The sequence below is a fragment of the Ochotona princeps genome, chromosome 3 (genome assembly GCF_030435755.1).
Source record: "Ochotona princeps isolate mOchPri1 chromosome 3, mOchPri1.hap1, whole genome shotgun sequence".
NCBI lineage: Eukaryota > Metazoa > Chordata > Mammalia > Lagomorpha > Ochotonidae > Ochotona > Ochotona princeps.
The window spans coordinates 116,302,590-116,373,429 of NC_080834.1; the positions used below are offsets into that span (position 1 = coordinate 116,302,590).

Below are 70,840 nucleotides of genomic sequence, written 5' to 3' on the forward strand. Positions count from 1 at the left end.
AGATGAATTCATTTTGTTCATAAGAAGGATTTCTTATTTATCACTTGCCCACACGGCTTAAAAAATATATCTCATCTGTAACACTGAGGCCTGGGGAGAATTAAAAGAGGTTGTACATTTTCATTTCTGGAATGGAAATGGCAACAATAACTGCTTACAGTTTTATACACAAAATTATACTCACCATTTGCCAGTAGTTTGGTTAAGCAGAACCTCCCTCCCTTTGACGTGGCCAGTGAATATACCAGTTTTTGAGCCAGATTCTTGCCTCCCACAGATGGTAAAACTAAGCAAGGACTGATAGCATGTGCAAATAGGAACAGGGTTTATTTGGCAGCGAGGGAGACACACCCAAAGTGAGTAGGTCAAAGTATTGCCCATCAAGGGGGAGGATAAAGAAAAGCTGACAGTAGTACCTGTAATTTGGAGGGTCGGCTGGAGTGTGGGTTAGTGGCGAGTGGGACAGGTGGGTTACCAGGGCACCACATTGCAAGCAGGGGCTCAACAAGGCTCAAGGTGAAAAAGCTCGCCGTCCACTCCCTCGTTCTTACAGGGAAGGGGGTGGCAGCCCAAAGGAGTTGGGTGTTAGCCTATATCTGTCCTGGGTGCCCAGTTGCGTTCTGAGAAAATGGGCCTGTCAAACCTGCAGTTAAAAGGATAACATCATTATGTAAGCATACAGACGTTCCACTTGGCCTGTGCTTGAACTAGCTGCCTCGTTATCCCAAGACACGTCCTCATCACTATTGACATTTTCCCCCTTGTTCTTAGGTATCATAAGTTAAGCCTTTAGTCAAATGAAATCTTTCAGCTAACAAAAATGAGTCAAACTGTATTTACAATCAAAAAATTGTTTTAAGTTTATTTGAGAGCCAAAGAGGGAGATTCTATGGGCTGGTTCACTCCCCAAACACTGCAAGCCAGGGCCCCCAGCTGGCTGGGTCTCCCAGTGGCAGGAGCCCAATCACTTGAGTCCTCACTGCAAAGAAACCACATTTGGGTGAAGCATCCTTAAGTAAGTGTCCTGGTCCGCAATTAGGCAAGATGAGGGCTGCTTCTGAGCCTGTTTGTGGCACCTTGGAGCTATGCATTCTCACACGGGGCCAACCAGCTGCCTGGAGTCTGTGTGAGCTGGGCTGTAGGCTCCCACTAAAGGTCCCACCTGCGAATACTATCCGATTACAACAGACGCATTTTGGAAGAAGAGAACACAAACTGTGAAAGCGCGGCGGGGTGGGAGCGAGGTGCCCGGCAGCGGTTTGCCTAGGAGAAGGGGCTGTAGGGTTTGGGGTCACACCGGCAGCCCACCACGCCTCCGCCGATGTTTGGGCTTCTGGAGGCGCTAGAGCTGCCATAGTAGCTCGCGGAAGCCTAGGCTTCTCGGGCCCCCAGGACGGCCCAGGCGCTGCAGGTCTCCAGCCTGCAGCCCAGTGCCGGAGTCCAGCTCCGGCCCGGGGTTCGGAACTCATGAAGTGTGCATGGAGTCGGCGCAAAGAGAGAAAGAGACGGACCACTAGAATTCCATGATGATAGTGGACACAGCAATAAAGCCGTCCGCTTTATTTATACAGAATTAGTTAAACTCTGGCTCAGACTTTACGTCATGATTAAATGGGTGTTACTAAAGATAATTCTGCCGTTTGTTTCACCTAAGGCAGGATGTTATCCATGCTGGTGCCTATCAATCAGTAACACATTCCTACTACAATTCTCATTCTACAACTGGTCTTGAATCAGCTAAAGGAGGAAATGTAACACAGGAGGCAGGACCCAAAGATCAAAGAAAGAGGGAAAGAATGGGTTTCCCCTATACCTGGAGACTAGCACCCTTGATTAGCATAAGATCAATGGGAGAGGAAAAGCCCTGAACACAGGTTCCCACCACCTGGGGACAGAACACCCTTGATTAGCATATAGTCAATAGGAGGAAAATCCTAATAGGTTTCTGCTATGCCTCTGATTAGCATAGGATCGAAAGGGGGAGTTAACACCCCTGATCAGTATATTGCCAATGAAGGCAGCTGTGACAGCAATAGGTAAAAACCTTTTTGCTAAAAGCGAATATCAGCAACATCAACTTTCAAGCTCACATAGATACTACACGTTAACCCCGCAGGGGCAGACAATGCCTAGGTAGGTTACTGAAAACTCAGTGGGGAAGTCCGGTGTCCGGCAATGGAAAGCGGGCTGCATTCAGGTGATCAAAGCAACATCCCGCCGGAGCCCTGCTCAGCGGGGGGTTCCTTCGCGGCCCTGCCTGCAACGGAAGCAATGCTCCTCACACCTTCCTGTCTTCCACATCCATCACACGGACCCCGGCAGCCCAGGTGTCCGTCTGCGCTGGTTCTCGGACCTGGGTAGCATCTGGGCTTTGGGCTCCCAGCCCCGAGCTCCCGCAGAGCCTCCATCGGGCCCCCTCAGCCAGCTCACGCAGTGGCCCGGCCACCACTGGGGTCCAGCATGCGCCCCGGCCCTTCGCTTGGCGCACCGGGGCACTGGCACCGCCATCCAGGCCACACGGAGTCCTCGGCAGGGTTTTAAGGTAAACCCACGTTGCCCTTGCGTGGGGGGCAGGTATCATTAGCGGGAGTGCTCTAACCGGGTTCTCACACCTGTGCGCGTCAGAATCAGACGCTAACTCTATAAGCCAATCAGGGCGCCTGAATCAGGGCAGGGCACCGGGGACTCCGGTCCGGGATGGTGGTTGACCAGGACCTGTGCTTTGTATACAGACGCCACACTTGCTTAAGGTGATTGTTTGATTTCCTTTCCTAGTAGAAAATATTGGGGGCGAAAAGCTATGAGATGCAATTTAGCTTCTAACTCCATGTATGACGTTAGAAAAACAAAGTTTTGGGCAAGATGTGGAGGGCTAGTGGCTAAAGTCATCACCTTGAATACACTAGGATCTTATGTGGGTGCTAGTTCTTGTCCTAGCTGCCCCATTTCCCATCCAGCTCCCTGCCTGTGGCCTGGGGAAGCAGTAGAGGACCGCCAAAAGCCTTGGGACACTGTACCCGCGTGGGAGACCCAGAAGAGGCTTCTGGCTTCTGCCTTCGGATTGGCTCAGCCCCAGCCGTTGCAGCCATTTGGGGAGTGAATCATCTGGCAGAAGATCTTTCTCTCTGTCTCTCCTCCTCTTTGTATATCTGACTTTTCAACAAAAATAAATAAATATTTTAAAAAGAGGTTTTATTCATCTCCTATAGTCAATACTTTGTAAACTTAACATCATAGTTCTAAAAACGTTAAATTACTGAAGTGGTAGTAACGGAAAGAGAGATAAAGAAGGAAGGAAGGAGGAAGGAATGAAAGAAGGAAGGAAAGAAAGGAATGAAGCCTTTTCTCTCTGTAGCAGGGATTCTGAATTGTGAAGAGTAGCATCATCACCTGGAACTGTAGGAGCCCAAAGTGCTGCTCTTGGTTACTGCCATCATGTTAACATTCAAGACACGCTTGTGAAAGCAAGCAGGCATAGACGCCATGTCTCCTCTCTTGTAGTGCTTCCACACTCAGGTTGTGCTGCTTCTGGAGCAGAAGGGTGTCCTTTGAGAGTCTACTTTGGAGATAGTACCTTTGCTTTTCCAAAGCTAGAGCAGACTCAGAAAGGCCCAGGCAAGCTTTGAGCCTGTCCACACCTCCACAGGTTGGCTCATTGGAGGATGAAGGATGCTTTGTAAGGTGGTGCTAGCCAGGTGAGATTAAACCAAACAGACAAAAAAAGATTCCGTCTCACTGGTTCTGGCTGATGGGATCAGTCTGAGGACCCTGTAGGGTGCTGGGTGTCACAGGGGTTGCAGTAAGAAAGCACTAGTATACACATGGCAACAGCATTAGGAAAATTTCTACTACTGCAATTGGGTTCTACCTCAATAAAGGATGTACTATGAAATCTCAGAGACAACACTGCATTTTCGGAGTGTGATTTGTTTTGTTTTGTTTTTTTTTACAAAAATAGAAAACACTCCAAGAAGGAAAAAATCTGACTGTCAAACATTTGTCCAGTTGTACTGAACAATTGCTGCCTTGCCTAAAGTCAATGCACTTACTCCATGTATTTTTCTTACTACAGCTGCCTGCAGTGGCACGCTCAGGGTTGGAGAGAAAGCCATGTGCAGTTGAGAAAATGAGACTGACACAAGATAGACTACAAAAGTGGGTGGCCAGAGGAAAGCCCCCTTCTCTGAAAAAGGAGGCCAACCTAGAAAGCTCTCTGCCTCCATCTTCTATTGAAATTCTTGGGGAGTCAAACTACGGCAGTTGATGTGCTCAAATGTTGATAGCTACGTCCCCTATTGACATTAAGCAGCCAATGCTTGATGATCAGGAAGCAGCACTATGACCCAAGTACAGAAGCCAATACATGACTGGCTCAAGGATTTCCTAAAGCACACAGTCCTGTGGCCTTGGGCCATTGCCCAGCTGCGAACCCTTGCCTGCAGGCCTTCACCTTGGTCTTGGACTTTTGCCCAATTGTGACTGCCCCAGAGTGTCTGACCTCAGTGTCTGGCACCAGCAGCTGGTGAACTCAAGATTCCCAGACAAGTCTGTTCTGCCTTTCCTTATCAAGTCACACTGTTATTTTTTAGACTGTCTGCAGCACTTACAGTACGAATCTATACCATGTGCACACAGACACTGAATTCTACTTAAAATAGATTCCAAGTAATATATAAATATCTAGTTTCTTTGGATTGCTTTTAGTTACTTTGTTGTCTTGGCTTCCAGACTTGGAAGAATTAGGTATTTCCTAGGGTGTTTTCATAAGTGAAAGTCTTCATTCAGTCACTCGGTTATAGTTAAGTTAAAATTATAGTAACGTAAAATGTGGAGCTGAGTAGTTGCAGACTTAATTGATGATGTTTGAGCCATGGGTATGGTGAAAGTTTCCCTTGACACGTCTTTGCTTCCCACACCCTCAAGGGCAAGGTGTTATTTAGCCAGCGCTATGGAGGACCAAGGTCATGGACACCGCACATACTGCAGTACCTTGTAGAGTCCCTATAGGAAGTTTAAATGGAGGCTATTGTATAAAACTTGTTCACTCTGGGTCCCAGCTTACCTCATCTGTAAAATATAGGTGTTGGAGTAGATAATAGTTAAGGTTTTTCCAATGCCAAAATAATACTTTCCTCTTTCATTTTTTTTTTTTTAGCTCCCAAGATAAAGTGAGACTAGAACTAGAATTCTAATTTAGCTAGCTTGCATACTGAACAGAGGATAAAATTTATATAAAGTTATAAAATGCTGATTTGTTAGAGGCCATTAATACATTTTTTATTCCTCTTTTGGTCTGGCGTTTGTTTTTGATTATGTATTTTGATCATTTACAACTCTTTCAAGATTTTTACAAAAATAGTTTATGTCAAATACCCGTTCTTCTTAGTGTCTCCTTGGAGAATGGGGGCTAGCTGATGTTCCCAGAAACATCATATATTACAAAGCTCATATTTTATTCATATAAACTCATATATTACTCATATATTACTCATATAAACATCATATATTACTGTAGCTCAGACAGTGCAGTCAGTATTAACTAGCTTTGCAAACATGAATAAATAATTCAATCTCAACTAAAACCTCAGTTTTCTACTTATGGGGTAAGAATAATATCTCAAAATATTTTTATGGAGATTAAATAATGTATGGAGTATTTACTACATGCCTAGCACATAGTAGTTTCTCAATTGCTGATAGAAAAAATAAATCTTTTTTTTTTTTTTTTTTTTTGCTTATTTGAAAGGCAGAGAGATCTTTTCACTCAGTGGTTCATCTCCCAGACATCCACAAAGGTTGAGTCTGGACCAGGCCAGGGTCAGGAACTCATTCTCTCCTGTATAGGTTCCAAGACCAAAAGAATTTAGGCCATCCCCTGCTGCCTTCCAAGGTTCACATAATCGGAAGTTAGGTCAGAAGTAGTGTTGGGACTCAAACTCAAGCATTATGATACAGGATGTGGGCATCCCCTGTGGTGTCTTAGTCACCGCACCGAATGCCTGCCCCAGTTCCCTTATGGTCTATGATTAACTGATAGAGATCTTCCATCTGCTGATTCACCTCCAGACGGCCATCACAGCTGACTGGGATGAGCTAGGCTGAAGCCAGGAGCTTCGTCTGGTCTCCCATATGGGTACAGGAGCCCAAGCATTTGGGCCATTCTCCGTTGTTTTCCCAGACCATTAGCAGGGAGCTGGATTGAAAGTGGAGCAGCCAGGCCTCAAATTGGTGCCCATATGGTTGCTGGTGTTGCAGGCATTGACTTTTCATGCTATGCTAAGGGCTTGTCCCCATGGCTGAAAATCTTATAACGCTTGGAGAACAGTCACTTTAACATGGGGCTTCTGAACTCCCAAAACCTCATTTCATGGAATGAATAAACAATGGTAGGGCTAGAATTTTCATGCTAGTTAAGATGCTGCTTTCTAGGCAGCATTCCATATTGGAGTGCCAGATACAGTCCTGAATACTTGGCTTCAATCCAGATTCTGCTAATGTGCTTGGGAGTAAAGTGAAGCTGGCGCAAGTTCTCGGGTTACTCCCACTCCTGTGGGAGAACTATGGAATTCCAAGCTCCAGACTTCAGCCTGGCCTAGCCCAGCTATTGTAATCGGCTCAGCTCTGGCCTTGTGGCCACTTGGGGAATAAACCAACAGATGGAAGATCCCTCTCTTGCTCTGTCCCTGTCACTCTGCCTTTCAAAAAAATAAATTAATACATCCTCTTTTTCCTTTTGTAAAGCGGTAAAAATCCAAGTTCCCAGTGGTTGATAGTAGTAAAGGAGAAATTACTGGGGACAGGTGACTTTTCAGGTTTATTTGGTGCTGAGATGGACTTTTTAAAAAAGGTTTATCTTATTGTATTGGAAAGGCAGATTTACAGTGAGAAAGAGAAGCAGAGAGAAAGATTTTCCATCTGCTGGTTCAGCTCCCCAAGTGGCCACAATGGCCAGATCTGAACTGATCTGAAGGCAGGAAACAGGAGCTTTTTCTAGGTCGTCCACATGGGTGCAGAGTCCCAAAGCTTTGCACCGTCCTCGACTGCTTTCCCAGGCCACACGCAGGGAGTTGGATGGGAAGTAGAGCAACCAGGACACAAACTAGTGCCCATATGGGATTCTGGCTCTTGAAAGGGAGGACTAGCCAGTTGAGCCATTGTGTCAACCCCTCATTTGACTTCTTTTCAGGAATTATGCCTTCTTCAAAGTGATATTCTGCAGGATATGTGAGGGAATGATACTTGTATGCCTGGATTTAACATTTAGAATATAAATTGTGTACAACCAACTCTGGAGAATCATAATAACTTGTACTGTCACTGAGGAGCTGGTGTGACTTGGATTGCCATTAGCCTGTTGGGCAAGGGAGGCATTTGCTAGGTGTCAGCCTAGCAGATATGCCTAACTGTCACCTCTCCAGAGGGTTTTGGGTACTCCCTCAGGAATCTGGGTATGCCTGAAGGTCATGGTCAAACCCCAGCCTCCACAAAGAACCTGCTGGATCAATAATTTCTGCCCATTTGAGGGCAAGAATATGGTGAGCAAATAGAAGTAGGTAGTTCAAGGGAGAGATTTCACATCATTTTTTTCAACTATAGAATTCAGACAAGTAACATTTTGTATCCATAGTGCCTGAGGTCCCCCAGGGATTCACAATTAAGACTCCAGTCACAGCATGTAAATTGCATTCATGCCTGAGATTTGTCACAGTGAAAGGTCAGAAAGCCAAACCAGCCAAAGGAAAGGTCCATGGAGCCCAGTCCAGAGGCCCCGAGCTTCCAGGAGCCTTTTCCTAGTGGAATAACAAAGGACGCACATAATGCCTGTTGGGCAACGAATCCTGCCAACGTGTGCCAGCAGAGTTCACCTTATTCTGCATGTTCGGAGTTCTCGTTGTGAGCATTAGTCATGACCCACTTGCTGTTCAAGTCATAGCAAACCTTAACCTCGCTCACAGAAGGGAGTTTGGAGTTCAACATAAACTACAAGGTCACACAAGGAGGTTAGGTGAAGTGGCCCATCCTTATCTGTTAGGGAAGTGTAGTGAACACTCCCAAGTTCTAAGTTCAGTGGCCAAGGGCCAGGCTCTGTGGTTTCCACAGATCTGCCAGGACAGCAGTGCCAAGCCAGCAGGGTTAACTCTTCTTGGTACAATCATGTGACTAAAGTTGTCTCACTGTGGTGCTTGCTGGGAAATGATGAAAACAAAATCTTTTCCCTGACTCTTTCCCAAGTGTTATGTAAGTTGGCACCCATGTAGAAAACCCAGATTGAACTCCCAGTTCTTGGCTGAGATTTACCCACCAGTGGCTGTTGGAAGGTTTTGAGGAATGAACCAGTGAATAGAAGATTTCTTTGAAAGGCCATCTCTCTGCCTTTCAAGTAAATAAAATAATTTGTTTTAAATGTTCTAACACCAAGTGAAGGACAGCCATCGTTGTCACATGGTGGATGCATGTATGCATATCGCTCATTTGCATCTATAGTTCAGTTAATGTGGGGGAAGCTTCATGTGTTTCACACTGTTTTCTGTGGACAAACTGTGCATAAGTGAACAGGGCATCTGCATTATTCTCAAATTGTTCCCTGATATGTCAATCTAGATAGAATAAATTTGCACTTGCAAGGTGAGTGTTAGAGCACAAATTATTGTAACAGCAAATGGGACAAAACATTGGGAGTTTGATTTGCGTTTCCCTGATGATTTGTGAGCACAAACATTGTTATGTGCTTATTTAGCAACCATGTATGTTTTCTCTGGTGAAGTGTCTAAGTCTTTCGCATAGTTTAAAAATTGTGTTGCTCCCTTACTGATGAGTTTTCAAGTGTTCTTTATATTTGCTTGATACAAATCCTTCATTATATGTGTAATATACAAATGTTTTCTGAGTGTGCCTCACTGATCATTTCATTCTCTCAGTAGTGTTTCTGACAAGGGAAAAAATCTCAGTTTTGATAAATACCCATTTACTAACTTGTTCAGTGGCTGGAGAGAAGGTTTGTAGGTGTGTGTGTGTGTGTGTGTGTGTGTGTGTGGTATTTTAAAACTTTACAAAAACCAAGGTCTCAAGAACTTTCTCTATATTTTTTGGCAAGGTTTTATACTTACGTTTTCTTCTATTATCCATTTTGAGTTTCCTTTTCTATGAGGTGTGAAGTGTGAGTAGTGGTGAATATTTGGACTGACAATTCAATGATTCAAGCACAGGAAGGAAAACATGGAGTCTTCCACTCTCCCAGGAGCAGGAATCAGAATGCTGTGACCAGGATTCCAAAAGTTGCAATCATTTTGACAGTGGCAGGGTTCAAGTATTATCTCAGCTGCAAACAGTTCTGAGTAGGGAGGCAGGGTGAATGGATTCCAGTGCCACCAACAATCAAGATCCAGGTCATTTAGTGGGACCTAAAAAAAGTCTTATAAAAAATGATATTTTTCAACAGATTTTCCTTTGTTTTGGATATATAATTAGTTCATTTGTTGGGTGGAAATCCTACCAAATATATCTAGATTCTAGCAATGCATCTACTTTATTCTTTCCCCAAAATGTTGTTTCCTTACTTGTTAAACGTTCTAAACCTAAGGATAAATGCGTATATACATATCTGTATGTGCAATTCTAATGTAAAAGGTCCCGATGTGTAACGGTTTTGTGCTATCTTTACTATTATAGTAACATTAACTATTATAATAAACTTAACTATGACAACATGTGAATTCTCACCTCCTGTTGCTGTTTAATAACAAATATGAACCACAAACACAAGTAATGATTACTGACGTACAAATCTTGGTAAAAAATGGTCAAAATTCAAAAGCCAGTATCAAAATCATAGTCTGTAGAAATAAAGTAAGACTCTTGTTGCTAAATTGCTTCTATATTGTTTCAGGGAATTTCTATATTGTTTCAGGGAATTTCTTAGACAAAGAATTTGATAAGTAAAACCTTCTTCATTCATTCATTAAAGATTTTTGCTTGCTCTAAGTAATTTTTGAAATGTTTGGTGTTTTTATTTTGGGGATGAAAATACCTGTGTGGCAAAAATGTTTGCCTGAATATTTCTACTTTGCTATTCTCAAATTAAATTGTTTTCCCTCCTTTTGTTAAATTAACAACTAGGACTGCAATTTTTTCCCACATTCATTCTCTCTCTCTCTCTCTCTCTCTCTCTCTCACTCTCTCTCTCTCTCTCTCTCTCTCTCTCTCTCTCTCTCCCCCCCCTGTATGGAGGATATAAAGGGAGAAGCCCCACCTGCCCTCCCAACCATCTCAGGATCCGATGTGGGGCATGCCCAAGGGTCCTGCTCATGTGGTTTTGATAGTTCAACAGTTCTGAATTGCTGCCTATCTCACCATTCCAAACATGATGAAATTTCTCCAGAATCCACTGGCTGAATTAGTCCACCTTAGAGTCTCCGTTTGCCCAGATTTTCACTGCCAACACTTGGCTGGGGTAGTTGATTGATTCTTTTCCTGTCCTCTGTTGTGGTACCAGGTGTCCTCTGGAGGTTCTGATGAACTGCCGTATCCTCCATGTGCACCTGGATATGCTGTTGACTGCTCTGTCTGAGCTTCTGAGGCGGCTCAGCTTCTGAGGCGGTCAGACCATGGAACCTGCAATTCTCTTCATGGTTGGGGTCCTGAGATCAGTAATTCAGATGGAAAGATCCCCAAAGAAACTTCATCTGAGGTGATCCCAGACCTGATTCTTATGTGCATGTCAATACTAGATCCGGCACAATCTGTCACCCAAATCAGCTTATGAACATGCTGGTGGTTGCAATTGCAGGGTGAATTCTGTTTACAGCCCTGTCTTCTACACAAACCAATGGTTGTTGCAGTTCAGCTGGATGGATCCTGCCCAACACACATTTGGCCCTCATGCAAACCAGTGGGAGCTGCTGCCTAGTCAGAGTGACCCACAATAACTCCCACCAGGCCAGCCCCCTACCCTGGGTCCCATGGTTGCCAGTATGTACAGCAGACTGGTTCTGTCTGTCCCACATCCCATTCAGCTCTCCTACGTGTTGATGGGCATTGAAGCCTAGTTCAATGCAACCAGCCCCACTACCCAGCCCACACACATGCTGCTGGATGCCGTTCTGTCTAGCCGCACCTTCCGCAGTCCTGACTTTCATGCTGTCCAGTGGCTCTCCACTATTTTCATGCTCTCCACTATTTCTCTACTGAGCCCACTCCCACTCCTGTATCATGCACTGTCCAGGTGGTTCTGAAGTTTAGCTTGAGAGAAGTTGCCCCCAGTGCCAGCATCTGCCAGTTGATGCTGTGGCAAAGCCCAACCAACCCTCACCCATTCTGATTTATGCTTGCACTAGTAGGAACATTCAGTCCAGCCTGACTTTTCCATGATCTAACACCATGAGACCCACAGGTGTTTTAGCCCTGTCTGATCTGATCTGTCCCCAACCCAATTCATGTTCTCCCGTGGCAGTGGCTGTCCAGCAGAGGAGCCCTCCACATTCCCCCTATCAGTTTTGCCCCCTCCTTCCTGGTTTTCACTTGTGCTGGTTAGGTGCTGTGGCCCAGTCTGGCATGGCCTGCCTCACCTCAGCATTTTCCAGTGAGTGCTGTAGCCTGGCTCATCCCGGCCTACCTGCAATTCCAGTTTATGCTGGTGAGGGTTACAGCCTAGCCCAGCCCAGCCACAGTGTGCACTGGTATGTGTTGCAACTGAGCCCGGCCTGACTCACACTCTATTCTGGTGCTTGGATTTGCCAGTGGTTGATGTGAACTGGTTAAGCCTGGTCTACCCCTGACCTGTGCCAAACATATGCTGGTCAGTACCATTCTCTGGACTGGTCTGGGCTGCTCCTTATCATGGTTCTAACACTCACCTTCAGCGACTGTGTCCCGACTGAGGAGTTTTCTAAGCTTTTCCATCAGAACCTCTCCCAAAGTCAGATCTCACACACATTGGTAGGTCCATGGGCCAGCCCTACTTAGTCCACCTCCTGTCTTGGCAGGAACAGTGGGTTTTCCTGATTGACCTTCACCCATTTCAGTTTTTACTGGAATGTAATGTTGGATGTTTCAGCCCAGCCAAGGCTGGTCCATACCCAGACACAGCTAATACATAGCTCAGTAGGGGCAGAGACCTATCCTAGCCCATTCTACACCTAACCTGGTCTTCTAGAGCACGAGTTGATGCTAGAGTCTAACCTAGTTTGGTGTGTCCAGTCCCAGTCCACATTTGTGCCAAGGGACACTGCAGCCATGTCCAATCAGAATACGGCTACCACTCCAGCCCCACACTCATGCAGTGGGAACCACAATCCAGCCAGGGTGTCCCCTTTGCTCCCCAACCAGGCCTGTTCCCAGCCATAGACCACACACGTGACAGTGGTTGTTCTGACCCAGCTTGATAGAGCCCCTAATTTGTTTTGGCCTTTGCCTTAGATGCTGTAGCCTGGCCTGACTCGGCCTACACCCCCATCCCAATTCTCACTGACAGGTAACAGAACCTGGCCCTACTCAGACTATTCCCATCCCTGGCTCATGCAAACCAGTAGATGCAAGAACCTAGCTGAGCATGATCAATGCTCCAGTCTGATTTCTGTTCTTGCTGGTGAGCTAAGGTTTGCTCGACCCTGCCTGGTCCACCCCCTTCCATAACCAACCCACACATTAGCCAACAGTTGGTGCTGGAGTCCAGTTCTAGGGTGTGTGGATGAGGCATAAAAAGGAAAGAAATGGACCACTATGATTTCATGATTGTAATGAACAACGCGGGAAAGCTGTCCACTTTATACAGAAACAGTCAAACTCTGGCTTATGGTCAAGTTGGTGTTTCTAAGGATAATTCTGCCATTTGTTTTACCTAAAAACAATAGAAGTTCCTGCTACAATTCTTATTCTACAACTTAATCTTGTATCACAAAGAAAAGGAGAACCTAAAGATCAAGGAAAGAATGAAACCCTAAATATAGGTCCCTTGATTAGCATAAGGTCAATGGGGACAGCCGAGACAGTACAAATAATAAAAGGCCCTTTTGCAAGATATTATTGACATTAACCTCCAAGCTCACATTGAGTGAAAAAGCCAACTCCACAGTAGCAAACAATGCCTGAATGGATAGAATTCTTCCGCAGGGTGGTCTGGTGTCCACGCAAAGGGAGGTGGAGCTGAGTTCAGGTGGTTATAGAGACATCCGCCGGACCCTGCCATCCAGTGGGAAAGTTCCTTGCAGCCCTGCCTGCAATGAAACAATACACTGCACACCTTCGTGTCCCCCACATCCACTGCATGGACCCCAACAAGTTGGAGCTACTTTGCCCAACTTACCTGACCCCACCCCCAGCCCTGGACTATGGGATCATCAGCGAGAATTATGATCCACTAGGGGAGGTTCCCATGTTCTCCCACTTGGACCACTCCACGAACATATCTCATACATGCCAGCAGGTGTTAGGCCCTTGCCCAGCTAGTCTGCCCCTTCATCTTGGCCTTGCATGTGCTGGTAAACAAACAGCACTGCAATTTTTGTTGAAAGACATGTAAATTTGGAACCAGTATCATGTCAAAAGAAATAATGAGCAGGTTGAGGTAGTTTTGATTGTTGTAAATGGGATGTTTTGAGTGACAGGGTATTTTTTTTCCATGACTTCTAAGTATGCCTATGCTTGTGTAAAAGCATAGACATGCACGTTCATAGCAGTTTTAGTTGTGATAGCCTTAAACTGAAAATAACCCAACCTTTTTCAGGGGGTAGTGGCTAAACCATGTAATCATGCAAAACTACTCAGAAAGAAAAAGGAAGAAGGTATTTGTGTTGCAACATTTGGGCTTCAAATGAATTATGCAGAACAGAAATGCCAAACCCAGTTACACATTATGTTATTCCATTTATATTAGCAATTGCAACTTTTAGAGAACTTAGAGGTGGGTAAAAAAATTAGGGCTTAGTAGAAGAATAGGTGGCAGAAATGGTTACAAAGAAATAGCAGAAGAGGGGCCAGGGTGGTGGCTCATCAGAGCGATCCTCCACCTGCAAGCTTCAGCATCTGTTGTGTGTGCCGGTTCATGGCCTGTGCTGCTCCACTTCTGTCCCAGCTCCCTACTATGGTCCACCCACGTGGGAGACCCGGAACAGCTCCTGGCTTAGAATCAGTGCAGCTCTGGCCATTGTGGCAATTTGGAGAGTGAATCAGCAGATAGATTTTTTTTCTGTGTCTGCTCTCTGTAAATCCATGCTTTCAATAAAAATAAATGTCTTTTTTTTAAAAAAAAAAAAAAAAGGAAACAGCAGAAAAGAGCCCTGTGGTAGAGCAATTCTGTATCTTGACTGTCATAGTACTTATATGAAGCTACACTTGACAAAATTGCATTGATGCACACACACACACACACACACACACACACAGAGTATCTGAATAGCTGATGAGATCTGAATAAGCTCTGTCAGTTACACCATTATCAGTGTCGCAGGCCTATCATTGTAGGGTGGTCCTGCAAGATGTCAGCATTAAATGTAGATAAGGGATTTAAGAACTCACTGATAAATTCCTTTTGATGAATCAACAATATCTTCAAAATAAAAAAATTGTAAGGTGAGAATGTTATGTTTAACCGCCCCCTGCTTTGCAATCATTAATTCATGGCCAGTCTTGTTTCATTTGTACCCATTCACATTATTTAAAAGCAACTCCCAGGTGTCGGGTTATCTTACACATAGATAGGTCAGTAAAAGTAAGAATCTTTTATTATTAACTATAATAACAAATAACCATCATTCTATAAAGAATGTTAGTATGACAGGCATTTAATTCCTAGACATTTTTTTTTTCCCTTCTTAATTCATTATGGGGAGGGTCATGGTCTCAGTTCATTCATTTATAAAATCACTTCTTATTTCCCTTTTCAGGCTTTGCTTTTGCATCCTTCTTTCCTTTCTTATCTTTTGGAGAGGTCTTGCCTTTCTTGCGTGTTTTTGTTAGGTCTCCAAATCTCCCGAGGCCTTTCCGCACCATTGTTCCACGCCACCACGCCTGAATCTGAAAGCAAGATTAAACCCAAACTCAGACTCAGCTGGCATCAGGCTGCCAGGGGGTGCCTGTGGAGGTGCAGTTGGTGGTTGGTTCCCGAGGTGATAGTGGTTCCTGTGACTCCAGTGCTGCTCTTGCAGGCCTGTGTTAAGTTTTTCAGGAGTGTGTGAGTTCTTGCCTTCCTCTGAGAGCTGTTTGCCTCCCCTTGTGTTCTGCCTCTCTCTTGCATGCAATTCAGTTGATCTTTCACCCTGCCATGTTATGAGACCCTGGCCTGATGTCACTACTATGTCCCTCGGGCTCCCAACCTCCAGGACCGTGAGCCAAAACAGGCTTTTATTCTGCATCAATCCTCCATTCCAGGTATTCTGTCATAGCAACAGAAAATGGACTAAGACACTGAAGAAGCGGTGATTTTTATTGTTCTGGTATTTGGTCTTAAAGATGTGGAGAGTGGGGTATGATTTAACTGGATTTTCTCTTTCTTCATTGCCATTGTGGGAGAGTTGAAGAATGGACTCTTTCAATCTTTTGTGTGCCAGCCACTGTTCTAAACCTTTGGGAATTAGTGGTTAAGTTATAATGTCCCTGACTGAAGGAAGCTTGTGTTCTTGGGGGAAGAAAACCCAACGACCACATGAATACACACTGTAGCAGATGGTGGAAAGGAATGAGAGTGCCCAGGCCCTCTCTACTCCAGTTTTTGATGATCTGGGCCCCTACCTAAAGGCCATCCCCTCTCCTCTTATTCCCAAGATCTCATTTTTTGCCACCTTTACATGAGTACTCCAGGTTCCAGTGCTATGGTGTAGCAAGAAGAAATACTAGTTGGCAGGTCAGCTAAGATCTGCTATCTGTTCTAGGGGGGGCATTTAAGTCTGTAAGAAGTTCAGAGATGTGTGAGCATAATATATAGTTAAATGTATTATATATAATATATAATTATATACAATATAAGTTTTTATATATTATATATAATGTTAATATATATAACATATAATAAATATATATGATTTACTTATTTACTTGAAAGGCAGAATTTCAGACACAGAGAGAGAGACACAGAGACAGAGAAAATTCCACCCACTGTTTCATTTCCCAGATGGCCGTAACAAGAGCCAGGAGCTTGATGCCTGATTCCTATTTGGGTACAGGATCCAAAGCACTTGGGCTATCTGTTGCTGCTTTTCCCAGGCCATTAGCAGGGAGCTGAATTCCTTCTCGGCCTTTTGACTAAGATAAAGCGGAGCAGGGAATGAATCAAAAGTGGAGCAGGTAGGGGCTTACATGGTGCACAGGCTAACCCCCACCCCCCACCCCCCCATCCCTCATGCTATGGAGCCAGTATCTCATGTTGGTGTCAGTTCTAGTCCTGGCTACTCCACTTTCAATCCAGCTCTCTGCTTATGGCATGGAAAAGCAGTGGAAGGCCTTGGGACCCTGTAGCCAGGTGAGAGACCTGGAAGAAGCTCCTGACTCCCATCTTTGGGTCAGCTCAGCTCTGGTAATAGTGGCCATTTGGGGAATAAATCAGTGGATGGAAGACCTTTTTTTCTCTATCTTTCCTTCTTTCTCTGTAAAATCTGCCTTCCAAATAAAAAATAAATCTTAAGGAGTAAGAAGAGGAAGGAAGAGGAGGAGAAGCAGCAGTGCAGACAGGACACAAACCAGTACCCACATGGGATGCTAGCAATGTAGGTGGTGACTTAATTTGCTGTACGGGCCCCAAATCATTGTATATAAACCCAAACAGGCTAGCTTTGTGGTGCACTGGGTTAAGCCACTGCTTGTAATAAAGGCATCCCAAATCAGAGTCTTGACTGCTCCATTACTAATCAATCTGGGAAGAAAGCATAATATGGCCTAAAATTTGGGTTCCTTCCACCCTTGGGGGAGACCTGGTTAGAATTCCAAGCTCTGGTTCAGCCTGGACAAGCCCAGCCCCAGCTGCAGCTGCTGCAGCCATTTGTGAAACGAATCAGCGGATGGAAGATCTCTTTCTCTCTCTGTGTGTCATTCTGTAAAAACAAATAAAATTTTTTTTACAAAAATAAAACAAAACAATGCAGGCAAAATAAAAAGCTTGTTCCACTCTTATCGGCTCAGCTGTGAGCAAGGTTTCTTGGAGCTTTCATCTGTAAAATGAAAAGTAGGAGCAGAATCTGTAATGAAATTTGACTCAGAAATTAGTAATTCATGGATAAATACATAAACTTAGTGAAAAAGTAGCATTTGATTAAGCCTTTATAAAATATCCTGGATATCTAGTAATTATACTACTAGTAATTGTAATATAAAGCCATTTGGAAGACTAGAAAGTTTTACAGGAGTGAATTTTTTTTTTTTAGACTTACGTATTTTTTATTTGACAGGCAGATTTTACAAAGGAAAAAGGAGAGACAGAAAAAGTTTTTTAGCCTCTGGCTGACTCACAAAATGGTCACAATGGCCAGAGCTGAGCCAGTTGAAGCCAGGAGCCAGGAGTCCCCTCTGGGTTCCCCATGTGGGTGCAGAGCTTCAAGCACTTGGGCCATCCTCCACTGTCTTCCTAGACCATAAGTAGAGAGCTGGATCAGAAGTGGAGTAGCCTGGACATGAACTGACACCCATATGGGATGCTGGCACACCAGATGGAGGATTAGCTTGCTACGCCATGGTGCCAGCCTATTGGGAGTATGGGTGGGGTAGCAGTGAATGTTTAACCTAGTAGTTAAGTGCCCACATCCCATCTGCATTCAACTCCTGGCTCCAGCTCCTGCCTCCAGCTTCCTGCTAATGCAGATTCTGAAATAACATGTTGGGCTCAGGTTGAGTCCACATGACAATTCACTTGAATTCTAAGATGTGAGTTTCAGCCCTAGACAGAGCTCCCTGTGGGCACTTGGAAATAGATGGGAGTTCTCCACCTGTCTCTGTACCTTTCAAATAAATAATAAAACTCTGAAAAAAAAATCAGGCTGGAGTTGTTGTATGGTGTTAAAACCACGGCTTGTAAAGCCAGCACCCCACGTGGGTGCCTGTTCATGTCCCCACTGTTCCGCCTCTGATTCAGCTCCATGCAAGTGCCCTGAGATAAGTAGCCAAACATGGCCAAAGTACATGGGCCCCTTCCACCCATGTGAGAGACCCGGATGAAGCTCCTGACTTATGGCTTTGGCACAATCCAGTCCTAACCATTATGCCCAAAATAATGATGGAAGATTTCTATGGTCCCCCTCTGTCTTTGTGACTTTTACTTTCAAATATATGGATAAATCTTGAAAACAAAACAAAAAAAATAACAAAAAAAAGAAACCAAATGAAGTATATGGACAAATCTTGAAAACAACAACAACAAAAAAATAACAACAAAAAAGAAACCAAATCAAGTATATGGATAAATCTTGAAACAAAAAATTTTAAAACCCTATGGTCACAGAAAAAAAGATTTTTTTTTTAATTTAACATTTAATTCCATAAATACTTTTCTTATTTACAGAATAAATAAAAAGGCTCTATGGAAGGCTTGAGATTTTAAAAATGTACTCATATATGTACATGTATATGCATGCTTATATAGAGAGAGATTTTGAGGAGAAAGTGGGATGGAAATACATATTCCAAAAGAAAAAGAATCTTGCAAAGTAAGAGCTTCAAAAGTGTTTTGAAAAACTAATGTTGACAATATTCCACTATAAATTTTAAAAACTGACCTAATAGCTCTATTTTAAGGTGTCAACATTTAAAATTCACTGGTAACTGTTACCTTTGCCATAATATAAGCTTTGTAATAAAATATTTAAATATTCAGATCTGTCTGAAAGTAGCTGTGAGTCTCTTCTCCAAGATGGAGGGACCAGGTGTGACGCATCAAGAGCTGCCCCAAAAGAAAATCCCTGGGATCTGGACCCCCTCCAAAACCATGGGGGTGCCTTCGTGAGAATGCCTGCTGATATTACCTTTATTGCCATTCTTTTTCTGTTGCGGCTTTCCTTAAGGTAGGACCATATGGCCTCAATGCCTTTAGCACACATGTCTATGGGGGGTTCTTCCATTGGATTGTCCTTGAGAGACAGAACCTTAAGATTCACAAGGGAATCCAAGTTCTCTGGAAGATGGGTGAGCAAGTTATCATCCAGCCATAGTTCTTTCAAAGCTGAAAAAAAAAAGTTTTCAATGATAGGTTTATCTTGATGACAAGCAACAACAAATTAGTACCTAGATGTATCCAGGTAGATGAGAAGTGAGGCGAGGAACAAGATGACAGAACTCTTTTATAACATTTCGTCAAAGATCTGTCTTTGGGCCCAGCAGCGTGGCCTAGTGGCTAAAGTCCTCGCCTTGAAAGCCCCAGGATCCCATATGGGTGCCGGTTCTAATCCCGGCAGCTCCACTTCCCATCCAGCTCCCTGCTTGTGGCCTGGGAAAGCAGGCGAGGATGGCCCAAAGCTTTGGGACCCTGCACCCACGTGGGAGACCCGGAAGAGGTTCCTGGTTCCCAGCATCAGATCGGCACCCACCAGCCCGTTGCAGCTCACTTGGGGAGTGAATCATCGGACGGAAGATCTTCCTCTCTGTCTCTCCTCCTCTGTGTATATCCGGCTTTCCAATAATAATAAATCTAAAAAAAAAAAAAAGATCTGTCTTTGTTTTTTCTTTTAATACAAGGGCACTTCAAAAAGTTTTGGGAGCGTTCACTGATTAGTGGTTAAAGATGCTGTTGAGACAACCATAACGAAGCCCAGAGAGCTTTGGTTCCACTCCCAGCTCTAGCTCCTGACTGTCTTCCTGCAAATGCAGACCCTGGAAGGCAGCAACGATTCAAGAAGGCGGGTTCCTGCCACAGACACATAAACATGGAAAACCAGGGTTGAGTCATTGGCTACTGGCTTCAATATGGTCTAGCCCTAGATTGGGTTCTCATCACCTAATTGCAAGTTGAACTAGCCCTGGACTGTGTGGCATTTGGGGAATAAACTAATGGGTAGAAAATGTTTCTCAATTCCTTTGCCTTTCAATAAAATGAAAATAAACAGATTTAAAAAAAGTTTGTGAAAAGTGGACTTGAAGATAAATTTATTTCAAACTATATCAACTGTATCATAAAATGATAATAATAATAACAAAGAAATAAAAAAAAAGAACAAGTCATTGCCTGTAATGTGGGCATTGCCTGTAATGTGGGCATCTGTATGTGTCCTTGCTGCTCCTCTTCCAATTCAGCTTCTTACTACTACGCCTGGGAAGGCAGGGAAATATGGCCTAAGGACTAGATCCTAGGTGAAGTTCCAAGCTCCTGGTTAAGGCCTGCCCAGCACTGAATATTGCAGTCATGTGGGGAGTGAACCAACAGATGGAAGATCTCTCTGCTTTCCCCCATCTTTCTCTTTATTTCTGTAACTCTACTTTTCCAATAAATTAAAAAAAAAACTTAAAAAGGGGAAAAGGATGGCAAACAAAATTAAAATACACATTCTTCAGTTACTTTGAAATGTTGTTGCTTGCTGTACCATGCAACTAAAGAATTCAATCTGGCAAACCAAGTTGTCTTTTTTATAATGATTCAAAATTGTTTAAGCTAGTGTAAATAAATACCAGGGACAGGAAAATACTAAACACTGAATATTTCTGAGAATGCTTTAGTCTTCCAGGGACCAGGAACAAGGACAGAAATTTATGTTTAGGATCCTTCTTAAGGAATACTACTATCCTACTTCACTCCGAATTTTTAAATGTCTTATGGGTAGGCCAGAATTTTCACTCTTCTATTCCTTCATCCTGCTTTCATCAGAGAATACTCAAAGTTTGAAAACATATCTGCAAGTCTGGGGATTCTGCATACTATGACCAAAAACCCTTTTAATATGGTTCCAGTAGGTGCTCAGTGAGGCTCATGAAGCTGATGGATGGGCTGATGGATGAGCCAGAGGGTAGAGTTGATGTGGTTTAATGTTTAGGAATCATGTATGAGTTTCCATATCAATCATACAGCTCCAAAATACCTCTTTGCTGATTTCCCTACTGTAGGTCAATACTGTTCTATTTACTTATGTGACCTGGATGAAAAACTGCTGCAGGACGCCAACTCCAAATCTTAGCATTCAGTCATACTCAGTAAGTCATAACTGGTGTTGTCCTGAGTGGATGAATGAAAGCTGACTTTCTCAGCATTTCCTATTTACTCCTGTTTTCAATACTCAGCAAACAATCTAACTGTGATTCTGAGGCTCTGAGCTACAGTAATCATAGCACCTGGGTTCCTGAATTTGAGCAGCAAGCCTTGCAAAAAGGTCATGGATTAGGGTTCAGCTACCCATACACTAAGAAGGATCCTTAATAAAGCAAACAAGGGATTCATTATGAGAAATCCTGGCCTCATGGCTGAGCTGAAACATCCAACAGTAAGGACCAGATTGTGTTGAAGGCCTGTCAGGAAAAGCCACTGTTCCTGCTAGGACAGGAGGCAAACTGAATCGGGCTGGCTCATGGACCCCCTGGTATGCGCAAAATCTGGCGTTGGGAGAGGTTCTGATGGAGGAGCCTGGGCAACTCCTCTGGCAGGACACAGACCCTGCAGGTAAGCACAAGAAGCATGATAGCTCAGAATAGGCCATGGAAAGTTTCCCACTGGCATACATTTGACATGGGTCAGGGGCAGGCCAGGCTGAATCAGTTCACGTCATCCACTGGCAAATCTGAGCACCAGAACAGAGTGTGGGTTGAGCCAGGTTTGGTCGCGACAAAAGCCACTGCACAATACAGAATGCCAAGATGAGGTTGCCTATACCAGATGTGACTGCAGCGCCCAACCAGCACACGTGAGAACCAGGAAGGGAGGGGGTGGAGCTGGTAGGGGGGTTCCCTTGCATGACAGCTACTCCTACTGGACAGCGTGGGCTGGGATGGGAGCAGACCAGACTAATTAGGGCTACAGCACCCGTGGGCCTCATGTGGACTAGATCAGGGAAAAGCCAGGCCGGGCTGATTATTTCTACTGCTGCAAACAAAATTAGAGTGGGTGAGGGTTGTTTGGGCTTAGCCACAGCATCAGCTGGCAGAAGCTGGAACTGGGGGCTAATTCTGTCAAGTCAAACCACAGAACCTCCTGGAGAGTGCTTAAACCGGGAGTGAGAGAGATCAGGGAGGGAAATAGTGGGCTCCTTACCTCTTGGGTTTCCACGCCCATGGCAGGGCACGAAAACTAGGACAGGGGCTGGGGTGGCTAGACAGAGAGGCACCCAACAACATCCATGAGGGATGGATAGTTGAACTGGTTAGATGGAACTAAGCTTTAATACCCATCAACATGTACAAGAGTCAAATGGGATGTGGGACAGACTGGACTAGTCTGCTACACATACTGGCAAACCAGGGTAGGGGGCGGGCCTGGTGGGGGTTATTGTGGGTCGCTCTGACTGGGCTGCTGACTAGGCTCTGACTAGGTTTATGTGAGGGCTGAGTATGTGTTGGGCAGAACCAGGCTGGACTGCAACATCCATTGATCCCAGTGGAAGTTGGGGCTGAAAACAACCAACCCAGCAATTGCAACCACCAGCTGATCAGGGCGATGGACTGTGCGGGGTCCTGTACTTGCTAGTACATACGAATCTGGTCTGAGAACACCTCAGAGAAAGTTTCTGTGGGGATCTCCCCAATCAAAATGCCAGACTCAGAACCCTAACCAAGAAAAGACAGAAGACAAAACAAGTCAATCAACCACCTCAGCTATATGTTGGCAGCGAAATACTGGGCAAACGGGTACTCTGATGGACTATGTCAATCAGTATATTTTTCAATGACCTCATTGTGCTTCGACTGGCGAGATTGGCAGCGATTCATACCTGGTGAACTATCAAAATCACTTGAGCAAGTATCTCAGAGCATGCCCCGCATCTGGGACCTGGGGTTGGTGGGAAACTGGGTGGGGCTTCTCCCTCAACATCCCACTTTACGTCAGATATATGAAGGAAACAATATGGAAATAATAGTCTTACCCACTTTCCTATAGCCCTTGAACCTTTTTACCTTAATTAACTATGTAAAGATTCTCAAAAATATAATCAAAATAGAAAATAAAAGAGAAATCCTGACCTTAAAGTCTGCTAAGCTACTAAGTTTTCTTACCTTGTGCTTGGCAAATGGTATCTGGGAGTTTCCTAAGCAAATTGTGCTGGCACAGAAGAACTTCCAGGTTAGGCATTGAACCCAAGGATGCAGGCAGGCATTCCAGGTAATTGTTCTCTATATACAGCTCTTTAAGATTCTGAAATAATGCAAGAATATACATCAATGATCCTTACCCAGATAAATGAATTAAAATAACCAAAATCACCCATGGATACCTGTGCACTTTCACTGGAAAAATCATGCATTGGGATACATGGAAAAACATACTTAAAAGATCAAAATTAAAAAATTATTTTTGAGTGAAGGCATTATACTTGGTTTTCACTAACATAAGGAAAGGGGCTGTGGGAATCATATGCTTATCTGCTTCACTAGTACTTTAGGGGAAAATAATTTTAATCATTTACCATGCTCCCTTTTAATGACCCATTTTTAGAAAGACTTATTTGTTTTTGCAAGAGTTTTAGAGACAGAGAAAGAGAGAAATCCTCCATCTGTTGGTTCACTTCCCAAAAGGCTACAACAACCAGACTGGGCCTGGCTGAAGCCAGGAGCCAGGAACTTCATCCTGGTTTCCTATGTGGGTGGCAAGGACTCAAACACTTGGACCATCTTCTGTTGCTTTCCCACACCATTATCAGGAGCTGGATTGGAAGCGAAGCAGCTGGAACATGAATTGGAATCTATGTGGGATGTTGGTGATAAGTGGCCACTTCACCTGCTATGCCATAATGCCAGCCTGTTAAGGACAAATTACCTCTGCAACTTGCTACATAATTAGCAAAGTATCAACCCAATTTTGTCATAGTGGAAGTAGGTAAAATGCACAGATATGAGTTTGAGTGTATTTAACTATTTCATTCTAAATATGATTGTGACATAACATGTACAAGAAAGAGCAACAAAAAGGAGAATTATCTGTACTCTATATGTCGTTGGTTGTTTCCATAACCAGGGTCTATTTAGTAGTCCACATCTATATCATTAAAATAAGGCTGCATTTGCAAAGACATACCAGTAGCAATCATTGAACGAAGTTGTGCTGCTTCACTAGGATTCAGTGCAGCACTGTGGACTTAGCAGGAAGCTAGGACAATATGATTGCTTTGCCACTGAACAGGGAGAGTACTCTAACTGTCCCTTCAGGATCCAAATATGGGTTCCCACTCCTGTCAATTACATAATGTATAATTCAAAATAGCATAGTTTGCAGGGGCTACTTATTCATACTGAAAATTAAGTGGAAAGCAGTATGACTCAATTTGGACAGGTAAAACATTCCAAATGACAATTAGAAACATAACAAGGCCCCTGAGTAGTAGCCTAGTGGCTAAAATCCTCACCTTGCAAGTGCCAGATCCCATATGGGTACCAGTTCATGTCCTGGATGTTCCAGCTCCCTGCTTGTGGCCTGGGAAAGCAGTTGAGGATGGCCCAAAGCCTTGGGACCCTGCACCATATGGGAGATCTGGAAGAAGTTCCTGGTACCTGGCTTCAGCTCAGCTCAGTCCCAGCTGTTGTGGCCACTTGGGAAGTGAATTAGTGGACAGAAAATCTCTCTGTCTCTATTTCTCTCCTTCTCTCTGTATATATGACTTTTCAATAACAAAAAGAAATCTTAAAAAGAAGGAAAAGGAAGGAAGAAAGGAAGGAAGGAAGGAAGGAAGGAAGGAAGGAAGGAAGGAAGGAAGGAAGAAAGAAAGAAAGAAAGAAAGAAAGAAAGAAAGAAAGAAAGAAAGAAAGAAAGAAAGAAAGAAAATCGGCACTATATATACCTAACTGCAGCTGTTGTCAGAAGTGAGTTGACTTGCGACAGTGAAAGCCTGATATGGTAAAGTTACAGTTGGTTTGGAGCTGGGAATTCAGTAAAGGCGATATTCAACCTATGAGAGTAACTTGTACTTTTTCAGGGCAGAGACCTGTGCTGTTTGTCCTGTTCATTTGGCAAGATTTACCTGTAGTTTCTCAATCATTTCTGGCAAATAGGTAAGCTTGGATCCATGGTCCTGTCCAATGTATAACTTCTCTAGTGACACTAAGGAGAAGACTTCCTTTGGAAAGGAGGAGAACTTATTTCCTGTGAGTCCAAGAATCTTTAGTTTCGAGAGTAAGCTCAATGCTGAAGGTAACTAGAAATAATCCAAAAAGAAAAGTTTCAGGTGAGATCATTATGAGTCATCAGCAAACAAATTGGGATTTGGGTTTGGGACAGATTACTAAAGAGGAAGTTGAGCGGCAGGTGCAGGTGCAGGTGTTTGATGCAGTAGTAAATCACTGCTTAGGATCTCAGCATTGCATATTTCAGAGCCTGGTTCCAGTCTGGACTCAGGTGTTTCCCATTCAGCCTCCTGCGAATGCATTTATAGAGAAATGACCAACAACAGCTCCTTGTTTAGCTTTCCTTTTTTATTTTTTATTTTTATTGGTAAATTATATATACAGAGAGGAGGAGAGAGGAAGAGAGACATAGAGGAAAATACTCCATCAAATGACTCACTCCCCAAACAATCGCAATGCTGGGGCTGTGTCAACTGAAATTCAGGAACCCAGAGCCTCTTCCGGGTCTCCCACGCGGGTGCAGGGTCCTAAGGCTTTGGGCCATCATCGATGGCTTTCCCAGGCCACAAGCAAGGAGATGGATGGGAAGCTGGGCTGCCGGGATTAGAACCGGCCCCCATATGGTATCCTTGTGCTTGCAAGTCAAGGACTTTAGCCACTAGACAACTGCACTGGGATCTAGGTTTAGCTTTCTAAAAATTATTTACTTTACTCATCCAAAAAGCACAGCAAGATCGAGCTCCCATCTCTTGGCTCACTCCACAAATGCCAACTTAGCAAGGGTTGATCCAGCAGATCAATCCATGTTTCCCATGCCAGTCACAGGAGCCTGACTACTTGAGCTATCACCTGCCGACTTCCAGGTTGTGCATTAGCAGGGACTCGAATCAGCAGTGAAGGTGGACTTAAGTCCAGGAACTCCACTATGGAATATGGGCATCCCCAAATGCACTAACTATAGGCCAAATGTCAGCCCCAACTTTCCATTTGTCAAAGTACAGTGAATGTTCAGACTTTTCAAGATGGCCAAAGTTCCAAAGCTCCATCATACATCAAAGTGTAAGATAATTCTGGAAGGACATTAGATCTGAAGAGCATCAAATGAAGACAGTTGTGCTGATACTTCATTGGCTTGCCATCATTTTCAGACTCAGTATGTCATCTTGGCTTTCTCGTAGTAAGTAGCAAGGTACATATAAAATCTATGCAGCACAATAGCCTAGTGGGTAAATCCTCACCTTGCATGTGCCAAGATCATATGGATGCCGGTTGATATTCCAGCTGCTTCATTTCCCATGCAGCTCCCTGCCTGTGGCCTGGGAAAGCAGTAGAGGCTGGTCCAAAGCCTTGGAATCCTGTACTCATGTGAGACACCAGAAAGAGGCTCCTGGCTACTGGATGCAGATCAGCTCAGAACTGGCCATTGTAGCCACTTGGGAGTGAACCAGCAGGTAAAAGATCTTTCTATCTTTTCCCCTCTCTGTAGATCTGCCTTTCCAGTAAAAATAAATATATATTTTTTAATCTATGTAGTACAGGACCACTATTCCCACTGGTGAGTGTGAAAGCTGGGATGGGAGCAGACCAGGCTGGGCAGGGTTACAACATCTGTTGATTCCATATGAGCTGGATCAGGGGAAAGCCAGGCTGGTTGACTGTTCCTACTGGTGCACACATAAGTCAGAGTAGTGTGAGTTGGATGGGCTTTGCCGCAGCATCAGCTGGCAGATGCTGACATGGAGGGGAACTTCTGTCAATTTAAACTGCAGAACTACCTGGAGAGTACAAGGTCTGGGAGTGGGATTGGGTCCATTAGGGAAACAGTGGGCACCTCCCTTTTGGGTTGCCACTCTGACAGGTGAACATGAGAACCAGTAGTCCCTGCTGGCATGTGTGTGGGCTGGGTAGTGGGACTGGTTGGGCTGAACTAGGCTTCAATGTCCATTGACATGTATGAGAGCTGAATGGGATGTGGGACAGCCTGGACCAGTCTGCTGTAGATACTGGCAAGCATGGGAACCACGGTTATTGTGAATCACTCCAATTAGGCTTCAGTTTCCACTGGTTTGCGTGGGGCCAAGTGTGGGCTGGGTAGGACCAGGCAGGGCTGCAGCACCCATTGGTTTGTGTAGAAGACAGGGCTGGAGACACAACTGACCCAGCAATTGCAACCACCAGTGTGTGCATCACGCATCAGCTGACTGGAGTTACAGACTCCCAGACCCTGTATTGGCAAGCACACACAGGAATCAGTTCTGGGATCACCTCAGATGAGGCTTTTTTGGGGTTCCCCCAACTGAACCACTGGACTCAGAACCCCAACCATGGAGAGAATTGCAGTTTCCATGGTCTGATTATTAGAGTGTTGTGTAGAGCTGGGTTCCTGAGTGTCTTAGACGAAACAGTGAACAGCACAGTCAGGTGCACATGGAGGACATGGCAGTACACTGGAACCTGCAGGGGGCACCTGGTACAACAACAGAAGATGGAGGGCAGAATAAATTGATCAACTACCCCAGCCAAGTGTTGGCAGTGAATACCCGGGCAAATGGAGACTGTTATGAGGTTTATGCCAACTAATGGATTCTGGAGAGATTTTTGTGCCTGGAGTGGTGAGGCAGGCAACAATACAGAACTGTTGAATTATCAACCCCATTTGAACAGTGCCCTTGGCGCATGCCCCACATTGGGGTCTCTGAGATGGTTGGGAGGCTGGGTTGGTTTCCTCTTTGATCTCCCCCTTTCCCTCAGATACAGGAAGGAAAAAAGAGAATGTGGAAACAATGGTCTTACCCACTTTCCTCAAGTCCTTGACCATTTGTACCCTCGTTAAGTATGTAAAGATCATCAAAATAAAAATAAATAAATTTTTTAAAAATCTATGTAAGAGTATGTTGAAAGCCAGTAATTCTTTTTTGCACCCATCTAGGCAATAAGAGGCTACTGACTAGGTTTCATATGTCAGAAATCCATCAGTCGAGTTTGCAGTGGTAGAGATACAGCACTGGCTTAAACACCAGTGAGGAGAAACACACCTGGAGAGGGCACAGCACAATGTGAGAGTGAATTGAAAGGAGAGGACAAAAGCCCTCACAAATGTCATAGCATGACCGAAGAATACAACGCTAGGGTGCTGAGGTTCATTTCAGTGTAGTTGGACTTGTGTAAATCAGTATTGGATGAAGCTTGCCTTTGTTCAGCACTTTGAATGTAATTCACTCCTCTGATCTCTTACAATGTATCTCTGGAAAGGATTAGGTATTACTCAGGACTCAACCGGAATTAATTATGTGTTATCCTTCTTGAACATACTATGGAATGAAAGACTTTGTCCTCTGAAAGGACTTTCTCACATCTGTGGTGGAATATTGTGGGGACGGGTGCTCACACAACCTTGAAATGCCCCAAGGTGGTTCAATGCCAGTAGATTTTGGCCTAGATTCTTTGTCTCCCTTTTCCATTTACCAGCAACACCTTGACTTTCTGTCAGGCAGTTGTAAAGCCCAATAACAAGTAGGGAAAAAAATAATTCTAGAAAATCAAACAGAAGGTTTAAAAGACTTCAGTGTCTAGCATTTATATAATATATGCTAACACAGAGAGTTCCCAGGTCAAGAAAAGCAGACCTACCATTGGTTAAAGTTGTTCATTTCCAACTCATCCCTTTTCTTTCTCTATAGTTGTCGTTTGCTTCCAACAGCAACTCTTTTAAAAATAAACTATTATTATCATTTGCTTATTTTATTTGAGAGAGAGAGATTGAAATTCTATCCATTTATTCACTCCTCAAATACTGGCGACACCCAGGGGGTAGGCCAGGTCAAAACCACGAGCCTGGAAGTCCACCTCAGTCACCGTGTAGGTGGCAAGGACTCAATTACTTCAGCCTTTACTTGCTGCCTCCCAGGGTAAACATCAACAGGAAGCTAGAATTGAGAGAGGAGGGGACTTAACCACTGTGACAGATGCCTACCTCAGCCTTGCTTTGTAACTCTAAAATACTAACATAAGCACATGGGTGCCCACCACGCAAGTCTTTTAAAAAACAAACTAAAATACAATAGTTAAAACTGAATTTTCCTATGATTGCTTTTCTGTTTCATTGCCTTCCTTATATCCTCTCCCCAGAGGCAGCCAGGCCTCAGGAATGTAGCAAATTTTCTTCCAATCCATGTTTTGAAATCTTTATTACCTATATAAATATGCATAAAATAGGTGGTGTGTGTATATGTGTATATTTACAAGTGTTGTTTTGCGTGAGTTAAAAATGCATAAATGGTATAATAAGGTTCTGCAATTTTGTGCTTTTCTTTTGAACAAACATCACAGCTTTGAGGTCTTTCCACACAGGCCCATATTACTTAAGTTACTATATATTGGGTGAGTACACCACTGTTCATTTGTCTGCTTCTCTGCTGATTGCTTCCCAAACTAAATGATTATCAACAATGGCCATTTTTAAATATGCGACTTCACATACATGTGGGAGAGTTTCTCTGGAAAAAAAAAAAATCTGTTTTTTCAGTTTCCCTGGAATGGAACACTGGGTCCTAGGTGCGCCAGAAAAATCTGCTGTTAGGAGAAACTCTGGCAGCAAGTGATCACTTAAGAATATGGACCCTTGAGCCCAGCAGCTCTGGTTCTATCTCTACCAGGCATTGCCTTGGGCAGTTAGTTAGACTTTGGCCCTCATTTTCTTTATATATCATTGAGGACAAAAAGTCACTGTGAGGATAGCATAAGATACTCTTAGGGACTGCAGCAACCATGTTCTAAACAAACATTAACTCCTGTCTACCAACGACTATTGCTGCTTAGAAGAAAAGAACGCAGCAAGTGCCACCTTGTTGGATACCTTTGATAATCCTGGACTTCCGCCATTAAGTCAGTGTGTTTTAGACAGTCACAACAACCTCAGGCAGGAAGATGCGGGATAAGAGCCAGGGGTTCACTACCTGTCCTATTTTATTGTCATCCAGTGCTAGGATTTCCAGGTTCTTCAGCATACAGATCTGTGGTGGAAAGTGTTCTAGATGGTTCTGGCTGAGATCCAGGAAGTGTAGGTTGACCAGGCGCTTGAAGGAGTTCCTCAAGCTCCGCAGGCCAGTGTCCTGCAGGTAGAGCAGGTGAAGCGAGGTCCACTTACAGATGAGACGCGGCACCTTCTCCAGGTAGTTTCCACTCAACCCAATTTCTGTCATCTCTGTGAGCTGCCCAAGAGTGTGTGGGATGGACTGGAGGAGGTTGTGGGAAACATCCAGCACTGACATCTTTCCACACTGGCCCAGTGAGTCTGGCACAACGGGTAGGTTGTTATAAGCCACATAGAACTTGCACAGTCTTGTCAGGTTCCCGATTTCTTCTGGGATGGCGCTGAGTTTATTCTCATCCAGGTCAATGATCTCCAGGTTGTACAGAACACAGAGTTCCTGCGGGAAAACCTGAAACTGGTTTTGCTTCAGGTAGATCTCCCTCAGTTTGGTGTGATTCACTATTTCCTTGGGTAGAGACTCCAGGTGGTTTCCAGTCAGTCCAAGCAGCTCCAGATGGTGCAGTCTCTTACAGATGACAGCGGGAAGCTCTCTCAGGTTGATGTGGTAGAGTCGGAGCTCACGCAGCTTCTGCAGGTAGCTGATGACTGGGAGGGAGGAGGCCAGGAGGGGGTTGTGGCTTAGATCAAGGCCCTCCAGGGTGCCCAGGTTTCCCAGCTCTGGGCACAGGCACTCCAGGTTGTTCTTGTTTAGGTAGAGGATCTTGATATTCTTTAAACGCTGGATATTCTTGGGGATTTCTTCAATCAGGTTATTTTCCAAATGGACTTCTTCCAAGTCTTTCAGAGCTAGTATCTCTGGTGGGATGGCAATCAAGTTCCGATTAGCTGCATCTATGAAAAATGTCCTGTCATTGGCCTGCTGCAGGTCATGTCTCTGAGGAAGTTTAGATGAATGTTCTTCTGATTTTAGAATGTGCTTGGACATTATGTTGAGGGACACTGTGCAGACTCAAAAGCTGTAATATTGTAAAAAACGGGAAGAAATCAGAATTTGCCTGATACTATTCTTTCTAACCCTAAGAAACATAAAATTATAACATAGTTGATTCAACTTGGCACTTGAAAGTATAAAGCCACATGAAATACAGGTTTTTGCTTCATGTGAAAAGAGTTAAAATGCAGGTTCCTCTTTCACACAATATGTATGTGTTCCTATTTTATTTTGCTCCCAACTAAGGCATGAAAGGTTGCAAAGGTTATTATTCCCCTTTTTATAAAATAAAAAGATGTATTTGTTTATTTGAAAGGCAGGTAGCAGAGAGACATACAGAGAGAAAAAGAGATATTCCATCCATTAGTTCATTCCCCAAATGGCCACAACAGCTGGAGCTGAGTCAGGCCAAAGCCAGGGGCCTAGAACTCCATCTGGGTCTCCCAGATGGGCGCAGAAGCCCAAGGACTTGGACCATCTTCCACTGCTTTTCCAGGATCATGAGCAGGGAGCTGGATTGAAAGCAGAATAGATAGCACTTAAACAGATGTTCATCAATGATTGCTAGAATTATAAGGGGCAGCTTAACCCGCTGTGCCACAATGCTGGCTCTAACATGTGATTACTCTTAGAAAACTGAATATATATATATATAAATCTTCCATATTTAAAAACCTTTTTTTTTTTTTTTAAGTTACCAGAGATTACAAGTTCAAAGCAGGCTAAAAGAACTGCACACTGCAGATGGACCAGCCTTAAGCAGAGACCAGTGGATAGCCCTTGCATGCTTTCAAGTTTGGGGATAGAACGTGAAGAAGCTACAAAGGCCTGAGGGAGTACCAGAACTAGAAGCCAGCCAAAGCTGTCTGTGTGGGTTGACATAATGGGTCAAGGTCAAGAACAGCCTCAAATACAGTGTCAGTTCTCTCCACCAAGTTTTAGATAAGTGGTCTTAGAGAATGTTATAGACTGGGTTAGAAACCAAAGGTAGGTTCCATAGCCACAGGAGCCTGGATTGTAAGCCCGGATGTCAGGATGAACCTAAGTCCCTAAACAGGACAAAGTGAAATGGCAGAGAATTGTAATTCAGTAGCACTGAAATCCAGAAAGAAAGCAAAGTACCCACAGATTAGCATACTCAGTTATGTTAAATGTCCATTTTTCTCCAATGTGAATTTGCAGTTTCAAAGCAATCCAAATCAAAATTTCAGCATATATGCTTTTTTCTTTTTAGTAGAAGTTCCCAGACTGGCTCATGACTAAAAAGCAGAAGACTTACAAATGTGAAGATGGTAACTGTGTGTTACAAAAGACCACATCTTTAATACCTACACACAGACCCCTCCAGAGCCTAAGGGGCAAGCTGGAGGAATCCAGGCATGATGGTAGCCGGCATGACTCTCCCATCTTTGCTCTTCCTAAGATGGGCACCTTCTTGCTGGAGTACTAGTGCCCAGACCAAGGGGGTGTTTTCCAGCCTCACCCCTAACATCCTTGTTCCATATCTGTATGTGGTGCGGATCCTTGTTGCTTTATCACTAGCCCCAAATAGAGCTCTGGAACACTGCTGCCTTTTGCTATGTGAAGAAAAGAAAGGTTACCTATTGATTCAATTCTGCTTTGAACTGCCTTCAACATTTTGTTGTTGTTGTTGTTATTCAGTCTTCAGGAGGATTAAATTAGTTTAATCTAGTTCAGCCCACTAGGTCAAAATTTTTGGTTTCTCTCTCTCTCTCACTTTTAGATTTACTTATTTTTGTTTGGAAGGCAGAGTTGCAGGGTGACTCCCCAAAATGGTCACAACAATTTAGTTGAGCTGATCCAAAAGCAGGAGCTAGGAGGTCTCCGGGGTCTTCCATGTCTCCTGTGTGGGTGTTGGAATCCAAGCAGTGGGCTATCCTCCCAGGCACATTAGCAGGTAGCTGGATTAAAAATGGAGCAGCTAGAACACAGATCAGTGCCGATACGGGATGCTAACCTGGCAGGTGGAGACTTCGGCCCCCACGCCACAGTGCTGGCCCCAGGATTTCCTAAATAAAATATCTGGAAATGCTCCAATCTCTCAGATTATTCATACATAGTATCTTGCCTGAGAAGGAGACAATACAGAAGAAAATATAGAACACATGGAACTTTCATTATGTGCTCCAGAGTTTCCTTAAACTGTTATCTCCTCACAATATTCCCATGGAGGAGGACCATTGTTATGTCTTTCTTACAAATACAGTCATTGACCAGGCAAAAGGACTCGTCTCCAAACAGTAGGAAGAGGGATAGCAACAGAGACTTTGATATGCTTTTGCCTAGATTTTCCATATCATGTGTTCATAAGACTTTTACTAAAATCATTCTCCTAGAGTTTGAGGTTTCACGTTTGACTTTGTTTTATGGCATTTACTAAAACCCCCCTGGGGAAACTCATGTGGACCAGTCACTTTGATTACAGATGACATGAAAGAAAGGGTTCAATCTTGATTACATTGGTCCATGATAAGACCTGCTAGAATATCTAATTCTGTATGTTCCTGCATTATCTCATCTTTGTCAATAACCCAGATGTGTCTGGAATGAAGATGACAACTCTCTGAGATTCACAGATCAATCTGTTGATCAATTTTTGGATTTAACAAAGATTGCAAAGTTAGGATTTAAAGATTTGTTTAATACAGGTTAAACAGACTAAAAGGCAGTGAGAGAGAAAGGGAAGTTTCCCGTCTCCTACTTCACTCTCCATATGGTGGCAATGGCAGGGGCTGGGCCAGGTTGCAACAGGAGGCAAGAGCCTTTTCCAGGTCTCCCATAAGGGTGCAGGGACCCAAGCAACTGGACTGTCCTCCTGTGCTTTCCCAGGTGCATTCACAAGGAGCTTTATAGGAAGTGGAAAGGCTGAGCACCCAGCTGATGCCCACATGGCATGCAGGCACTAAAGGCAGCGACTTAACCCATTAAGCTACGTGACAATCCCAAGATTGATATTGTCTATGTTTTCCTAGATATTACTGCCTGCCTGGACATTATCAGATATTTATTTATTTATTTATTTATTTATTTATTTATTTATTTATTGTCTGACATAATGGTGGGGGCAGTTTTAAATAGCATAATGTGAACCATAGGTTTGGCAAGCTAGTTAAGATACTTGTAGCTCATATTAGATGCCCAGTTTTAGTCTCGGCTCTGCCCCTGATTCTAGTTGCCTGCTAATGTGTACCTTGGGAGTCAGCAGGCGATGACTCCTGTAGTTGGGTCACACTCACCCAGCAAGATGGAGTTCCCAACAATTATGGAGGGAATCTCTCACTCTGCCTTTCAAATAATTTTTTTAAAGATTTATTTATTTTATTACAAAGTCAGATATACAGAGAGGAGGAGAGACAGAGAGGAAGATCTTCCTTTTGATGATTCACTCCCCAAGTGAGCCGCAACGGGGCAATGCGCGCCAATCCGAAGCCAGGAACCTGGAACCTCTTCCGGGTCTCCCACACGGGTGCAGAGTCCCAAAGCTTTGGACCGTCCTTGACTGCTTCCCAGGCCACAAGCAGGGAGCTGGATGGGAAGTGGAGCTGGTGGTATTAGAACCGGCGCCCATATGGGATCCCGGGGCGTTCAAGGTGAGGACTTCAGCCGCTGGGCCACGCCGCCGGCCCCCTCAAATAATTTAAAATGAATAATACATCTTCATTTCAAGAAACCACAATGTAGATCATTTAGTTACTCTTTGTTTTCTGATTTTAACACCTGAGAAAACCGTTTAAGAACCTTCACACTTTCCAAATTTCCAAGTTTGATTTTACCTAAGCTGGAGGGTATGCTAGGGCCTATGGGTTACTATGGTGTGCGACTCTGGAAAGCATAATAATTTGCCATGAACATAATGTCAACGTTTGGCTTTGAACTTCACTCACGAGCTCTTTCCCGTTAACAACCAGTGGATTACAGACAAGCCAACAGCAGCCTTGATGGGCCTGGGACCGGGGAATCATGGAGCAATAACGAAAGACGGCAGAATACGCCAGCCCTCCCATGCCATTTTGGCACAAGAATTCTTCGGAGTCAAAGGCGGTTGAAAAACAACAGCTGCAAAAAGGACTTTTGCGAGCCATTCTCCTGCTCTGGTGGTGGACGCCTCGACTCCCACAGCCCCGCCCCGTAACTGCTCCTCAGAGGACGCCGGGACTCCCCGTGGATCCGGCCTTGCCCGCCTCCCCACTATCGGTACCGATCCGGGTCCTCGCGAGTACCTGCCTCCCCAGCGCACGCCGCAGTCCCGCGCTCAGGCACGTCTCCGCGGACCAGTGCCGGCCCTGCGGGGAGCAGCCCTGCCCCACGGCCCCGCCCTCCACAAGCCCTTTGTGATCCCACAGCCCCAGGCCCTCAACAGTGCGGGCGCCAACGTTTGGGGTTTGGGTCCCGTCAAGTAGGTGTACATTTGGAGAGAGGAACTGGCATCCGCGCCTAACTGCCCAGGCCTCCGAGCTTAGGAACTAACTCCTCCCGGCTGAGAAGCCAGGGAGCCCTCGCAGTGTGCCATTAGCCCAGCGCAGGACGACCGAGAAGCGGGACCCCAGAGGCCGCGGGCGGCACCTGCCGTCGCTCCGCCCCCATCTCCTCCAGCGAGGCCGCGGGGGCGGGGCGCGCGGTCGCCATGGCAACGCCGCGGCCAACACGGCCTCCCTGGCAGGCGGGCTGAGAGCAGGATGGAGGGTGTCGCCCCCGGCCTGGCAGCCAAGTCCTCCAGGCACGCCCGCACCCCGTTCTCGTTTCCAGCTTGGACCCTGTCACAAGAACGAAGTAAGAAGTAGGGTGTCCGTTGGCACCGGGCCGAGTCCCCGGAGCTGGCTGCGGGCGGGAGCGGTGCAGTCATGGGGAGCCCCAGCTGAGGCAGGGACTCTAAGGAAACCCCAAGCGCCGGGAGCCGGCTGCCCTCGGTGATCCCGTGAAGGTGTTTCTGTCGAGGAAGGGGTTGGTGTGTGAGGCGGTAGTGGTGCTCGTGGTGTGTGTTGGTGTGTGTAGGGGGCAGCTTCTTGGCCTCTGCGTGGAAGTGCTGGAGAGCAGGCCTCAGGTGGGCAAGAGAGCCTTGAATCTCGCCTGCTGTTGCCCCTTTACCTTTCTGTTTGAAGTATCTCTGCGCCTGTGGAATAGTTAAGTCAGCCCCAACAGCTGCTCCCCCGACCACACCCCGTGCCCAGCTTCCCCATCTCCCCCATCTCCGTGTTAATGCTTGAAGTATGTGTGTTTGTGTGTGGAGCAGGGCAGGCTTTGGCACAATGATTTAGACGCCACTTGGGGTGCCCCACCCCACCTTGACGCACCTGACTTCAACTCCAGGCTCTTTTTAATGCGTACCCTGGAGGGCAGAACGTGGTGGCTCAAGTAGTTGAGCCCCTGCTACCACTGTTGAAGATTCTGATTGAATTCCTGGCTTCGGTTTGAGTCAATTACAGCTTTTCTCGGCATCTGGGGAGTCTGCCCCCTAAAGGAAGATCTGTTTCTCTTGGGATGCCTTTCAAATAAACATAATGATGTATTCCAAAGTTAAGTAAAGAGTGTGATTTTGTAAAAACAAAATGGTGCCCTTACATAACCCTTTACATAACCCTCAGAGCACCTGGTAGACGGACATTGCCACGTCCGCCCTTTATGTTACCGTTACACAGTGCCGGTTCCTGGATGGAACCATCAAGTCTGACCCCCTTGGGTTTCCAGGAATTGGGTGTTCCCACGCATAAGAGAATACTTTGAGGGAAACTTGTCCAAAGGGAGCCCCTTTCCTAGAGATGTGCAAACATGCTGCCAGAGGTGTGACTGGAAAACACAAAGTGGCTTAGATTCTTGACACTTCCTGCCTAGTTGGGGTATTCTCTTTTTGCTTTATACTTTGAAGAATGATTTATTGATTTTTCCAATATAAATGTAATATGGGAAATAAATTACTGGCTTCATAAAATTCTGACATAAAATAAAAAGCAAATTTTAAATTGTAAGGAAGGCAGCAGAGTAATACAGCAGAAACTTAACAATTTTTCTTTCTTCTCTCCTTCCTTTTCTTTTCTTTCCTCCTCTCTCTCCCCTTCTCCCTCCCTTCCTCCATCCCTCCCTCCCTTCCTCTTCCTTCCTTGTCTGACAGGGAAGAGCGGATGAGCCCGTTTTCTTTTTGGTATGGAAATGTCCAAATTGGAGTAAGTGTATGTGACATGTATGCAGAGGAAAAGCTCATTTCCTTTCATTTCAGACAATGATGTTCCTTCTCCCAAATCTTGACCTGCATTTCTGTTGAGCAAACTCTTCAGTTCATATAGTACAGAAATCTACTTAACAAAAAACATTTCTAAGACTGCAGGTACTTAGAGGAGAGGCCAACTTCTTCCAAAATCAGAAACTAAAGCACACCAGATTAGTTAGGCAGTGAGAGCTCAGCACATGGGTTTCCTTTTTCCTTCTTTTTTTTTTTTAAGATCTATTTATTTTTATTGGAAAGGCAGATACACAGAGAGGAGGAGAGAGAGATCTTCCGTCCGATGGTTCACTCCCCAAGTGAGCGTAACAGCTGGAACTGAGCCAATCCGAAGCCAGAGGCCAGGAGCTCTTCCGGGTCTCCCACGCGAGTGCAGGGTCCCAAGGCTTTGGGCTGTCCTCTACTGCTGTCCCAGGTCACAAGCAGGGAGCTAGATGGAAGTGGGGCTGCTGGGATTAGCCATATGGGATCCCCGGTGCGTGCAAGGCGAGTACTTTAATGACTGTGCTATCATGTCGGGTCCATCACATGGGTTTTCAAAGAGACATACAGGAAAAGGCAGAAAGACAAAAAACAATGTCTTACCTGTGCATCTAAGAAGAGCAGCAAAAGACCTGGACCTGGCCAAAGATGGATTTTGTTTGAAGACCATTAAGAAAAAGTACATAGAATAGATTAAAAAAAAGAGAGAGACTTTGTTTTGTTTCCTTTAGTAAGAAGTGAAAATGGAAGCTCCCAGGAAAGGGAAGAGCTGCTGTGAACCAAGCCTCAACTTAGAACGAAGCAGCAGCCACATCCAAAGGTTTTGCCAAGCTGGGGTGTTCTGTAAGGTGTCTAGGAGGTTTATGAGACTAGGGGATTTTTCAGATTCCTTTTAAGTTAGACTATCAGGTAAAATTGTCTTTATTTGAAGCTGTTGTAAAGGAACTTGAGTTACTCTAACCCACTAAGCAGAGTGGAAGTACTGTGGAGTCAGTCTGTACTCTGCTCGTATTAGTTGCGTGATTTCAAACTAAATGTTTAATGTTTCTGAACATCATTTTTCTCACTACTTGCTACATAGTGGAGTTTAGTTCTTCACATCACAGCCAAGTTAAGCTGCTGACCCAAGCCACCCTCAGTGACCCTTGTTCTACAAAATGTATTCTCTTTCCCATTATTCTTTCCCATTATGTTTATTTCTCTCCTTCTAAAATTGTCTTTTTTTTTCTGTTTTTTTTCTTAAATTCTGTCTCCATCCTAATAACCTACATATACTCATATTTGAAAAAAAAGCTTTTATGAAAGTATTTTTAACAGATTTGTTTATTTTTGTTGGAAAGGTAGATTGACAGAGAGAAGAGACAAATAGAAAGATCTTCTGTTTGTCGGTTCACTCCCAAGTAGCCACAATGGCTGGAGCTGAGCTAACCTGAAGCTGGGAGGCAGGAGCTTTTTCCAGGTTTCCCAAGCGGGTAGAGGGTCCCAAGGTCTTGGACCATTCTCTACTGCTTTCCCAGGCCATCAGCAGGGAAATGGGTGGGAAAAGGGGCAGCTAAGACATGAACTGGTGACCATATGGAATTCCCAGTGTGTATAAGGTGAGGATTTAGCAACTGAGTCATTGCATCAGTCCCTGATTTATTTTTATTTGAAAGGCAGAGTCACAGAGGGAGGATGTAGAAACACATACACACACACACACACACACACACACACATTATCTTTTATATGCTGACTCACCCTCCAAATGGCCACAACGGCCAGAGCTGGGTCTTTCTGGAGCCGGGAGTCCCTGTGGGTGCAGGGGGCCCAAGGACTTGAGCTATCAACAATTAGTAGGCCATTAGTAGGAAGCCAGGTTGGAAGTAAAGACATCAGGATTCAAACCAGCACCTGTGTGGGATGCTAGTGCCCTAGGTGAAGGCTTAGCTTGCTCTGCCAATGTCAGTCCCTTTGTTTTTTAAACCTTCTGGAATAATCTATATGTAATGATAGATGTGTTTATTTTTCAAAAGTTCTAGATTCTCTTGCCAAACTCCACAAAGATTATTATAACCTGTGTATGGAGAAACACCAGAAAGTTAACAGTTTTGTATTACAAATACTCCAAGAAGTGGATGAAGAAATTAAAAAGGGGTGAGAAACAGCAACACTTTATTGCCTCTGTAGTAGTCACTGTATTCCCCTGTGCAATCCCTGGCCTACTCAGTGATTGTATAGCTGGTGGAAAATGCTTCAAAAGATGGCCATGTCTCTTGATACTGATAAACATGTAGGTGCACAGCACTATTGACAAGTCTTAGAGTTGGTATAGGGCACGGAGAAGAACACCAGCACAAGTCCCGAAGCCTGAGCTCCAGATAGAGCGCCTGTAACCTGTGTGAATTTAGATAAATCGTTGACATGGTCAGTGTTATTATCTATAACATGAAGATTCGTTGTATTTTTTGTCTGTACAATGTTCAAAACCTTTATCTGTGTAAACGTACCATATACTCGTTCCAATAGATACAGTGTTACTATTTACATATGATAACTTTTATTTCTTTACTGAATTTCTTTAATAATTTTTAAAATATTAACAGATTGGAAAAAGGAATCACAGTAAACTTTGCTGGTAACAATCGTTTAATACCAGTAGAAAGAGTAACAGGTGAAGATTTTTGGATTCTGTCCAAGATTTTAAGAAATCATCCATACATTTCTGGTATGTTTTCTTAAGAATCAGCACCCACTGCTTTGCATTTCCTGATTCTGAAAGTATTCTCTACCAAGAGTATCAGCGTCTATTCTTCTGTATCCTTTAGGTTTGGATGTTAGATATAATTTCCTAAGTGATGTTGGTGCCTACTACACTGCAAAGCTGCTTCAGGTATTATGTCACTACAAACTGTCCTTAGTTCACTTGGCGGTGAAACCTGCCTGGTCTAATGACATATGCAAGAACGCAAGTTTTGCAACATGTCAAACGGTTCTGACTCAGCTATAGTATTTAAAGGTTTTTTTTCCCCTGCTTTATGTATAACAGTTAAAATATCCCAGAAACATGTGTCTTATTGGGGCTGGGACCCAGCATTCCTGAGTTCTCCTATACACCTAGGCTCTATGAGTTAACACACAAAGCACAACCACACTTCCAACAGCTGGTCACAATGTAGCCTTTTCTGTCATTTATTTTGCAATTATATTTCCTTTAAATGAGAATAGTGATTTTTTTCTTAGTGGTAGTTGCTTTTCTGGAATTTTAGTTTTTTGGGGTAGATCCTTTGGAGTTACATTTTTACTAAAATAAACGGTGTGTATACATGTGTTTGTGAGAGAGTATATATGTGCGAATTAAAATTGATTGCCAATAAAGCATGTATAACAGTTTATTTTCTCTCTTTTACAGAAACAGTTGTATCTTGTTTACTTAAACCTTATGTTTAATGATATTGGGCCTGATGGTGCAGAAGTGATTGCAAATGTACTGCGTGTAAGCATTTATCTACTTCTAGCTAATTCTAAGGAATTTTCGTTTTGATAGCTTGATAACAAAGTGTTAATGTGAACTTATTTTAACATGATAGGAATTTATTTTTTACCAAATTTTTACTTCAGTTTACTGAACTTGAACATTAGATGAACACTTTTGGAAACTCATTTTTAAAAATAAGCAGTTTTATTGAGATATAACATAAAAATAATTTCTCTTGGTAAAATCTTTACTGCATTAGATTTTTTAAAGTTATATTCACAGGAGCATCATGACCATCATCAGTGGTTTTAGGATATTTTCACCACTCCAGAAAGAAGCCCTCCACCCATTATCAAACACTCTCTGCTCTTCCCTCCCTCTGCTCCCGAGCATCCAGCAGCAATTAATCTACTTTCTATAAATAGATTTGCTTGTTTATAAGTAGAAGCACACAATATGTGACTTCGTGATTGATTTAATGTACCAAGGATTATCCATGTTGTAACAATGCCTATACTGCATTCCTTTTTATTGCCAAGTAATGTTGCATTTTATGGGTAGATGGCAGTATATTCAACCATCAGTGAACACACACATGGTTTTTTACTTTTTGACTATCCTTATAATTCAATATTTCCACAGTTGTGTGTGGCCCCATGCCTTCAATTATAGAGGTTGAATACCTAAGAATGAAATTGCTGCATCATACTATAACTCTGTTTTCCATTTTGAGAAGTTGTTTCCTGACGTTGTTTCACTCCGACTCCCCCACCCGCAGTGGGTTTACTGCAATCATTCTAGTGCAAAAACAGCATGAGCGCTGTTCAGTTGACGTCAATATCCCATGGGCCATACTCTCAGTTCGATGAAGTGTTTATCTGCTGTTGCCTGTCACGCATTCACGCAGCAGTGCCACCTAGGCTGTGGCACCTTGGGCTAGAGTTGCAAAGCTGTCGTGTGCGTGGTGAACTGGGTGTCCAGGAGTGGCAAGAAGGGACTGAGCACTGCACCTCCAACCTGAATGCCCGGTGAACAGTGAGGGTGGCCTTTGCTCTCTGATGGCCCTCCCATGAAACCTTTGTCCCCGCAACTTCTTCCATCTTCCCTGATTGGGTCCCAGATACACGAGATGTACAAATGTAAACTTGTTGATTTTATTTAAATCATTTTAATTCTTTTCTTAAAAAAAAAGACTACAAGAAAAGACTACACCTTTTTACAATTCTCCCAGATGTATGATCTTGTGTTTTGTTGTTTTCATTTGTTAGTTTTAACATAGGGGATTTTTGTGGATTTCTTGGGACTTTGTATAAAATACAAGATCATGCCACACACAGACAGAATTTTACTTGTTTCCTGGTTTGGATAATTGCTTACTTCCTTGCCTAACTGCCTTGGCTAGACCCTCCAGTGCAATGTTAAATAAGAGGAGTGAAAGGTATATCTTCTTTCTGATCTTATGGGGAAATGAATGTATTTTAATTGTAATTAGATGCACTATTATGGATGTCCTATTTATTCCTTAGAAAAAGGCAGTATCTAAAATTTTCTTTGTGAAACAATTCATTTTAAAAAAGGAGATTCAGAGATGGAATTAACTTTTGCAGCTGTCAGGGAAACTGAATTACTTTAAACATTATGTGGGGAAAGGAGAAGTGACCACTTCATGTGTATGGAGTCACCTTTGGAAAAATAAGGTATTGTGGAACTAGCTGCAAATGACGGCTGCACAGCATTCATACATCAGACACCTGTAGACTGCATGCTTTTAGCATTAATTTTATCTTACATAAATTTCACCTACACAAAAAAGGTATAATTTTCTTTTTTTAAAAGATTCATTTGTTTATTTATTTGTATTGGAAAATAAGATTTACAGAGAGAAGGAGAAACAGAGAGGAAGATCCTCTGTCTGTTGGTTCACTGCCCAAGTGGCTACAACAGCTGGAGCTGAGCTGATCTGAAGCCAGGAGCTTCTTCTTGTTCTCCCATGCAGGTACACCAGAGTCCCAAGGTGTTGGGTCATCTTCAGTTGCTTTCCCAGGCCACAGGCAGGGAGCTGGATAGGAAGTGGAGCAGCCAGAATATGAACCAGCGCCCATATGGGATCCTGGTGCATGCAAGGCAACGACTTTGCCACTAGGCTACCATGCCGGGCCCAAAAGTATAATTTTCTTAGAGGATAAATGTATAGATACTGCATTAGAAGAAAAATATTGTTTAGGCACCTATTTCTTGGACTTTCTTTCTGCTAAACTCAATTATGATCTGTTATGGGAAATCGAATGTTAACTTTAGGAAACATATTATGTCTCCATAAGAAACTGATGGGTCTACAAACAGGAGAATCATTTCCTCACATGTAATTTAGAGGATTATATATATTAAAACTTAACTGAGTTTTCATTTTTTTCCTTTCCAGAGGAATACAACTCTGAAATACCTACGTATGACTGGAAACAAGATTGAAAATAAAGGTGGAATGTTTTTTGCCACCATGTTGCAAATGAATTCTTCTTTAGAGAAATTAGATCTGGGTGACTGTGATCTGGTGAGTGAATAGGTTATGAGAAAACCACCCTGGTTGTGGGTCATTCCACCATGGAACCCAACATTCAGTATTGTTCCTGGGATTGTCTAAATGATAGGCTTACTGAATAATTTTGCCACCAATGTCAGATGTCAGAAAAAAGGTAATTTTTCCTCTCCCTTAGCAGTATAGAGTGTTAATAAGGTCACAGTAAATACCATAGAAAACTACCCAATATAATAAAAAAACATTCTAAAACTTGTATCCTTAGAACATCTTAATTTACATTGGAATTTCTAAAAGAAAAAATAATACTTATTTGGGTGTGAATCTGCAGATGGAAGCTCTTTCTATCTCTGTCTTTCCTTCTCTGTAAAAATCTGCCTTTCCAATAAAAATAAGTAAATCTGGGCCTGGCACAGTAGCCTAGTGGCTAAAGTCTTCTCCTTATATACTCCTGGATCACATATGGGCACCAGTTCTAATCCTGGCAATCCCATTTCATATCCAGTTCTCTGCTTGTGGCCTGGGAAAGCAGGGAAAGATGGCCCAAAGTGCTGGGACCCTGTACCCATGTGGGAGACCCAGAAGAGGCTCCTGGCTCCTGGCTGCTCACCTCTGGCTATTGCGGCCACTTGGGGAGTGAATAATCAGACGGAAGATCTTCCTCTCTGTTTCTCCTCCTCTTTGTATATCTGAATTTCCAATGAAATAAAATAAGTCTTTAGAAAAAAATAAGTAAATCTTTAAAAAAATCAACCTAAGGTGCAGTGTGTTAAGCTGAAACATGCAATTCTGGCATGCTCTGTTGGAATGTCGGCTTGAGTCCCAGATGTTCTGCTTTTGATCCAGCTGTCTGCCAATGTGCCTGGGAGGCAGCAATACGCCTAAGTGCTTGGGCTCTGGTACCCACATGTGAGAATCAGTGGAGTTCCTGACTCTTAGCCTCTGCCTCACCCAACCCTGGCTATTTATGGGCAGTTGAAGAGTAAATCAGCAGATGAAACTGTGTGTGTGTGTCCCTCTGTAGAACTCTTTCAAATAAATAAATCCTAAAAAAGGAAAACCAAGACAAATGAAATCGAGATGAACTTTGACAGTGAGAAGAGAGAATTCTGCCTGATAGGATGGTCATTGAAAACCTGAGGTGACAATATGTTTGGAGTGCTGGAAGGTGAGGCTAAGCCAGCATGTGCAGAGTTCACTACAGAACATTGCAGGCAAAGAAGCTGGAGAGGCTGCTCACACTAAGCACTGCCTGCGTGGTGAAGTAACTATGATATTCATGTTTGTTAATGCCTCTATTTATGGCAGTGACAGAATTTTAGAGTAGGAGACTGAGCTGATTTGGTGGGAAAGTATTAATATAAAAATGGTACAGAGTTAATATTTGTACATTCCGATATGGCAGCAGTCTGAGGGGAGGAATAATGAAATATGAAGTCTAACAGATTTTCACAATGAGAAAGTGGAATTGGTGTTGTGATGCAGTGAGTTAAGCCACTGCTTGCAAAGCCAGCATCCCATATGCGTATTGGTTTTAGTCACTACTGTTCCATTTCCCATCCAGATTCCCTGCTAAGGCATCTAAAAAGCAGTGGTAGATGGCCCAGGTGCTCAGGCCCCTACACCCGTGTGGAGACTCAGGTGGAGTTCCTGCCTTCAGTGTGTCAGCCTTGGCTGTTGTGGCCATTTGAGTTAGAGAGGGAAGCCAGTGGAACCTATGACAAAGTGTGACAGGTAATTGTGTTCCTACCACCCAACACACGTGAGTATGTGGGAGAACACTGGATGCTTGTACAGGGATGTGTATTCTGAGCCCCAGCTGAGATCCACGTGTATGTCTCACACCACAGGATCTCAGTCTCCATGCATCACACAGAACCTCGAGGCTTGGGAGCAAGCCCTACACATGCACCCAGGAAACGGAAGAGTGAAACATCAGGGAACTCCCCAGGCAAGTTGGAGATAGTCTTTAGGGAACAAAGAAAAGAATATCAACTCATTTCTGAATTTCATCAACCTACAATTGCAAGAGCCAGAAATGCATAACATTTATAAAAGCAAATTTTTGATGCAGCAGAACTTCAGACCTTGAACTATTTATGCAAGGAGGTTAATTTCTCAATCTGTCAGTGTCCCTAATGGATTTACCTGTTTTTAGGGTATGGAAAGTGTGATAGCATTTGCTACCGTATTAGCTCAAAATGAGGCAATCAAGGGAATGAACCTGAACCGACCCATACTGTATGGTGAACAGGTGAGTATACAAAGTGACAGTAAGTAATATAACCAACATATGAGAACAACACAGATACTACTGCACTCTATGTCAAGGCACATGGATTTACTGTGCTGCTTGGATTGTTTAACAATCCAAATTAACAAATTACTATTTATAAATTATTTAAAGGAAAACTGTGTTAATCCTCGATACATTGATGATAAATACACTTTCAGATAGATGTTGCTTATAACTGCTCATGCACATGTTATATTTTCTTTGAGAGAATAAACCTGTGAAAGTCAAAATACTTCAGTGGTTGCAGTTTTAAAGGCCAAGTTCAAAGAACCTAGTGGCAGCTGTCTTACCGTTATGGTGATGTGACTCAACTGAACCATTACTAAATCTTGGAGAAATTTGGACTTGGTCTTATCTCTAAGTAAACTGTTGGGTGGAGACAGAAAGTTGGGCGAAACACAGTCCTTGCTTCCAAGACTTCTCCCTGCTTAATATCCTCTGGGTCTGCCCTCCCCTCCCATCAGGCAATAGCCAGGGAACAGCAGCTCAAAAACAGTTATTGCTCCTAAAAGGCAAGATAAATGTCAAAGCATTCTATACTGTCCAAAAGTCAACATTCAAGTCCAGTGTTCAAATGTTCATTCAAAATTCAATCTTCAGATGAACTTGGGCCTTTTTCTAAAAAGAGAGAATTAACCTTATTTAAGTTTTTCTTTTGTTTTAAACTGGTTTGAGAAGCAGAGAGATGAGGCTGAGGGTTGGGAGAGAAAGATTGATTAAAGATTGAGAGAAATGCTCCCATGTGCCGGTTGCCACTCCAAACTCTTGGAACATCTTTTGACTGGGGTTGAAGCCTGAAGCCAAGAACTCAATCCAAGTCTCCCATCTTGGCAGCAGGGTGGCAAGCTCAATTACTTGGCTGCCTCCCAGGGTCTGCATTAACAGGACACTGGGATCAGGAGCCTTAGGTGGGTGTTGAAGATAGGGCGCCAGTGATTTATGAGTGTTTTTTGGAGATTTTTTTCATTGGGAAGTCAGATATACAAAGAAGAAGAGAGACAGAGAGGAAGACTTTCCACCCGCTGATTCACTCCCCAAGTGAGCCGCAACAGCCGGAACTGAGCTGATCCAAGCCAGGAACCAGGAGCTTCTTCCGGGTCACCCCCACAGGTGCAGGATCTCAAGGCATTGGGCCATCCTCGGCTGCTTTCCCAGGCCGCAAGCAGGGAGCTGGATGGGAAGTTGGGCCACTGGGGCATGCACTGGCATCCATATGGAATCCTAGTGCATGGGATGCAAGGACTTTAGCTGCTAGGCTACTGTGCCAGGCCCATCCTTCCAAGCATTTTAGCAGGAAGCTGTATCAGACAGTAAGGAGCCAAGACAAGAACTTGAACTACATGTGGCATGCTGGCACCCCAACCAGTATCTTAACCCCTTGTGCCACAGTGCCCACCCCTTAGTCATTTAGTAATTGCATTTACATTTATAAAGATGAGTTAAGATAGGTCAAGTGCAAGTTAGATTAAAAATCTTTTAATTATTATTATTATTGTTGTTGTTATTTGTATTTATTTGAAGGGCAAACTGAGAGAACCATTGAGACAGGCAGAAGACTCTGATGTCTACAGTGTTGCAGGCCCAAATTCCTAAATAGGCTTTACTCTTGCTTTCTAGTCATTAGAAGTCTTTTGTGTTCTGGGCTTCTGGCTTAAGTCTGCGTGAAGCACTGGGGGAGTGAACCAGGAGCTATGAAGCGAGAGCTGCGAACGCCAGCCAAGTCTCTTAGATGTGTGCAGGAACCCAGTCACCTGGATAGCATCACTGCCTCTTGCAGTCTACACTTGCGGGAGCAGGAGTCCTGAGTTGGAGCAGGTTTTCCCACCCAGGGACCCCACTGTTGGATGGACGTGTCCTAGCCCCTAGACCAAATGCCTGCTCCAGGATAATCTTAAGATTGATCTTTATGTAGCGTTTTAAAAAGTAATTTGGGGGCTGGTGTTTTGGTGCAATGGGTTAAGCCACCATTTGCATCATGTGGGCCAGTTTGAGTCCTGTCTGTTCCACTTCTGATCCAGCTCCCTGCTAATGTGTTGGGAAAGCAGTAGAAAACAGCACTAGTCCTTGGGCTCCTGCATCCACGAGAGACCTGCATGGAGTTCTAGGCTGCTGGCTTTCTACCTGGCCCAGCCCTGGCTGTTGTAGTTATTTGGAGAATGAACCAACAGATGGATTTACACACACTTGTTCTCTCTCTCTCTGTTGTCCTCCCCTCCCCCCTTGTGAAACTCTGCGTTTCAAATAAATAAAGCCTTGGACCCAGTGCAATAGAGTAGTGGTTGAAGTCTGCACCTTGTATAGGCCAAGATCCCATATGGGCACCGGTTCTAATCCCGGCAGACCTGCTTCCCATCCAGCTCCCTGCCTGTGGCCTGAGAATGCAGCCGAGGACAACCCAAAGCTTTGGGACCCTGCACCCACATGGGTGACCTGGAAAAAGCTCCTGGCTCCTGGCTCCTGGCTTTGAATTGGCTCAGCTCTAGCCGTTGTGGCCGCTTGTGGAGTGATCCTTTGGATGGAAGATCTTCCTCTCTGTCTCTCATCCACTCTGTTTATCTGCCTTTCCAATAAAAATAAATAAATCTGTAAAAAACAAATAAATAAACCTTTAAAAAATAAATAATAGAATGTTTGGAATACACATGCACTACTTCAAAATTTTATGTTTGAAACAAGATTATATGTATTTTTAGGAAGAGTCCACCATTCATCTAGGCCACATGCTGAAAGAAAATCACTTCATTGTTGAACTACATTTGTGTAAGCATGATATGAAAAATACTGGCTTACAACAGTTATGTGATGCACTGTATCTTAACAGTAGTCTACGATACCTTGATGTCAGCTGGTAAGTGACTGTTATTCAAAAGTTAAATCCTTGGAATAATCTATGTTAACAGTCATTGTAATGGTATATTTTTTTTGAATTTTTTTATTATTATTTTTAATTCATTAATTACATTGTATTATGTAACACAGTTTCATAGGTACTTGGATTCTCCCCACCCCTCCCCAAACCCTCCCACCATGGTGGATTCCTCCACCTTGTTGCATAACCACAGTTCAAGTTCAGTTGAGATTCCCCCATTGCAAGCATATACCAAACATAGAGTCCATCATCTTGTTGTCCAGTCAAGTTCAACAGCTTCTTAGGTATACCCTCTCTGGTCTGAAGACAGAGCCAGCAGAGTATCATCCCAATCAAATAAAAGCTCCAACATACCATCAGCAAAAATTTCCATCATTATGGAATTAATTGACATAGTAATGAGTAACCAATATGGTAAAAGTAAATGCGAGTTCTTAACCACCTTCTGTGACCATCTCATTGACATTTCAATTTTAGTTTATACACAACATATATTTTATTTGACTTTATTTCCAACAACTAGAAAATGCAGCCACTATCACTAACCTTTTATATCTTAACCTTTAATATTTAGTTTATAGTAATATTTGATAAATAACTTGAAAAAGCAATTTATGTATTTAAACAAGTATGAAAACATCTTATAGTGAAATTTAATTAGCTTTGTTAGAAACTGAGTAAAATTGAGCACTGTTTATTATAACAGTGTTGAAGTATTTTATGATTGTAAATGCAAGAATACTACTACAGATTTTCAAATACAACGATTTTTTTTTCTTTCCTAGCAATAAAATAACTCATGATGGAATGGTGTATTTGGCTGATGTACTGAAACGCAATACTACTCTGGAAGTTATAGATCTTTCTTTCAACAGAATTGAAAACGCAGGAGCAAAGCATCTCAGTGAAACTCTAACTTCACACAACCGAAGTCTTAAAGCGTTAGTATGTTTTTACATTTAATCAAATTAAGAGAAACTTAAATTTTTATAATAACCTCAGACCCCTTTACTCTGAAGATTGTGACAAGAGGGCTGGCATTGTGGTACAAGCCATAAGAACACTCGTTCAATCCCAGCTGCTCCACTTCTGATGCAGCTGTTGTGGTCCTTGGGGGAGTGAACCAGATCTGTTTCTGTCTCTTCCATTCCTCTGCCTTTTCCCTTTGCTCTGTAACTCTCTCAAATAAATCTATTTTAAAAGAAAGAATTGTGATTAAATGAGAGCTGCTTCTAAACTTTGTTTTATTAAATTACAGTAAACATTCAATTTGTTTTTCCTAAGTAGTGTTTTTCAAAAATTAGAGCTTTGCTCAGTGCGGTGGCCTGGCTGCTAAAGTCCTTGCCTTGCACATGTCGGGATTCCATATGGTCGCCAGTTCTAATCCCGGCAGGCCTTGCTTCCTAGCTGGCTCCCTGCTTGTGGCCTGGGAAAGCAGTCAAGCATGGCCCAAAGCCTTGGGACCCTGCACCCATGTGGGAGACCTGGAAAAACCTCCTGGCTCCTGGCTTCGGATCAGCTCAGCTCTAGCCGTTGCAGCCACTTGGGGAGTGAATCAGCAGATGGAAGGTCTTCCTTCTATCTTCTCCTCTCTGTATGTCTGACTTTCCAATTAAAAAATAAATCTTTAAAAAAATTTAGACCCTTGGGCCCGGCGGCGTGGCCTAGCAGCTAAAGTCCTTGCCTTGAAAGCCTTGGGATCCCATATGGGCGCCGGTTCTAATCCCGGCAGCTCCACTTCCCATCCAGCTCCCTGCTTGTGGCCTGGGAAAGCAGTCGAGGACGGCCCAATGCATTGGGACACTGCACCCGTGTGGGAGACCCGGAAGAGGTTCCAGGTTCCCGGCTTCAGATCGGCGCTCATCGACTGTTGCGGCTCACTTGGGGAGTGAATCATCGGATGGAAGATCTTCCTCTCTGTCTCTCCTCTGTATATATCTGGCTGTAATAAAATGAATAAATCTTTAAAAAAAAAAAAATTTAGACCCTTGAATTTTAGTTATGATTGCTTATGTTGTTTGTCCTGAATTCTTAAAAGATAATGTGATACATTTAAAAATAAGAATGAATTTGAAAGAAAATACATCCAATTAGAAAACTGCATTTCTTGTATTTTAGGAATTATATGGTCAATATTTTTGTGATGAGTAATGTAATCATACTGAAGAGGGGTGAGTGTTTGACACAGTTGGTGAAATACTGCTTGGAATACTTTCATTCCATGTTAGAGGTTCAAATCCCAACTCTAGCCTACTACTGCAAATTGCGGGGCAGGGGGTGATTGTTCAGGTACGTGCCACCATATTGGAGACCCTGACTGAATTTTGGGCTACCGGCTTTGGCCTGGTCAGGTTCTGGCTTTTTGGACATTGTGGGAGTCAGTCAGTACAATGAAAGGTCTCTTTTTCTCTCTGTGTTTCCAATAAATAAATATTTTAAAGTATGTAAGAAAAACACATTTATTTGTGGAATATTAGTCTCCAGAGTTTTTTTTTTTTTCTACAGGTTGTCAGTAGTCAGCAACAATATAGAGGGAGAAGGCCTTGTTGCACTTTCACAGTCATTGAAAGCAAATTGTACATTCTCTAATATTTACATTTGGGGAAACAAATTTGATGAGGCTACATGTGTGGTAAGTTTTTTCCCTCACGGATGACTTTCTCTAGCACCTTCTCTATAACATTATATTATTTATGGGTAGCTTAGAAATTATTAAAGTCTGGGAGCTGGAGGGGCCGGCCTGCTCCAGAGGTGGGCTACCAGGTGGTAGGGTTTGGTTTTGTAGGGTAGGGCCCATTGGGTGGTTGGAGCCAGGTGGGTTGGTTTATCCTGGGGGCAGAGCTCAGGTCAGAAGGCTTGGGCCCATCTGCCTGCCAGGTACTCAAAGCTGGAGGGGTTGGCCTCCCCCAGGGATGAGGTCCCAGGCAGCAGAGCTTGGGTCGGGTTGCCTGGGTGCCAAAATGGCACCTTGTAAAGCCCTCTGTCCCTCCAGCAGTGTGATTTTGAAGGGGGCACAGGTTGGATTGGCCCAGACTGCAACACCCACTGGCACACCCAAGAATACAGCGTGGGACAGGCTGGGCTATCGCTCATACATAGGCTGGGATGGAGGGGGCAATCAGAGACCTGTAAGGGCTTAGCACCCTCTGGCACGTGTGAGCTCTGGATCTGGGGGTGGACAGTTGAAGGAACTTGGGAAATCCCCCCTGGTGGCTATTCCCCCTGGTGAGCATGTGATTCAGGCCTGGGTGTTGGTCAGACCCCGCAAGCTAGCTCCACCTCTTGGTAAGTGTGTGAGTTGGTTTTGCAAGGAGGTGGACTTGGCAGGGCCAACCTTAGCTCATTAGCAAGTGCAGAAACCAGGCTGGAATGTGGGTCATGCTGGGCTAAGCTGCCACACATACTGGTTTACCTGAATCAGGGATGGGAGCAAACTGAGCAGGGCCAAGTTGCAGCATTTGCCAGCAGGAGTTGGGACTAAAGGCAGGCTGGGTCAGACCAGGCTGCAGCATCCAAAGGCAAAGGTCAAGATAGGGGATGGGCTATGCTGAGCTTGGTCAGGGCAATCACTGGCATGTGGAAGATCTGGGGCTGAGAACAGGCCTGGTTGGGGAGCTAAGAGGATGCCCCAGCAAGACTGTGGTTCCCATTGGTGAATGTGAGAGCCAGAAGGGGGGTGGTGGTCTGTGCTGGACATGACTTCATTGTCTCTTGGCATGGATGTGGACAGGGTCTGGGGATGCCAGACTGGACTAGAGTTCAGCACCCACTGTTGCTTATAAGAGCCAGCAGGGATGTAGGACAAGCTGGGCTAGATTTCAGCTGCTACTGGGCCATGTAAGAGCTGTGTCAGGGCATGGACCAGGTGTGGCTGGGTTGTAACACCCAACAGTAAGAACAAGATTGGGTGTAGGTCAGTGAGGCAAAGCTACTGTTCCTGCCAGGACATGAGGTGGACTAAGTAGGCCAGGTCAAGGACTCACTAGTGTGCGTGAGATGTGCCACCTGGGCGGATACCCAATAAAACAGCTTGGGGAACTCCTCTGCCAGGGCTTAGTTCCTGCAGGTGAGAGCAAGAGCAAGGCAAGGAGCAGCCCGGAGCAGATCAAGTTACAGTACCTGCACATGTGGCTCAGGTATGGGGGTGGTCCAGGCTGGACCAGTCCATAACACTCATTGGCAGATCTGAGAACCAGGATGGGGTACAGAACAGGCTTGGTCTGGCCACATCACCAGCCAGTTCACCTTAGGCTGGGACTGGGGGCTGACTGTGCTGGGTTGGACAGCAGTACCCAGTAGCGCAAGCTGGAACAGAGGCAGATGGGCCGGGCCAAGGCTACAGTACCCACCAGCAAATGCCCAGGTAAGACAGGTCATGCCAGACTGGGATACAGCACCCACCAACACATGCAAGACCAGGGAGGAGATTTGCGAAACCAGTAGAGGAGTATGAGCATGAGAGCTAGGACTGGGGGCAGACCAGGCTGCACAGGGCTATGACACCTGTTGGCCTACATGTGAACTGGGTTAGGGAGAGAGCTAGGCTGGGTCAACCAGTTGTATCCACTGGTGCAAGTATGAGCCAGGGTAAGGGCAGGTGAGTTGAGCTTTACCACAACACCATCTGGCAAGTGCTAGGTCGGGGGGCAAGTCCTGTCAAACTAGACTGTAGAACTGCCTGGAGAGTCCAGGATCCATGGTGGGGAGTGAGCCCAGTGGGGATATTGTGGGCACCTCTCTGATGGGCTACAGTTCCCACTGGTGAGCATGGGGTCTGGGACTGGGGGTAGGCCTGGCTGGACAGGCAGTGACACCCAGTGGCATGAGTGTGGATTTGGTTGGGTTGAGTTAGGCATCAAAGCCCAACGATATATATGAAATCTGAATGGGATGTTAGATGGACCAGATCAGTCCACTGCACATGCTGGCAGGCACAGAAACCAGAACTGCGGGCCAGTCTAGTCAGGGTTACTGGAGGTTGCTCTGACTGGGCGGCAGCTCTCCCTGGTGTACATGTGGGCTGAACATGTGGTTGGCAGGGTTGGATTGGACCACAGCACCCATTGGTTTGTGGAGGAAGGATGGCAGAACAGATTGATTGACTACCCCAGTGAAGCTTGAGGGTAAGCTTCTGAGCAAATGGAGACTTTGAGGTGGACTATGTCAGCCAATTGACCTTGGAAGGATTTCCTTGTCCTTGGAGCATAAATATTGACAGCATTTAGGAACAAACAAGGACACTTGGGCAGAACCCTCAGAACAGACTCCGCAATGGGGACCCTGGGATGACATCAGGTGCTGGGGAGGCTGGACATGGTCTTGCCCATTGTGTCCTCCCCTCCCCCGAATACAAGGGGAGAAAGGGGAAAGTATATGAACAGTGGTCTTGCCCACTTTCCCATGATCCTCAACCCTTTTCACCTTGATCAGTTTTTTTTAAAGATTTATTTATTTTTATTGCAAAGTCAGATATACAGTGAGAAGGAGAAACAGACAGGAAGATCTTCCATCTGATGGTTCACTCTCTAAATGACCGCAACAGCCGGTGCTGCACTGATCCAAAGCCAGGAGCTCTTCCAGGTCTCCCATCCGGGTGCAGAGTCCCAAGGCTTTGGGCCATCCTCCACTGCTTTCCCAGGCCACAAGCAGGGAGCTGGATGGGAAGTGGGCCCGCAGGGATTAGAACCAGCGACCATATGGCATCCCGGCGTGTTCAAAGCAAGGACTTTAGCCGCTAGGCCACCACGCCAGGCCCTACCCTGATCAATTTTAACTAAATTTAAAAATATATATAAAAAAGAAATTATTAAAGTTGAACTAGATGCTGCAAATTTGACAGTTTTTTCACTTAAGTCCTAAAAGTTAACTAGTAGCAAGTTTTATGGGTGAAATAGCGAAAGATGTTAAATATCAAAATACTATTAAAGATCAGACTTACACAGTCCTAATTCCTCTAAAGCAAAAAAAGAAAAAAATTTAGAAGCCACAGTTCTTGAAGTGATGTGCAAAACTTCTCATCTATTCCCTAATAATTGTACTAAGATATGTAACTGAAGAGATTATAGTATAAGCTATAAAAATAATTTGATATGTTGTTACAGAAATACAAATTTTGACACCTAATTTTTCTTCATTTTGTTTTTCCTTATAAAAACAATTAGTTTGGTGGACATCTGGCCTAGTGATTGTTACTTAAGGCATACATCAGGGTACCTGGCATCAACTTCCAGTGCTGGGTCCTGATTCTAGAGTCCCATATGGGAGACCGGGTCTGAACTCCTTGATCCTAATGTTGGTATTCACCCACCACTGGCTTTTGAAGGGACCTGGGAATGAAACTTCTGGATTGGAGCTCTAGGTCTCCCCATCTTGTCTCAAATAAGAAGAAAACTGTTACACTTTTCGTTTTCAAACAAGTACCCAGCAAAATGTTTACTTCACACAAAAGATTCTTAGTGTTACTGTGGTTTTTTTGTAGTCAAAATAACAGGAAAACTTACAAATAAAATTTTCAAAGTTTGCAAAAGCATTAGCTAGCATCTCACCACTAAAAATAATAATGAAATGTGCACCACTAGGGAGGGTATTTGGCACCTAAATTAACGCTTGGGATACCTGCACCCCATGGTGGAGTATCTGATTTGAGCTTCAATCCAGCTTTTTCATAAATGCACGCTCTGGGAGGCAGCAGACGGTGACTCGAGTGCAGGTGGGAAATCTGAGTTGAATTCTGGGCTCCTAGCTTCTGCTGGCTGTGTGGGCATTAGAGAAGCTGAAGCAGTGAATGGAACGTAAGTCTATCATTCAAACACAAAATTTTAAAAAAAGTGAGTGTTCCAGTGTCTTAAAAACATGTAACTTTGGGATAACACCGATATCCTTTTAGCTGCATACTAGAAGCTGGTTGAATCTGGTACTAATAATGAGTGATAAACTGAACACAAAAGCAGGCAAATCTTAAAATGTTTTAATGTCTAAATTTCTGCACACTTTCTAGTGGCAGTGTTATTGACAAAGCAGTTCAACATGTTTGTATTATTCCTTTACGTAGTTATCAAAGATCCCGAAGGGATGTATAAGGAAAATTCTGCATGGAAGACAGTTAAGAACAGCATCTCACAGAGGATAAGGAATGTCTCATCTATGGACTCACAAAATCATTTAGTCTGGCCCTGCCAAGCTAATTTCTAAGTTGACAATTTTGTATAGCACCCGTATGATGTTATAAATATTCAAAGCCCCTTGGAAGAAAAAGAAAAGGTTTCTTTCCCCTGAAATGACAGAGTAATCCTAACTTCAGCGTGAATTAGTGGTGGCCTGTGTTGTGGCATATCAGATAAAGCTGCCACCTTTGGGCTCCAGTGCGGTATCCTAGTGGCAAGTCCTCGCCTTGCGTACACCGGGATCCCATTTGGGCATGCTATTTCATACCCTGGCTGCTCCACTTGCCATCCAGTTCCCTGCCTGTTGCCTGGGAAAGCAGTAGAGGACGGCCAAAACCTTGGGACCCTGCACTTGTATGGGAGACCTGGAAGAAACTCTTGACTCCTGGCTTCAGATCAGCTCAGATCCAGCCATTGTGGCCACTTGGGCAGTGAACCAGCAGCTGGAAGAGCTTTCTGTCTCTCCTTCTCTCTGTTGATTTGACTTTCCAGTAAAAACAAATAAATCTTTAAAAAATGTTTTATAATATCAGAACTTCATTGTGTCACTGAATAAAAATCTTCCTAAAATATATAAAATGTTAAGATCAAATATTAAATTACGTAAGATATTAAAATATGTAAATAATAAAATAGTAAAATCAGAATTTTTTTACACTTGATCTTAGCCAGAGGCCGAGAAGCGATGAAAAATCAGAATTTTTTTAAGGTTTAGTTTTACTTATTTTAAAGGCACCCTTACAGAGAGGGAATCTTCCATCCACTGGTTCACTTCCTCAAATCAACACACTGGCCAATGCTACTTCAGGCCAAAGTCAGGAGCCAGGACACTCTTCCGGGTATCCTACATGGGTTGCAGGATCCCAACCCCTTAAGTCATCTTCCACTTTCCCAGATGCATTAGTAGGGAGCTGGATTCAAAGTGGAGCAGCTGGGGCTCAAACAGCGCCCAGATGCAGGCATGGCAGGCAGTGGCTTTACATGTTATGCTAAAACACTGGCCCTTGAATAGCTTTTTAAATTACAAATCAGCATAGCTCATTTGAAATTTTGTATTTAATTTGCAAGTTTAATTTAAAATTGAATACAGTATTAATCAATTTTCTTTCATTGAAAAATTCTAGGCATATTCAGATTTAATTGAAATGAGTTATCTAAAACCAGACAATACAGATGTGGAGCCATTTGTGGTCGATGGACGGGTGTATCTTGCAGAAGTCTCCAACGGTCTTAAAAAGCACTATTATTGGACACCAACTTATGGAGAAGCCTACAGCCCAGCATCTAATTCAGGTTTTGCACTTGTTCCAGTAGGTCTTCACTTATGAAAAAAAGAGCTCTGAAGTAACCTCATCATTTGTCTAATTGTTGCTAAAAGTGTTTTATGGTCTATGAAATAGGTTTCCTTTCATAAATTAGAACTAACTGCTTTGTCGAATGTATGCAGGATATGACTTCATTAAGGTCTGTTAACTGCATTGTGAAAAACTGTAATTTTATTTAATAAATTTGCTAATACAGACTGAAATTTTTAACTTTGGAGAAAGAAACCCAGGAACTAGATTAACTCCTGTTACAATGAAAATATAACCAAGTAATAAGACAGCGTTTAAGTAAAATTCACTACAGATGTTTAAAATTTTTCTTAATTTGAAAGGCAGAGTGACAGAGCAATCTTCCAAATACCTACAACCAGCCAGCATGGGACCAGACCAAAGCCAGGAGCCTGACACCTGGACTGGAGACCGGATGGGTGGAAGGGATCCAGGGAGATGAACCAGCAGCAAGTGGACTGCAACTCACTGGCACAGATTTCTTAACTAAGCAAATATTAGGTTTCTGTTATACAAAGGCAGCATTTGGGTGATAGGGATCCCAGTCCTTGAGCTGTCAGATGTTGCCTCCCAGAGTGGGCATCTACTGGAGCACAAGCAAGCTGAGACACCCTGATTACAGGCATCCAGACTGGCAGCTTCATTATTGTACCCCAATACCTGCCATCATGTTGTTTAGAGTAGACTAACACAGTTTGCTTTCCCAGGCTGTCTATCTGCCTCAAGCTGCAGTGGGTGGCCTGTGACATCCCTGCAACCTAACCTATGTTGGACAACTGGAGACAAAACTGTGTCATGGAACCTGAGTTTTTCATACCCAGGAGAACTGAGGTGCTATCAGTTTAGGGAATAACTGGGTTGTGACAAGGCCAGGAAAAACTTGACAGCCTATTTTACAAGCTGCTGTTAGAGGCCAATAGGAGGTCTAGACAATGAAAAACCCAGACTCTGCCTATCCAGATGACATTAAGTCATGAAAATCCTTCCGTGTAATTTCTTCCCACCCCATATTTACCATAGGGTAGGGGCACAAAGGAAGGACGTAAAAGTTCTGTGAGAAAACTCCATGTCATCTGCACATCTGAGTTAAAATGAGTAAATCTGCATCTGTTAGGAGCCACAGACTTATGGGCCTTAGACTTGGCCTACCTGACAGCCTGTTGCATTGCAAAAGCCTGCAAGCAGGGCTACAGCAAGCAGGATGTTAGGCCAAAACATCCTCTGTAGAGCAAGCAGAATACAAACTCCACCCTTGTTCCTGTTCAGATAATTAGTTCCTCCCCTGTTTCAATATAGCTGATTAGTTCCTTCCCTGCTTCAGTGAAGATAATTACTCCCAGGAAACCCCTTCCTTTCTCCCCCTCCCCTAGAGAAGAAGGTATATATATGAGGAGAAAAAATAAAGAGAGAGGCACTCTTTTCCACCAAGCAGGAGTGTCCGTGTGTTTCTTGGGCCAGCAGCCCGGGGCTAGCAGCCCGGCATTCCCAGTCCACCCTCAGGGTTTGAGCGTTGTGTCCTGCAGGTCGGGACATGCATCCACATCTGGTTCCTTTCATTTTCCTCTTAGAAATAATTCTTTAGGGCCAACATCAAGAATTACTGCTCATATGATGCTAATTATGCTTCCAACGTAAAGCAGAAATGCAAAATAAAGTGGCATACTCTTTTCAGATATTTGACAAAAAAATCTTCCTTTTAAAATATTTATTGTTTTATTTGAAAGGCAGATTTACAGAGAGGAGACAGAAATATCTTCCATCTGCTTATTCACTACCCAAGTGGCCACAACGTCCAGAGTGGAGCTCATCTGAAGCCAGAACTAGGAGCCTCCTTTGGGTCTCCCATGCAGGTGCCAGGTCCTAAGGCTTTGGGCCATCCTCTACTGCTTTCCCAGACCACAAGCAGGGAACTGAATGGGAAGTGGAAAAGCTGGGACATGAACCGTGACCATATGGGATGCCAACACTTGTCAGGCAGATCAGCCAATTGAGCCATCATACCAGCCCCAAAGTCTTGTTTGTCCTACACTATTGTCATTTTTCAACTCTTCTCTAATATTATTAGCTACTTTCCACTGCCACCATTTTGGGGAGTGGCAAGTGAGTTCGACCTTGGGGTTTGGATGGATGGACCACCTGGCAGCGTGGTGGCTGCAGGAGGCATCTGAGCCAGGTTGGACTCAATGCCTGGGCCCTAGGCCCAGCAACTAATGCCAAGTAGTGAATACAGGGCTTGAGCCTGGCAGCGAGCTCTGGGGTTTTGAGGGGGTAGTATTTGTGCGTAGGGACATCTATGAATAAGGCCATTGTACATGCAGGTAAGAAATGAATCCTGAGGGACTCCCAGTGACAGAGCCACTGTACTTGCAGGTAAGTGAAGGGTCTGAGACCTGGTGGTTTGGAGGGGAGAGTCCAGAAGATTTGTATGGGTCAGACTGATACACCATCCCACATAGTATTCCTGAGTAGGGCTTGTTTGTATGAACATTGCTGACCACCACATGCCAGTCCACACAAAAGCTAGGGCTTGGGGCCAGTCTAGAGGCTAGATACCAGTACAAGACTGAATGTTAGACCAGGGGAAGGTCACTTAGCCGGGTCATATCACTAATCAGCATGCAAGAGAACCAGGGATAAATTCTGTGGGGGATATGTGGACCCAACCCTGTGGAAATACAGGTCCCATTGGTCAGCTCAAGAGTGGGGTGATGATGGGCTGAGCTAGGTGTGAACATGGAACCTGCCACACTCATGGATACGGAACAAGAATAGTCTGGGCAGGACCAGGCTGGAGCACCCCATGTACATCCTAAAACGGTGCAGGGTGGGCCGGGCCACAACATTCACCAGGCATATAAGGCCAAGAGGGGCAGGCTGGGCAAGGGCCTGGATCTGGGAGTGGGTCAAGTGGGGGGAACATGGGAAATTCCCCTTTGAGTCATAGTTCCTGCTGGTGAGAGTGTGCTACAGGCCTGGGAGTTTTAGGCAACTGGGCAAGGTAGCTCCAACAGATGGTCAATATGTGGGTTGGTATTGGAAGGGGATGGACCTGGTAGGGCCAGGCCAACCTAGCTCATTAGTAAGTGCAGCAGCCAGGCTGGAATGTGGGTCATGCTGGGCTAGGTTGCCACATGTACTAGTTTGCATGTCAGGGATGGGAGTGAACTGAGTAGGGCCAGGGTACAGCACCTGCCAGCAAGAGTTGGGACTAAAGGCAGGCTGGGCCAGGACATGATCTAGCATCGAAAGGCAAAGGCTAAGAGGTGAGGGACTATGTGATGCTAGGTCATAGCAACCATTGGCATGCACGCAAGATCTGGAATGGGGAATAGGCCTGGTTGAGAAGCAAAGGGGACTCCCTGGCTGGGTTGTGGTTTCCACTGGTGAGTGTGGGAGCTAGAGTGGGGGTTGTATTCTGGTCTGGATATGGCTGCAGTGTCCCTTGGCACAAGTGTGGACTGGGTTGGTATGAAAAACTGGGCTAGATTCCAGCATCCACTGGTGCTTGTGAGAACCAGGGTAGGTGTAGGACAGGCTGGGCTAGGTCTCTACCCCTACTAAGCTATGTATGAGCTGTGTCTGGGTGTTGACCAGGCTTGGCTAGGCTGTAACACCCAACAGTAAAAACCAGAATGGGTGAGGGATGATCAGTAAAGGCCACTGTTCCTGCTAGAACAGGAGGTGGACTCAGTAGGGCTGGCTCATGGACCACCCACCTACCAATGGTCATGAGATCTGGCACTGGGAGATGTTCTGATGGAGGAACTTGGGGAAATCCTCTATCAGGACAAAGTCCCTACAGGTGAGTGCAAGTGTAGAGCAAGCGAGCAGCGCAGACCAGGCCAGGGAATGGTACCCATTGTCATATGTTGCATGCAGTTAGGGGGCGAAACAAGCTGGGCTGATTCATATCACCTGCTGCTGAATCCGAGCACCAGAATGAAGTGTGGGTCAGGCCGAGTTGGGTTACAACACAACCCAGTTCGTATGAGGGCCAGGATTGAAGGTCAGCTGATCTAGGCTATGCTGTAGCCCCCCACCAGTGTAAGCTGGAACTGGAGGTGGGGCAGGCCTGGACAGGCTACAGCATCCATTGACAAATGAGAGGTGAAATGGGCTTTGCCAAACTGGTTCACAGCACCCAAGCAGCACATGTGTGACCAAGAAGGAAGAGGGGGGTGAAGCCAGTAAGTGGGCTGCTTGGGACTCCCATGCTGGACCGCCACTCCCACTGGAGAGTTTGAGAAAGGATGGAGGCAGACCGCTGGGCAGAGCTGCAAAACCTTTGGCCTCATGTGAGCTGAATTGGGACTCCCATGCAGGCGCAGGGTCCTAAGGCTTTGGGCCATTCTCAACTGCTTTCCCAGGCCACAAGCAGAGATGGATGGGAAGCTGGGCCGCTGGGATTAGAATCAGCAAGGACTTTACCCACTAGACAACTGCACTGGGATCTAGGTTTAGCTTTCTAAAAATTATTTACTTTATTCATCCAAAAAGCACAGCAAGATAGAGCTCCCATCTCTTGGCTCACTCCACAAATGCCAACTTAGCAAGGGTTGATCCAGCAGATCAATCCATGTTTCCCATGCCAGTCACAGGAGCCTGACTACTTGAGCTATCACCTGCTGACTTCCAGGTTGTGCATTAGCAGGGACTCGAATCAGCAGTGAAGGTGGACTTAAGTCCAGGAACTCCACTATGGAATATGGGCATCCCCAAATGCACTAACTATAGGCCAAATGTCAGCCCCAACTTTCCATTTGTCAAAGTACAGAGAATGTTCAGACTTTTCAAGATGGCCAAAGTTCCAAAGCTCCATCATACATCAAAGTGTAAGATAATTCTGGAAGGACATTAGATCTGAAGAGCATCAAATGAAGACAATTGTGCTGACACTTCATTGGCTTGCCATCATTTTCAGACTCAGTATGTCATCTTGGCTTTCTCGTAGTAAGTAGCAAGGTACATATAAAATCTATGCAGCACAATAGCCTAGTGGGTAAATCCTCACCTTGCATGTGCCAAGATCATATGGATGCCGGTTGATATCCCAACTGCTTCATTTCCCATGCAGCTCCCTGCTTGTGGCCTGGGAAAGCAGTAGAGGCTGGTCCAAAGCCTTGGAATCCTGTACTCATGTGAGACACCAGAAAGAGGCTCCTGGCTGCTGGATGCAGATCAGCTCAGCACTGGCCATTGTAGACACTTCGGAGTGAACCAGCAGGTAAAAGATCTTTCTATCTTTTCCCCTCTCTGTAGATCTGCCTTTCCAGTAAAAATAAATATATATTTTTTAATCTATGTAGTACAGGACCACTACTCCCACTGGTGAGTGTGAAAGCTGGGATGGGAGCAGACCAGGCTGGGCAGGGTTACAACATCTGTTGATTCCATATGAGCTGGATCAGGGGAAAGCCGGGCTGGTTGAATGTTCCTACTGGTGCACACATAAGTCAGAGTAGTGTGAGTTGGATGGGCTTTGCCGCAGCATCAGCTGGCAGATGCTGACATGGAGGGGAACTTCTGTCAAGTTTGCAAAACCATCTGGAGAGTGCAAGATCTGGGAGTGGGATTGGGTCCATTAGGGAAACAGTGGGCACCTCCCTTTCGGGTTGCCACTCTGACAGGTGAACATGAGAACCAGTAGTCCCTGCTGGCATGTGTGTGGGCTGGGTAGTGGGACTGGTTGGGCTGAACTAGGCTTCAATGTCCATTGACATGTATGAGAGCTGAATGGGATGTGGGACAGCCTGGACCAGTCTGCTGTAGATACTGGCAAGCATGGGAACCACGGTTATTATGAGTCACTCCAACAAGGCTTCAGTTTCCACTGGTTTGCGTGGGGCCAAGTGTGGGCTGGGTAGGACCAGGCAGGGCTGCAGCACCCATTAGTTTGTGTAGAAGACAGGGCTGGAGACACAACTGACCCAGCAATTGCAACCACCAGTGTGTGCATCACGCATCAGCTGACTGGAGTTACAGACTCCCAGACCCTGTATTGGCAAGCACACACAGGAATCAGTTCTGGGATCACCTTAGATGAGATTTCTTTGGGGTTCCCCCAACTGAACCACTAGACTCAGAACCCCAACCATGGAGAGAATTGCAGTTTCCATGGTCTGATTATTAGAGTGTTGTGTAGAGCTGGGTTCCTGAGTGTCTTAGACGAAACAGTGAACAGCACAGTCAGGTGCACATGGAGGACATGGCAGTACACTGGAACCTGCAGGGGGCACCTGGTACAACAACAGAAGATGGAGGGCAGAATAAATTGATCAACTACCCCAGCCAAGTGTTGGCAGTGAATATCTGGGGAAACAGAGACTCTAAGGTAGACTATGTCAGCCAGTGGACTCTGGAGAGAGTTTATCATTGCTTGGAGTGGTGAGATCAATAGTAATTCAGAACCGTTGAACTATCAAAATCTCTTGAGCAGGACCCACAGTGCATGCCCCGCGTTAGGGACTATGGGGGTGGTGTCAGGTGGCTGTCCTCTACCCCAGGGTGCAGAGGCGTTTGGGAGGCTGGGTTGGCTTCTCCTCTTATCTTCCTGCTTCCCCCAGACACAGGAAGGAAAAAGAGAGAGTAAGGAAATGGGGATCTCAACCACCTTCCCAAAGCCCTTGAGCCTTTGCACTCTAATTTACTATGTAAAAATCATCAAAAACTAAAAAATAATGAATGGAAAAAATAACATGAACTACTCAAAGCATTATGTTTGGTGTCTGCTTCACTATTGTATCACAGCCTGCTTCTCAAAAGCACCATGCTCCAGTTCCTACAACGTTGTCTTTCATTTGCACACTAATTTCTCTCTTGCTTGTTAGCCCTACGAAGTCTCTTTGTCTTTGGAAATGTGTACAATACTGGTTCTCCCTACCTGTTACCACATTTTTTCCTCCTCTTCTATCTTGGGTCAGAGTAGTGTGTCAAGATTCTTTCCTCACCGCTAAACTTTCTAATATAACTTATCCCTCAGGGCTACCTAAATCATTTTGGTTAGCTTCATGCACATAGCTACAAAATATGAAACTCTAACTCATTTCTGGATTTCAGGCTCTATGTCCAACTGCAGCCAAGCATTTCTCCTTTGCACATCTCATCAAAGCATTCATCACATCTCAAGTTGCCAACCCCACTCTAAATGTGCTGCCTTGTCTATGCCATCAGTTAATTGTATTATCCTTTTCTCAATAAAGTGTCCAAAATGGGTTTGCTGACTGCAAAAATACAAACTCAAGCCAAGAAAAAGGATTTAACGTCAAGATAGAAGCATCAAAATCACTGGCCTTTAGGAAATGGGGCACAGCTGTGCCACCTGTTAGAATGACTACAAAGCCAGACACGTGGCTCTACAGACCTGCTTTCGCTGCTGATTCACTGCTTCCTTTAAACTTTGGCTTGCTTCCGTGATCTCTGGCCCAGTTCTAAATGATCTTATTCATGGGCACCTCATTACCTGTCTCTGCATGTCATGGCTTGATCAGCTCCATTTAGCCTAAGAATTCTTACTCCTTGATAAGCTGTCCAAATTAGCTGTGGTTACAGGAAAGGAACTGTATGTTACAAGTGTGTCCAATTCTGACCCTCCAGTGGTCTCTGGTGGCTGCCATGTGAACCCAGCAGACAAGGCAGAAAGGACTATCTGAAGATGCCACAGATGAAATGTTGGACATCTATCTCTATCACCTCTTCAATGCTTTCTTTCCAGCCCTCCTAGCTCACTCTTCAATCAGCTTTGTGCAAACTCCTGCAATTAGCCATGTCATTTGTCATCCATTTCTCTGTACCACTCCAATCTTGTTGCCTTTAGCACTTCCTTCTTGCCCGCCCTTTTCTTTTTCTTTTTTTTCTTTTTTTGATTTTTATTATTATTGGAAAGCCGGATATACAGAGAAGAGGAGAGACAGAGAGGAAGATCTTCCATCCGATGATTTACTCCCCAAGTGAGCCGCAACGGGCCGGTGCTGCGCCGATCCGAAGCCGGGAACCAGGAACCTCTTCCGGGTCTCCTACGCTGGTACAGGGTCCCAAAGCTTTGGGCCGTCCTCAACTGCTTTCCCAGGCCACAAGCAGGGAGCTGGATGGGAAGTGGAGCTGCCGGGATTAGAACCGGCGCCCATATGGGATCCCGGGGCTTTCAAGGTGAGGACTTTAGCCGCTAGGCCATGCCGCCGGGCCCGCTTGTCCTTTTCTACATTGTTTAACAATCTGGATTTTTTTTTTTTTTCGACAGTTGTATTCAGGCCTGGCTTCTCCATTTGACAGTAAACCTGAGAGTAGAGTGTAATCATATTTGTGTAGTTTTGTATATTCTGATTTTAGTTATCTTATCAGAATTTGAAATACTGACCGGGTTGTTTTTATCAAGTACGTGAATATTCACATCAATGGTGTTTTATTTTCTTCTTGAAATTAAATACTTTCCTTCCAGAGGCTTACTGTCGTTCTATAATTCTCTAAATCCTTAAATACACTAAACCTTTGTTGATGTTGCAGAGAATGGACTGTCACTGTCTTAAGAAATTCATGGGCAAGGGCCCGGCGGCATGGCCTAGCGGCTAAAGTCCTCGCCTCGAAAGCCCTGGGATCCCATATGGGCGCCGGTTCTAATCCCAGCAACCCCGCTTCCCATCCAGCTCCCTGCTTGTGGCCTGGGAAAGCAGTTGAGGATGGCCCAATGCATTGGGACACTGCACCCGCGTGGGAGACCCGGAAGAGGTTCCAGGTTCCCGGCTTCGGATCGGCGCGCATCGGCCCGTTGCGGCTCACTTGGGGAGTGAATCATTGGACGGAAGATCTTCCTCTCTGTCTCTCCTCCTCTGTGTATATCTGGCTGTAATAAAATGAATAAATCTTTAAAAAAAAAAAAGAAATTCATGGGCCAACAACTAAACATCAATGTTGTTTATAAATAATGAATGACAAATAGAATTTAAATAACATGCATTTTAAATAAATTTTTAAAATTTTGCTAAGTTTGAAAGACTCAAAATTTCCATGTAAAAAAATGAAAGGATGGGCCCAGTGCGATAGCCTAGCATATAAACGCTTTCACATGCCAGGATCCCATCTAGGTCGGTTTTATGTCCTAGAGGCCCTGCTTCCCATCCAGCTTGCTGCTTGTGGCCTGGGAAAGCAGTAGAGAATGGCCCAAAGCCTTGGGACCCTGCACCTGCGTGGGAGACCCAGAAGAAGCTCCTGGCTTCAGATTAATTCTGCTCTGGCTGTTGCACCCACTTGGGTAATGAATCAGTGGATGGAAGATCTTCCTCTGTGTCTCTCTTTTATGTGTATTTGACTTTCCAAAACACAAAACAAAACAAACAAAAAGGTTACATTTAAGAGCTTCATTTATTTCATATGCTTTCCAAAGGCAGAACCCCAAGTGTTCCACAGTTCTCAGTGTTTGGTCTCCATTAGCATCACCCGTGGGGCTTTCCCAATCACACAGATGCCTCATAGATTGGCTAATGCAGCCTGTCTAAGGTACAGTGGGCCTAGATACTGCTATTTTTGAATGTCCCACTGGTATGCATCAAGTGTTGTAACTATTAGTATAGGAGATTTTTAGAAACTAGCACATTGCCTATTTTAACTATTCTCATTTGCATATTTCCTGAAGAATAGAGAGACACTCAACAACATACGTGAGGGCCGGATGTTTGAGTTGGTTAGATGGAACTAAGCTTTAATACCCATTGACATGTACAAGAGCCAAATGGGATGGGGACAGACTGGTCTACTGCTACACATACTGGTAAACCAGGGTAGGGGGTGGGCCTGATGGGGGTTATTGTGGGTCGCCCCGACTAGGCTGCAGCTCCCACTGGTTGATGTAAGGGCCGAACCAGACTGGACTGCAACACCCATTGGTTCCAGTGCAACTCGGGACCGAAAACAGAACCAACTCAGCAATTGCAACCACCAGCTGATCGGGGTGATGGACTGTGCTGGGCCCTGTGCTTGCTAGAACATACAAGAATCTGGTCTGGGAATACCTCAAGGTTTCTTTGGAGATCTCCCCAATTGAACTGCTGGACTCAGAATTCTAACCAAGAAAAGACAGAAGACAGAACAGGTCAATCATTCATCTCAGCTATATGTTGGCAGCGAAATATGGGGCGAACGGAGACTTTATGATGGACCATATCAATCAGTGGACGACCTCATTGAGCGAAACTGGCAGCGATTCATAACTGGAGAACTATTAAAACCACTTGAGCAAATATCTCAGAGCATGCCCCACATCCGGGACTTGGGGTGGGCGGAAACCGTGTGGGGCTTCTCCCTCAATATCCCCCTTTACCTCAGATACATGATGGAAAGAATATGAACATAATGGTATTACCCACTTCCCTATACCCCCGAACCTTTTTTTTTTAACCGCAATTAACTATGTAAAGATTGTCAACAACAATACAATAAAATAAAAAAAAATACAGAAATGATAAACAACCTCTGCAATGGAACTGACAGAAACTGGGGCGGGGGAGGGTGTTTTTCAAAATAATTCTGTGAAATTGGACATAAAAGAAGTACCATTTAAAGATACAAAAATAATTTATATAACCTATAATTTCCTTTAAAACATCTAAAATCTAACAATACATTAAGGATAATCTAATGTAAATACAAAATTATATTCATGTTGAAAATATTTAGGTTTCCAGAAAGAAATTGGCATTCCTAAAGAGATGTCCAAAACCTTTGCAATAAAAATCATAGACCTTCCCACAACACTGCATTGTAACACATATATTTAAAGATGGACTTAACCAAAACAATTATCATGGTTAGGTTAACACCAGATACATAAAACTTAGCTAAATGCATATTATGATAAGTAACAGCAAAGCAGTATGGGAAGAATGACAAGAGCAGATGATCATGACCAGGAGGACTCAAGCCATGTCAATTTAAAATAGTTAAATAGCTAAGCAAATGTGATGATGAAAACACCATCAGTGAACCACAGCCTCTCTAATACTATCAAGTAATACTGGAAAGAATAAATCTGTGGGCCCGGCAGCATGGCCTAGCGACTAAAGTCGTTGTTGAACGTGCCAGGATCCCATATGATTCTAATCCCAGCAGCTCTACTTCCCATCCAGCTCCCTGCTAGTGGCCTGGGAAAGCAGTCAAGGACAGCCCAAGGCCTTGGGACTCTGCACCTGTGTGGGAGACCTGGAAGAGGTTCCTGGCTCCTGGCTTCAGTTTGGCGCAGCACCAGCTGTTGCGCTCACTTGGGGAGTGAACCATTGGACAGAGTATCTTCCTCTCTGTCTCTCCTCCTCTGTGTATATCTGACTTTCCAATAAACATAAATAAATCTTTAAAAAAAAGAATGAATCTGAAGGCTGATCTATGCGAAGGTGGAATGCTTCACTAGCAACCATCTAAAATTTTGACATCTTTTAGATTTTATTCAATAGATGCTTGACTTAACTGATACATAAACTAAACAACTTTCTCATTTTAGCAGCTTCTCAGGGGCCATGCCTTCTTTTTTTTTCTTTTTCCATTTTTTTAATTATATTTCTGACAATCTTTACGTAGTTAGGGTAAAAAGGTTCAAGGGCTACAGCAAAGTGGGCAAGACTGTTATTTCCACATTGTTTCCTTCATGTATCTGAGGTAAACGGGGATTTTAAGGGAGAAGCCCCACCCAGTCTCCCACCCAACCCAGGTCCCCAATGTTGGGCATGCTCCAAGGCAACCTCACTTTGGCATTCCATAATGTGCACTGGTTTTTGTTGTGACTGAACCCGGCTCGACCCACACTCTTCACCAGTGGGTGATGTGAACTGGTTCAGCCTGGTCTGCCCCCAACCCATGCTAAATGTATGCCAGAGTGAAACCTTCCATGGCCTGTTCTGGGCTGTTTCCTTCCATGCTTCTTGTGCTTACCTGCAGGGTCTGTGTCCTGCCAGAGGAATTGCCCAAGCTCCTCCATCAGAACCTCTCCCAATGCCAGATTTTGCGCATACCAGGGGGTCCATGAGCCAGTCCTATTCAGTGTACCTACTGTCGTAGCAGGTACAGTGACTCTTCCTGACTGGCCTTCAACACAATCTGGTCCTTGTTGTTGGATGTTTCAGCCCAGCCATGGCTCGTCCACACCCACATACAGCTCACACATGGCTCAGTAGGGGCTGAGACCTAACCTAGTCCATCCCACGTCTACCCTGGTCCTCCAGAGCACCAGATGGTGTTGGAGTCCAACCCAGCTTGGTGCGTCCAGTCCCAGTCCACACTTGTGCCAAGGGAGATACAACCATATCCTGATCAGAACACAGGCCCCATTCCAGGACACACACCCCTTGGTGGGAACCTTCATCCAGCTAAGGTGTCCCCTTACCTCCCCAATTAGGCCAGTTCCCAAAGATCACATGCATGCCAGTGGTTGCTCTGACTCAGCTTGGCACAGCCCCTCGACCTGTCCTGGCTCTAGCCTTAAAACTGAGGCCACGCCTTCTAATTTTAATTTCTTCATATTCCAGTGACTTCCTATCAAATTGAATCAGAGTCGATTAGCTGATATTTATTACTTTTGAAGTTATACTAACTTAGAACACATGGACAGATTTCTTTTTCTTTTTTTTAAAGATTTATTTATTTTTATTGGAAAGTCAGATATACACAGAGGAGGAGAGACAGAAAGCAAGATCCTCTGTCCGATGATTCACTCCCCAAGTGAGCGCAACAGCCGGTGCTGCGCCAAACTGAAGCCAGGTCTCCCACACAGATGCAGAGTCCCAAGGCCTTGGGCCGTCCTTGACTGCTTTCCCAGGCCACAAGCAGGGAGCTGGATGGGAAGTGGAACTGCCGGGACTAGAACCGGCGTCCATATGGGATCCTGGCGCATTCCAGGTGAGGACTTTTGGGGCTAGGTCACAGCGCCGGGCCCACAGATTTCTTAAATAACTAAGTATTAGGTCTCTGTTTTACAAAGGCAGTATTTCAAACTCTGTTCAATTAAGTCAATCCCACTGGTGGCAATTTAAACTGTGAAAATGTCACATGTGCTGTGAAATGGTGAAGAGCCCTACAAAAATTAAATGTTTTCATTAAGTTCCCTAACTGGTTTCTAGGACTTGGACCCCAAATAGAGAAAAATTACAACTTAAACCAATACCAATAAAAAACACATTAACTTTTTATTACAAGTGAAGTTTAAATCCAGGAAAAAAGCCACAACTAATGCATGGCAAACAAAAAACATCACTGTGGAGCATGACTAACATGATAGGAACTGAATTTGTGGAATTGATAATTTAATGTCTTAAGATTAGGCGGTGAAATAAATAGTAGGTGGAAAGTAGGATGGGAAAGAGTGATATTAAATATTTCTACACTCACTTGGAAAGAAAAGGACGACAGTGAAACTATGACAACCAACAACAAAAGCTGTGGTATAACTTACAAAATTGAAAAACTCAAAGTTCATACAAAAAAAGATTTCATAAACTGCTTTCTGATAATCCAAAATGTTTACTTAAAATTGAATTTATGCAATATATCAAATTTAGAAGTCAAGTGATTTCTAGTATGCATAAAGTTTACATCTAGAAACTTTTTAGAATATTTAGAAAGTGCATAATAGGCATAAAACAGCTTATCAAAATATTTTTAAAACTTGGCATATTCTCATTTCAAATAATCTTAAAATCTAATAAAACATAAGCTAAATCAAATTTTTATAATTTTTGACAAGATAAAAACATCAAATATCTAAAATTTTGAAAATACAGACTCAAGTAACTCAAACCAAAAATACTGACTGACCATTGGTTTTCCTCAGAATGCTCTTTCCAAAT

The 70,840-nt window shown here is 44.2% G+C and overlaps 3 protein-coding genes across 15 annotated transcripts in view; 1 reads left to right on the forward strand and 2 right to left on the reverse strand.

The window, feature by feature from the left end:
• Positions 1 to 14,833: 14,833 nt before the first annotated feature.
• On the reverse strand, positions 14,834 to 35,451 carry LRRIQ4 (leucine rich repeats and IQ motif containing 4). 5 transcript variants are annotated; one of them, XM_058661132.1, is made up of 7 exons: positions 35,390 to 35,451; positions 32,275 to 32,407; positions 30,120 to 31,173; positions 25,062 to 25,157; positions 23,104 to 23,242; positions 18,939 to 19,135; positions 14,834 to 15,009 (listed from the first exon to the last, which is right to left on the reverse strand). In XM_058661132.1, exons 3-7 carry the CDS (start codon positions 31,140 to 31,142, stop codon positions 14,857 to 14,859), a joined length of 1,608 nt encoding a protein of 535 aa, XP_058517115.1. In that variant the 5' UTR covers positions 31,143 to 31,173; positions 32,275 to 32,407; positions 35,390 to 35,451; the 3' UTR covers positions 14,834 to 14,856. The 5 variants fall into 5 exon arrangements, with proteins under 5 accessions (XP_058517115.1, XP_058517113.1, XP_058517114.1 ...); XM_058661130.1 differs by having other exon boundaries at positions 25,062 to 25,235; XM_058661133.1 differs by lacking the exon at positions 14,834 to 15,009 and adding an exon at positions 17,065 to 17,135 and having other exon boundaries at positions 25,062 to 25,235.
• On the forward strand, positions 34,956 to 57,686 carry LRRC34 (leucine rich repeat containing 34). Of its 6 annotated transcripts, none has more exons than XM_058661138.1 (12): positions 35,861 to 35,939; positions 38,097 to 38,213; positions 39,381 to 39,501; positions 39,951 to 40,072; positions 40,173 to 40,237; positions 40,757 to 40,840; positions 43,245 to 43,373; positions 45,517 to 45,612; positions 48,348 to 48,502; positions 49,309 to 49,464; positions 51,029 to 51,155; positions 56,811 to 57,685. In XM_058661138.1, exons 3-12 carry the CDS (start codon positions 39,428 to 39,430, stop codon positions 57,012 to 57,014), a joined length of 1,212 nt encoding a protein of 403 aa, XP_058517121.1. In that variant the 5' UTR covers positions 35,861 to 35,939; positions 38,097 to 38,213; positions 39,381 to 39,427; the 3' UTR covers positions 57,015 to 57,685. The 6 variants fall into 6 exon arrangements, with proteins under 6 accessions (XP_058517122.1, XP_058517123.1, XP_058517120.1 ...); XM_058661135.1 differs by having other exon boundaries at positions 38,097 to 38,185; XM_058661139.1 differs by lacking the exons at positions 35,861 to 35,939; positions 38,097 to 38,213 and adding an exon at positions 34,956 to 35,363.
• Positions 57,687 to 70,161: 12,475 nt separating this feature from the next.
• MYNN (myoneurin) overlaps positions 70,162 to 70,840 on the reverse strand; it is a 13,502-nt gene continuing 12,823 nt past the window's right edge. For all 4 annotated transcript variants that reach the window (XM_058661142.1, XM_004591314.3, XM_004591313.3 and 1 more), the window contains one exon: positions 70,162 to 70,840. This exon is cut by the window's right edge and continues 863 nt beyond it. The gene's annotated coding sequence lies outside the window, so the exon portion shown is untranslated.

What these genes read in the sequence shown, in the direction of transcription:
- LRRIQ4 (XM_058661131.1), bottom strand. Translation starts at nt 31,142, where the DNA reads ATGTCCAAGCACATTCTAAAATCAGAAGAACATTCATCTAAACTTCCT. An exon ending in AAATGATTGAGAAACTACAG is followed by an intron (nt 23,243 to 25,061) that starts GTAAATCTTGCC and finishes GCATTATTTCAG; the next exon opens with AATCTTAAAGAGCTGTATAT. An exon ending in TACCATTTGCCAAGCACAAG is followed by an intron (nt 19,136 to 23,103) that starts GTAAGAAAACTT and finishes TTTTTTTTTCAG; the next exon opens with CTTTGAAAGAACTATGGCTG.
- LRRC34 (XM_058661139.1), top strand. Translation starts at nt 39,428, where the DNA reads ATGGAGAAACACCAGAAAGTTAACAGTTTTGTATTACAAATACTCCAA. An exon ending in CGATACCTTGATGTCAGCTG is followed by an intron (nt 48,503 to 49,308) that starts GTAAGTGACTGT and finishes TTTCTTTCCTAG; the next exon opens with CAATAAAATAACTCATGATG. An exon ending in TTGATGAGGCTACATGTGTG is followed by an intron (nt 51,156 to 56,810) that starts GTAAGTTTTTTC and finishes GAAAAATTCTAG; the next exon opens with GCATATTCAGATTTAATTGA.